This window comes from Mizuhopecten yessoensis, unplaced genomic scaffold (genome assembly GCF_002113885.1).
Source record: "Mizuhopecten yessoensis strain PY_sf001 unplaced genomic scaffold, ASM211388v2 scaffold7507, whole genome shotgun sequence".
Lineage (NCBI taxonomy): Eukaryota > Metazoa > Mollusca > Bivalvia > Pectinida > Pectinidae > Mizuhopecten > Mizuhopecten yessoensis.
The window spans coordinates 214,407-286,495 of record NW_018407082.1 but is presented as its reverse complement, the minus strand read 5'-3'; the positions used below and the strand labels follow the sequence as shown (position 1 = coordinate 286,495).

At 35.7% G+C, this 72,089-nt stretch overlaps 2 protein-coding genes across 6 annotated transcripts in view; one reads left to right on the top strand and one right to left on the bottom strand.

The window, feature by feature from the left end:
• The first annotated feature begins 31,262 nt into the window (after positions 1-31,262).
• LOC110453795 (protocadherin beta-1-like) lies at positions 31,263-60,201 on the top strand. Its single transcript, XM_021502955.1, has 17 exons — positions 31,263-31,735; positions 41,777-41,879; positions 50,058-50,126; positions 50,388-50,584; positions 52,171-52,260; positions 52,497-52,709; positions 53,374-53,505; positions 54,393-54,474; positions 54,636-54,727; positions 54,876-55,058; positions 55,640-55,698; positions 55,980-56,067; positions 56,576-56,698; positions 57,596-57,651; positions 58,228-58,503; positions 58,819-59,320; positions 60,005-60,201. Exons 2-17 carry the CDS (start codon positions 41,816-41,818, stop codon positions 60,065-60,067), a joined length of 2,289 nt encoding a protein of 762 aa, XP_021358630.1. The 5' UTR covers positions 31,263-31,735; positions 41,777-41,815; the 3' UTR covers positions 60,068-60,201.
• Positions 60,202-65,746: 5,545 nt separating this feature from the next.
• Positions 65,747-72,089, bottom strand: part of LOC110453790 (protocadherin-15-like) — a 103,825-nt gene continuing 97,482 nt past the window's right edge. For all 5 annotated transcript variants that reach the window (XM_021502945.1, XM_021502946.1, XM_021502949.1 and 2 more), the window contains 3 exons: positions 71,839-72,089; positions 70,677-71,172; positions 65,747-70,385 (listed from right to left, as the gene is read on the bottom strand). The exon at positions 71,839-72,089 is cut by the window's right edge and continues 25 nt beyond it. In XM_021502945.1, the coding sequence (XP_021358620.1) occupies positions 70,323-70,385; positions 70,677-71,172; positions 71,839-72,089 (810 nt within the window). In that variant the 3' untranslated portion in view covers positions 65,747-70,322. The remainder of the gene's footprint in view (positions 70,386-70,676; positions 71,173-71,838) is intronic.

Sequence of the window (72,089 nt, the reverse complement as noted above, 5' to 3'; positions counted from 1 at the left end):
CTTTTGCTTCATTTGGGGTTTAACATTTTCGGAAATTTTAAAATAAAAAACAAAGATTACAAGACACATACATTCATATCAACATAGTTATATTGTATTTGGAAATGTTATTCAGTTTATATAGTAACATGTTGCTGACAGCACAGCTTGACAATACCGCCAGTTCAAGTCTTGACATCTCGTTTTACAGTAGCAGATCACGGAAGGAAATTAATTTGATTTACAGGAAAACCATATAATCAGCTTTTGTTTTAATCTCATGGTTAAATTACTCCTGACTTTGGATGTAAGACAAGAAGTCAACCCTATGGGTAAGATTACTCACTTTGTAGATCTTGGGGAATCTCTACCATCTAATCTTAACCCACTTCCTTTCATTTCTTTTTCTTCCAGACAGTGCACGAACTATTACACCTTCTATGATAGTTCTAACTTTATTTGTTTACTGTTCTACATAATTTCTTGTTTGCCTGATCTTGCAACGCGTTTGGAAATCCCCGGAGATCCATGACTGCCAATCATGTATGGGTCCTAAACGAAGATTAAGGTGATTGCGTCTGACGTGGGGTGATGAAGAACTCTCATTATATCCGACACTCTTTATTAATCTCTAGATTGAAATAACATGAATCGTGATGAGCCGTTACTTGTTTAACATTTGGCGTATCAGCATACCCTATTGCATAATTATATATATATATATTTATGTGACATCGTCTATAGCGGAATGCACTTTGGCGAAGCTACGATCTATAACCCCGGAGACGTTTTAAACAAAGAAATAAAAGAAAATGGCATCGGTCCTACAACTGTCAACAATTGTAGAAAAAAAATCTATTTTGTGTGAATCCTCAGTTTAATTTATTTGTGTACTTTATATATTTGTTTTGAAGTAAATTTTCATCTATTTTCTAAACTGAGGGAAGAGTTACATCTCTGATTCTATTCACCAATCGCCCCGGTACTGGTTGAAGTCTCCGTTTACACTTACACAACACTACTGTTAACTAGTATTGTATTACTGCACTGCACGCTATTATTACATTACTGTACACTAGTAATCTAATACTCTACACTAGTATTGCACTAAACCCGCCAAAAATGATTGTTGAAGCCTTTTTAAGGTATGCTTTTTTTCCGAATCTAGACAGTTGTCACTCGTGTTGAACTTCAAATATCAAAGCTATTACAATGTAGCTCAAAAGTCTTGAGCACAAGTATTGTATTAATGTTCACTATCATTACTTTGCTATGAACTAACACTAACATTACAACACTGTCAGCTTGCAATCACATTATCAAAATCCAATTGTATAAGTCATTATAAGTATTATCTTTTATTGTAAATATTAGTTCTATGCAACTCATTTGAACTTCATGACATGTACATGTACATTCTGATGGATTCATACCTCTCCTTAAAGTCAACAAGTGACGCTTGATAAAAAGCCGGATCGTTTTCTATAAAGCACGCTTCTACTAACTTATTTATTTAATTGAGGATGTCTTATGATGATTAGATCATAAAGTGATTAAACGTATTTGTTTAAGGTGCAGCTACATAATCTTTGTGTCAATTATCCCAATCTTTTACCTTATCACAAATTAGGAAAGTGTCACTCCAGTGCTAAATCAACGGGTATTTTGAGTAATGCGCTTAAGCCGTACATTCCCACAGTCTTTAGGAATTATTGTAACAAAATATGTATGTAAATTACGTGACAAAAATATTCAAAGTGGAAATATATGTTCATTGCTTAACTGTGTATTTCGTCATAATTGACAACGCATCATCTTTCCCGCGTAAAATGCTTTTCAACTTTTTTTTTCTTTTTCAGGACGGTGAATTGGTATACGTATACGTGTACAGGTATACCCAGCGGATCTCAGGCCCTATCTTCACTTAATAAGTATTATGTAATGCCCTATTGATGACAACGAATATTCATAGAATTGACATTCTTCCGTTATCATTGTTTTTTTTTATTTACATTTGTTGCTAGTACTGAAGAGTACACGTCAACTGTGAGGTGTTTTGTCACAAAGTAGCCATGTTTACAAAGGATGAATCTTGCATTTAACTTTCAAAGGGCTTTACTTCAACGTTTATAAAAATCCATTCGAGCCTGTTACATCAACAAATTTGAAGATGTTAAAATGCCACCCAACACACAACAGAAAATCCCCCGCATATGAAAAAACTGTGCGTTCATTAGTAATTATATTTCCTCTTGTACCTTTAGGAGGTAATAATGACCTCGTGAGTTAAGAATCACGTTGACGAATGTGAATACGTCAAAGAATACGGCTCATCACCGCTCAATAATCTTGTACTTTTGTAAATATATGCTTGTAATTTGCTGGGAAAGGGTTTAATATAAGTTTGATAACTTGTGCCCAATCCATTTGCATGGCAATTAAACATGGTCAAACTAAAATAATCAACACGAAAATGCCCTGATGTGCACAAAACAGAAACTCGAAATCAAAGTCGATCAAACTACAGCAAACATGATCACAGAAAGAGCTACAAGAGGAATCTCTAAAATGAGAGTCTTGAAAATATATAATAATATATAATATATATATATAAACTTTATTTATTCTAAAACAATTATGAAACATGTTATTGAAATGTATATTAATCACTCTTGTTGGCCCGGATTTTAGCGCGCAGGGGGTCTTAATATGGAAAGAAACCGGAGTATCAGGAGGACATTCACGTGGTCGGGCAGGTGACCCGACACCTTTTCACCTCCGATCGGGGAATCAAACCCCGGCCGGCTTTGGTGAAGCTTTTCACTGCACCACCCTACTACCCTTATTGTATAAGTATTTTTCTAACACAATAGGAATAAGACCAGGTGTCCTATAACGGTAATATTTCTGCTTCATTTTATTGTATATTTTCAAAATACTCATTTTAAATACGTAATTTCGTAATAATCCATAAAATGTGTATTAGAAAGTGGAGAGTACAGAAAGATAACTAGTGTACCAAACTAGTGTATACATACGCATCTTAACCCCATAATGGAATCAGCTGCGACCTTCACAGTGAAAAACGATAATATCTTGATACATCATTGCACACGGCAATGGCACGGTAGTCTAGTGGTAGATCGCCGGGCTCGTGACCGAAGAGTTGCCCCCTCGCGTCACGGCACAGCACTTTGTTGTATGTTGTATCTTTGAGTGAGATCCTTTACTCCGCTTGTTCAAATCTACTCATCTGTAAATGAGTACGTGGTTCGGCAGTGCTAAAAATGTTGAATGCTAGTTGTGAGCTTCGAAATGGCAGCACCGGTTGTATGCTCCCGAGGGAGTTGAGAATGATATTGACTGGTTGCAAAGGCCCTATAACCACGGATAATAATTTGTGAACCGCTTTGAGACGACCTACAAACTAGGTTGTGATAAAAGCGGAATATAAGAACCTCAAATTATTATTAGTTAAGTTAGGACACAATACTTAAAATGACAGATTCACAATAGCAATTGGATTCCATTTTCAGGGCATTTATATACAGATTTTATAAAATTAAATATTTAACACCTAAGCCCTAACTATAAATGAAGAGGAACTAAAACATATAAAAATCGTCATCAATCCAGAAAAAAATACCAGGTCTTAGTACTATTTCCCAACGCCGATGCCTATTTTGCCTTAGAATTGAGTAATACTTTCGACTAGTCTTTCGCAATGATCAAGCTTGATATATAATGACTAAAAATCTCGTTCATGTTCTACTATAGGCTTATACAAATGCGTCGAAATCGAAGGGAATTGCAAAAAAACATTTCGTTAGAGTTGACTGAAAAGATATACAATACATACATGTACAAGTAAAAAATAGCATACGTAACGTAAACAACATTACAATAGTTACTTCTATCTAACATCAACACATATAACTCAGTATTTGTGTCGGTTGTACATTGTCAATGCAAGACAAAGTTTTGCACCGTAATAACCTTTCGAACAGTAATATTCACACAAAATAACAGTAATATTCACACAAAATAACAGTAATATTCACACAAAATAACAGTAATATTCACACAAAATGTCTTCCTTCTCGAGCATCATCCGAACGGGGATCGTAACACACACATTCGATTGCACCTATAATTTGTTTATATGAATTATAAACATTTTAAGTAAAGAATCGTTTGGTGACAAATTTCTATATCGATATACACATCAAAAGATATTGCATCTATTATAAAATGTAAGAAAAGTTACTACTATTAAGGAAAATCTATATGTGACAGTTTGTATCATTTTAAAAAGAAATGACAGCAGCCTGGTTCAATATCAAGCTGTCCTACATTGAAGACCTTTCTCTTCCACACCACAAGATTGATGGGATTTTAGAGACAAACACAAGTTCTGTATCTGACGTGTTATTTCTGCGACGTTTTCTTACATCCCATTCATCATACTATCGTTGCCGTGTGATTTTTTACACATAAAATGATGACGACATCAATGCATACTGACAGGCTGACTACATTTGTAATTACTTCTCAAAAATTGATGTCGTGCAATCGTGACAACGACATCGCTTTACTTCGTCTAGATTTTTTCTGAAAACAATTACGATTCGTGATTTAGACCATTTTTAATCAAGGTGTTATCTGTTTGACTACATTTATTTTCCCTTCGTGTAGGTGTAGTTTATTTGTAATGACTTTCTATCCTGATATAACGTGTTTACCGCCGAGAGTCGTATTGCTGTTCGGTCGTTGATTTGGACATTAAAATACATGTACCCTTGTATTCTGACGAACGCCACCGAAGTTTGTCGAACCAAAATAGCTTCATTCAACAGTTAGTAAGTTCTCTTCGTAGATCACGATTGGTATCTTATGTGACCATCTAAGCGGCGTAACATAAAAAAAAATGGAAACCCAAGCTACAGAAAGATATGAATCATTCACAAGCTGTGTGACACATAGAATAGAAAAGCTGACACTTTAAACCACACCTGTGTATCAATATTGATTTCACGTTTATGTCCTCTTATTTTGAATACATCGTTGTACTCGAAGAACCGACTTCAAATTCTTTGGATTCATGCGGCGATGTGCACTAGTATATAGTCTTGCAAACAGGACAGAAATAGGGATAAGGTACCATTTCAATACTGGTTACATGTACTTAAAGTGTCAATGTCCCCTCATGTGATAAGTACAATAAATCAATTCCAAAGAAAAAAAGTAAAGAAAGCGTTCTGTAATTGATAATTTCAAATGATGATCATTGCCAAAATTAGTGATTGGTTATCCACCAGCCGACACAACTCAAGTTTATTTTAAATGCATAACCAAGCAAAATGGAACTCCTGCTAGATGCATTAGAATGATTCTAGATATCTATATTCAAATAAACCAGTGAGTGAGACAGATTGGAATTCATTAAAATTACTGTAGATATTTATATTAAAATAAACCGGTGAATGAGACAGATTGGAAATACAAACTTTCGTATGATCCCGATAAAGGTTCGTTCAAAGCATAGCCTTCGGGATTCCTAGTAAATTAGCTTTACAGCTGACATTGTATGTCGTTAACTATATCCCACAAAAATGGCAACATGAACCATCAAGCTCTTGTAACTGTCATTTACTCGACTTTGTGTTGTCACTACATGTCTTCCTACAAGCCTCGGTAACATATCATTCCGAGCGCTAACATAGCCGGTAGGCAGACTGATTTGTTTTACATGTGTAGATTGATTTATTTGGCGGGCAAAGGCGTTCAATTGACACTTACAGATGGCGTAATCCTGACGATCCCCGGCAAATTTATATTGCATTTTTAGAAGGTAAACACACATTGGCACTTACCGTTTGGAAAATGAGTAGCATTTTTATACCTTTGCCGCATACAATATTATACTTGTATGTGCCCTCAAGGCCGATGCCAAAAAGAGCTGATGCATGTCTAAGTGACTTTCGTTGTGTATGATGTCGTAAACGAAGGTAAACGAATTGACTTACTGATGTAACAAAAAAGTAATGACACTTTCCATATACAAAATCAATGTACGGTGGTAACGTGAGAGTATTACAAAACATCTTTCTAGACACCATTTGGTCTTGATATCAGACTAGGGTTTATGCACTTACCACATGATTTTAAACTTATCCTATATATCATATTGATAAAGCATTAACGGGCAACAATGAGGACATTTGTTACATTGACTTTGTTATTGACCTTCAAATTTTTAGGTTTGCTTATAAACCCATTTGTCCATAATTTTTGAATAAGAATAAAAACATAAAACAGACTTAAAATGTGATTTTTCAATCAGACATTTCCCTGCTTTAATCAAGCAACATACATCGTAACAATGTAATTGTGATTATTGGTATCTTACATCCACAATGCAACTCCCAAAGGACAACTGCTAAGTTAAGAAAAATACTCGTTATATACAACGCCACTAAATTTCTTTTCTGTGAAAAAAGAAGTATCATTTGCTTTAAAAATGCATGGAAACGAACTTCTATAACTAGTTTATTTCTCGGAAGTCAATATGAGTATGTCTGAACTGATTAGAATAAAACAAAAGCAATAAGGATAAAGCACAAACACAATGACATAATCGCTGATTAATTCCATCTATAAGATACCATTTGAGAGTAAGTGTTCTGAACAGTTCAAGAGCAAGTCATCATAGAAGTGTGAGAGGTTAAACATTTATTGACCCTTATATATTTTCAAGGGTTTTCTGTATCCTAAACGTAGCAATGAAAGAGAAATTGTTTGTCCTTTGGTACAACTCCTCATTTGAGATGGTCTGCGGGAAGAAGATGCGCAAAATTATGCATGGGCATCAAGTTTGGAAGACATTCAGCTTGTTGGTAATAGTATTTGTTGTCTTACAGGTTTATGCACTATACAGAAGAACACCCAGTATATTGCTTTTGAAAATCCTTAAATAGGTGTTGGTGCTGATCTTCGTGGACTTCCAGATGTTCCTTGGTGATGCAAGTGCTCAAGCGAAGGATATGAAGGTGGATAGGACAAGTCTCCAGAATGCACACAGATCCCATTCCCAGGGTAGCAATGAGATAGACACCACCAGGAAAAAGAAAGAGAGGAAGACCAAAGAAAACCTGGAGACGGTCTGTTGAGAAATAACTAAAAGAGAAAGACTGGACAAGGGGGTAAATACACCAGTGGTCCCAAGACAGACATACATGGAAATATCTGGTGATGGCCGTATGTGCAACCATACACGAAGAAGACTAAATAATTAACTTTACGTAACAGTACGCTACTGTATTACTGTTGTTGTAAAGCATGATAGAGCGGGTGCACTATATTATATCGTAACACATTATATTCGTAACAAATTATCCTGTGCAAACACTTATATTCCAATTCCTACTCAAGTTTGACTCAATGCAACTACCAAATGTAACCCGTTTCATTTGCCGATGAAAGTTAACATTGCCTGTGCGTATGATTTTGCGATGGGAGATAACTTTTGACATGTTTAAACCAAGAAGATACCACTTGATGAGATTTTACATTTTAATTGAAGCTTCACAGGAAATTGTTCAAACAACCAACAACGATAAATCAGCAAAAAAGTATCTGCACACGGTTGCTAGCGGTAGTGACAATCATGAACTGCCCTAGAAATTATCACGCTACCCAGTCTGCATTTGGTGTCGTGCTAGTATCAACCCCTGGACAAATCGAAACAACGTAGATCCATGTGATCCAGTCTTATCTTATATGAAATGCAGTCGAACAGCAGACGTCAATTGGTGTATGCTTTCTGTTATATTCATTATTTATCTGTATTGTAGATGGTGTTATCATGGAAGCGTATATTTTCTGCTTATGCCGGATTATTCCTTAAAAAATGGAGAGAGATTTTTGTTAAAATTTTATGATTTCGCAATTAATTATTTAATCCTGATTTTCCTTATTAACATTAACATCTTAAAATTACAACGGCGAGTACAAACATTACATTTTTTTGCTTATGGTATAATAAGAAAAAAGACTCATTGGAAGTTTTTAAATACTTGATTGCGGCTAAGAGGAGTGCCAAATTTTAAATTTGTTCAGAAAAAAATCTGATTGTTTGCAATTTCTTTCCAAAAATGTTAAACACTTTTGAACCAGGATCCTACGGTTGGATAAAATAAAGGCCCCATTGTTATCATGCCTTTGCTATAAGGAACTAACAAAAGTTCCTGTGTATCTATTATAATGGTTTTAGTAAAAGCGTGATCGGCTAAGACTACCAAGCTTGTCGACAATTACATCGACCAACCTAAGCAACCCACTTCACAGAACTGAGCTGAGCTATACATTGGCTGATAGATGTATAGTGTGAGTATCAAGGGAGAACAATCCGTGTTTAATTACTTTCCATCTGAACATACAACATAATTTTATCTAACGTGCACTATGCTCAAAGTACATTGCCTGATCTTTAACATCCTTTGAAACAGAGGCGGTGTTTGACTAAGAGTTAGTAGATCACAGCAAAGCCTCCAATCTCGGATGACATTCTTATCATGGAGATGGAAACATTGAACTTTGTACCTGCAAACAAGAATCTAAACATAACTCGAATTTAAACATGTCACTGAAAATCCCTTGACAAAAATGGGAACTACAAGCTAAAACCAAGGAATTAAACCGCCCCAACTTACCAACATACAATATAACAATCACTGATTTGTCCATTAAAATATAAGTTACCAGGGTTTATGTAAGACATATACGGTGTAATTGGTACATGTATATTGCCTTCTGAAAATACACGACTTTGGAATTCGTTATCATGTGCGTGTGTGCTAAGTTAAAACAAATACATTAATACCGTATTAGATTGACCCTAGCTTATTGTGCTTTTGGACTATGAGGAACAGTACGGCTACATGTATACGGATGTTCTATAGATCCGCCATAGCGTACATATTAAAGTTAATGTTTGTGTAAACGAACAAAATCAGATCCCTGATTTCTTATAAATAAGATACTAACAACATAAAAAGGCTATCGAATGAGAAGATAAAAAAAGATATCGTTCTTGACAAAAGCGGTGATAAACCGTTAAGGAGGATCATACGAGACCGTTGACACGCGCTCCCTGCAATGATGAATCTCATTTCTCCGGAGAAGTTGTTCGGGAACCGAAATCTGATTGAGATGTGCCGGGTGTTATACGTAGATATGCAAAAGAAACATCAAGATGACTGTGATGACATACCAGCGATCTATATGTAAACGAAGTATATTCAATTATTTACCAGCCCCACTTTGTAGATCCTGTAATGTTGGTTAATCTTCAACTACATCGGGATTGATAGAGCGTTGTAAATCTTAAACGCTGTCGAGATTACACACGGTTCCTATTGATGGCGCTAATCGAATTCAAATGAACCTTTCTTTGATGTAGTGTCTAAATAGCTGTTCCGTATGTTGTTACACATTATGTACAATGCGACGTGTTTTACTTTGTTTGATGCACGCATATCTGTGTCTTTTTTCGACCCCTTCCACATATGTCCTGTATGGAGAGGGTGTAAAGTCTACATTGTATGTTTGTATTACGTGATTGCGTGGGTGCGTTCGTTTATCGCGTTTAATTTTTTTTCCGGATGAATCAAAGTCGTTTGTTAATGAACTAGAGACGGAAACATGTTTTGTTGTTTCCATGCCAACCCATACAAATCTTAAAACGACTTCAGAGGTTTCAATAATTAAACCATGTTAACCAGGCCATAAACATGTACATGTTAAAAATCATTTTTTTATATAAAAATATAAATAACCTGGTAACCTGGATTACCCTCGGGCTTGTATGTCAGAAACGAATACAATTTGAGACCATACCGCTTTAACTTGAAACCGCGATGGCCTCCAATAGTTGTACTTTTGAAAACGCTTACTTTAAACGTCTCAAAATAACGTTTATGTTTCAATTGCTGTTTATTAAGTTTCACGCGTGAGCTCGAGGCCCGTCAACTGTGTCGTTAAGAAAGTGATATTTGAAATATACCCAAATATGAACATTTTATTGCTTGTACACTTAGAAAGTTTACTTGAAAATCATTGCTGCTTTGCTGTGATATTTTCTCTTACTTCTAACAAAGATCACCGTGTACTATACCTTCGTTTACACGTATATTCGAAGAAGTTTAAATGCATATTATTTGTCTCCCATGCAATTATACTAAGCATGAATCAATTTCATAACTTCTCAAGAAATAAAGTGCTATGTAATGGTATTGCTAGATAATGAAATAAAAATGAGAAAATGTGTTATATAACATTCCCCTATATTCTTCTTTTGTGTAAAATTACTAGACAATGCGCTACCACCTAAACATAGATTGGTGTATTGAGATTCTATGAAACGGATCAATAAATATTGGGATTGGATTTTATAAGTTTATTTCCCTGTTTTTGATTTGCAGCTAATAGTTAGATCTATTCCAAAGTTATGTAACCAAATTAAATTGTTTTCTAGTGGCTATTACACAAAAATGAATGTGTTCCTGCGCTTTAGGCGAAACCAATATATCTGTATTTACCATGCATGCTCATAATAAAGGAAAAAATACAAAATTAAATATTCATTTATTTGTATTCCTACAGCTTCGGGAGGTATCCCCCCTCCTAACCGTTGCTTCGCCTCCGGACCACATTCCTAAACACCAGGTCGCTCCACTATATGAAAATCCTTATCTTGAAATTTCGTGTTAGTAAGTCGAAATTTCGAGTTTAAACCTATGTAAATTTAAAGCACACAACTCTGGTTTGGTTTGTTTGTGTTTTACGTCCTATCAAAAGCTATGGTCATTTCAGGCCGTGCCAGGTTTTGGTGGTGGAGGAAAGTCAGAGTTCAAACCAACGACCTACGGCAGTACCTGGCGACTGCCCCACGTTAGACTCGAACTTGCGACCCAGGGATAGAGAGTTAGTGGTAGCAGAATATCAGACGCATTAACCTTAACCACATACCTCCAAAGCACTTCATACAGAGTTTAAAATTGCTTGTGTCCTTGAAAAGACTCCAACGCCATTTTCTATTTTGATAAATACTAGGCTAGTTTTGGAATGATACAGTATGAAATAGAAAACTACTAGAAGTTAACAGATTAATGTGCATCGTGAAAGGAAACATTAACAAGAAATTTACTACATGCTGAAAAAAAGACTATATTAAGGCGGCTCGCGAAGTTGGTACATTATAAGTAAATTGTCGAAAATGTATTGCATAATTTCTTGGAAAATCCAGAACCTGTTTATTGCTAGCCAATCGTTTCACCTTTTCCGTTATACGACTCAAACTTTGTTTTTATCCCGTTTGGACACCATCTCGTTTATCGGTCCGGAATAAGATTGTTTTGTTGTCCTAGCATGTTGACGCTGTTTTTCTAATTTCCTTTAGCCTCTGGTGTATAGTCCGTTACAATCAACACATCAGCATCACGGACCTTAATATGTAAGGAGGTATAATTTGTACAAGGTCGAACCCTTCTTGCTTTAGTGTTTTACTAGGCAACTCTGTTTTTCCTGGAGAGATTTAATGTTTCGGCAATTGCTCAATTACGAACCTTAAATGGGTCGTTAAGTGCCTGACATGGCTCCAAGGACCGCCAAAATAGGTAATTACCGCTAACAGCCGAGGTCACGTGGTTCGGGCACGTTTGGAGTGTTTTGTCATCTAAATACTTTAAAATTTGTCTAAAAATTACATGTTGTTTAAATAGCAAAATTTCCAATTTTTAAATAACCATTTAAAAACAACTGCCAGCACATTACGATGTAAGTAGAGTTCCAACAATAGGGTCTCGAGACCACGTTTCCCGGACCAAGGTTTGGAAGTTGATTTTAGTCAATCGGAGTGTGCTGATTCAAATGATCTGGGGTGAACCTCGTGAAAAATTGGGCTAACTCGGTCAGACGCGAAAATTCAAAATGGCCGCTACCGGCATCTGGTATTTCAGATAAATACATATCTTTGCTTCTATTTCAGGGTCTAAATGTACATGTATGTTTTAAAGGTCACGGATTTCATTTATCAGCAAATAACTAGCTACCTGTAAGCGTTCAAACAAAAAATGGTTAATTACAGCGAAACTCCAAGCTAACTGCAAAGGAAAAGACCAGTAAGACAAGTTAAGTTAAAAAAATGTTTTTTTCTGAAATGTCTAGTCAATTAATTTGTTTGTTTCGGTTTAGGCGAGAGTCAAATGAGGACGGGTGCCTAGGGAGACACTGTCTGATATAACAAGTAGATAGAAAAGAAAGATGACGGGAAAGTTAGGAGATGAAAAAGATCCCGAGTGTTGTAATCGGGGCAGCAGATACTTTTTTCGATTCTAAGATTTCATCGTGCCTCTCAGTATAGGACACGGCCCCCAATTACTATTACTACTTAAAAGACGTTATATAACCCCTTTCTGACAAACTGTACATGTCAAGTTACCCTTTCTGGATGTTGTACACACGCGTTTTTACAAAATGTACATGACAGTTTACTCCTTACTCTTTATTGATGTTGTAAGTATGCGTTTTGACAAAATGTACTTAACAGTTTACTCAAGGAGGGGCAGGCTACGGAGCTATTAGCTTTGTTGCTGTAGTTGAAATCTTAGTCCCATTACATATCCATAGTGGATCTGATACAGCATCTGGCTTCTATGGACATGGGGAAAATTGTGAATGACAAAGTAACAGAAAATCCGGAGAACGCATTCTTTTGAAACATGTTGGCAAAGCATTTCAGTGACACAAGAGATGCTTCCAAGTTTACCTTCAACTAAAATATGATAAGCTAAATGAATCCCCTGATCCACGGTAGATGTGTATCAGATGTTAGGTTTATAAAGGATGCACTTCACTGAATTTAACTTGATTTGGCTTAACATAACTCATGAGTAGATACTTGCACGATAACGTGGATGAGGATGATGAAAGTAATGATGACGGAATTAGTGACTCTGGAGATAGCTTCTCTGAGGAAGATATTGACTGAAGGTCTACTGTTTTTTAATCGGGATCGGGGAAAGAATGAACCTAGAGTATCACACTGCTTGGTCAAAAGAGTCGACTTATGTGCCTTTCCTGCAGAATCGGTGATGGTTTCTTCAATGTCTTCCATTAAGGGAACATTGAATAAACAAAAAATAACCCTGCTGTATCCCAATACATGTATATTGTTAAGGCGACTTGTGTGGGACCTCCTTCAGAATCAGGGGATTTATTTCGTGTTTTCTAGGAAACGGACATGTAGGAGACCAAAAGTGATCTGCTGTCTCCATTACAACACTCGGGATCTTTTATGTTTGATTTCTTTTTTGTCTACTTTCTTCTCTATCTAATTGTTGTATCAGGCAGTGTCTTAGTAGGCATCTATCCTTATTTGACCCTGGTCGGTGCGAGGACCCCTAACCCGAAACCAACAAAATAACTGACTAGAAATTTCAGACAATGGTTGTTCTATTCGATTTGCAATGGTGAAAGATAAAAACTTTACAACTTAACAATAAAGGATGTCTTCCTGAATTTTCCCTTTGCAGCTAGCTTGTAATTATCTAGGTTTTGGCTGCAAACAAATGATAAACCATCTTCCGACTGAACGCTTACATTTAGCAAGTATTTTTGCTGATAAATGAACTTCCTGACCCTAAAAACATACATTTAGACCCCGAAATCATTTAAAACGGACATTTAGAAGCAAAGATATGTGTTTATTTGAAATACAAGATGCCGGATGGCGGCCAGTTTGGATTTTCACGTCCGACCGAGTTAGCCCAAATTTTCACGAGGTTCACCCCAGCTCATTTTAATCAGCAAACACTAACTAACTAAATTCTAACAAAATCACGGGACCCTTTTGTGTAACTCTACTTGACTGTTATCGATGGAGGTTTTAACAACAAATAGAATGTATTTCGTTTAGTATTACTAGTTTTGATGGACAAGACTCATTTAATGAATTAAGCCTTTCTGTGCTGGGACTTGGACAAATCTAAACTTTCGGCAAGAATGAAGGACATGGACGTCTGGGCTCCTCTGATGCTTCAAATTAAAGGAGAATGCAGAATGAAGGCAACCAAAGAGGTTGACGAACTGATGCCTTATAACAATTAATCGGTACACACTGATCATGTTCACACACGGTAACACGTGTAGTGCATGAACCTGTACATTTCAGAACGTTTCGTATGTGTTGCTATGGAGCACACACCTTGATATTGCCCTTTGTGCATATATATACTGGTCCATTTTTTACACTTTCCCTAATCCCCCCTATACACACTACCCTCGTCTACCCCCACCTTCAACGCCCCCTTTTTTGGCCATTAAATCTTGTTCCACCGTCTACTTCCACCCACACGCCCCCACCCCATTTAAAGTGGGATATGAAACATGATATCTTGATATATTCATTGGTAATCGTTTATTGTATGCTTAAATCACAATGTCTATTATTTTTTTCTACCTAAACCCATCGTTCATTATCAATAGAACAGGTTTTTTTAGAACAGTTTAAAAAAAAACTGTTTTCCTCGCTAAATATGCCTCTAGTAATATACATGTCGTATGTTACGTCAGCTTATATGCACAAAGCTGTATGAAATCTATCGTTTCTACCATACAGAATCATTCAATCAAGGCATTCGAACTTATCATTGAATCTTCATATGTGGGGATGTAACGTTGGAGTTATTCCCCTCTGGCTTCCTGTCCCTATTAAAAGTTATACACTGAAGTTAAAATGACTTATTGTGTGAATTATGTGTAAACTCATAAAGAGAAGAGAACTGATGTGATGTTTATGCACTAGATTAAATGTCGAGATTATATCATACAACAATACATTTAATACTTCTAAAATATCGGAAAACAGCTTTTAACTAAATCACCCGCTTGTCGATGACGAGAAACACACAACAGGTGCGGTGCAATTTATGATCCCCTCGGGATGATTCTCGTTCTACCTCCGGTACATATGAATGAGTCTTATAGTCTATGCTGATGCTTCTGGCATCAACTCTTGTCTTCCTCGACATCAGATACGGTCTCCTTTGAAATCAACGTTTACCGTTTTCTTTATGACATATTAGTTTTACGAGAACACATTTAAGGGATTTATTTTGATCTATTAAGCAACTGGAGTATCGAGGATGAGACTGGATCCTACTGACAGTAACTACTAACATGTATATACATGTATATAAAACTCTCGAGAGCTGCGAATGTTTGTATTGTGCCTCTGAATATTTTCTATTTTGTTTAAATTTTCTTTCAGGTATGTCTCTGCTTAAGTGGTCAATATGGCAAAGTAATAAATAAATAAATAAGAAGAAAGAATATAAATAAATACATAAATAAATAAATATTCAAATTAAAAATATACAAAAAAAGCATTTAAAAACTGCACAACGCATACACACAATTGATCTTCTGATATTCATGTAGCTAATCCCGCTTTACATTTGAAAAGAAGTGATTATCTTTGATAAATTAATTAAAATCGGTTATTGTATAGAGATTCAAGGTGATGAAATATTTCTTTACAAATACCGAAGATAGTTTTATATTTTTTTTCATATATAAACAAAAAATATGGGCTCATTTACTCCAAAAAGGAGGCAACAAGAACAATATATTTTATATGATACTCTGTAATAACACGGATCTCGTTTATTAAAACAAAGTTAGTTAAATTTAGGTAAGGAAATCGAAGTTATATGCAATGATGATCATCTTGTTTCCGTCAATTAACTTTGCAAGGACGAAGCAGAAAAATTAGAATAAAACAAATAGTGTTAACAAATTACTGCAAACATAACCTATACCAGAACAACCCTCTAAATATCCGCCTTCACCTTGACGAGAGACACCTTCATTGGAAATTAAGCAGCTCAATTAGAGACACAGGTCTCATATTCGAAGGTAGCGAAACAGGAAAAGATATTTACCAGATTTAAATAACAATGCATCACTTTAGTCCGTATTCGCTTGTCATTTAGAGTTGTGACGCTATAAAAATAAAGGGAAAAGCTGGAATGCAATGGATGAATCGCAGCATTCAATTCAACATTATATAACGTCCAATGTCTGAAAGGGTTCAATATTTTCAAATCTTTCACACCATTGTCACCCATGCATTACACCCGTTTCAGACTGGTACATGTAACATTTGCTATGGTATTTATGCAAATTTTGTTCACAAAAATCTGAGTTTAATTGTCATTTTATTTCACAAAATACGTCTTACAGTGCACGTATAACACTGGTAACCTCGTTTATATAGACATAGTACAGCACTAGACTTGGTATTGTATATCGGGGCCTTGTCTTCTTGTCACGATGGGGACAACAAGACCATGGGCAATTAACAAACTGATGGTTTAATTTACCCACTAAGTACAAATAGAAATACACGTAGTTACTGTTAAGGGGATTTAGTCTGGAAACAATATAAAACAATTCAGTTTTATTTTTGGACTAAACTAAATGTATTTAGAATATTATTTCCGGATCTATTTTTATCGTACAAAATCAAAAGGCTTTGATTTCCATCTGATATTTTGTGAGGTAGAATTTCCTCAATCCCTTCATTATTTCCCATTTGAAGCATCGTGCCGATGACTATTAACAACGGATAATAATTCCTATTTGGAAGATTATTCTAACTTGTTTGAGTTGTTTCTAATCAAAAGCATGTTGATGATTATTGCCGTCCTTCGGTGTACCGCATTTGACATTGATGAGAGTTACCTGCTTTTGAGAAGGATTTCCGTTTTCGTCATCAACTCCCATTCGCTGGTTAGAGTAACAGAGTATTTCCACTGTTGTGTAAACTTGGCTTTTAGCTTTGGCTCTGATATGATCTTCAGCTTGATGAAGTAGTTCAGCATAGAGTTAACAAAAACTGTATATTTTCAAGACCTCTTCAACCATCTGAAAAAGTACATGTATCTGCAGTAAGTAGCCACTTGTTATTGGTATTGATTACCTGTTACCTACATGTCTTCACGGTAACACATCAAAATAACTACAATAATAAGTTTGCACTCATGTTTCCCTTTGCATTTATTCCTAGGAAAATGCTTTATCAATTTTCCTTGCTATGTGTCTGTAAAAATTTTTATGAGTTAATGCTTTGGCTACTTTTAAATTAGTTTATAAATGTCCCGACTGTTAAGGAATTAGTTGTGTCATGCAATCCGCCGGTCACACGTTCGTTCACGTGTACTTATGCTCAGTGCATCAGATGGATGTTAGGCATGGAGACAACTGAAGAAATGCAATTGGAGTTAGAGCAGTAACATGTGCCTTAATTTAATCTAAAAAAGCTGTTATATTTGCAAGATGTGCAGAAATGTTATTAGTGCTTGACAATGGGCTGTATGTAATATAATCGAACAACATTTGGGATGACGTTTGATCATGGCGGACGACTGGATACAAATGCTACAGGCTGTCATTTAGACGTAAATAATAAAGACAACATTCCGTTCTCTACTAAAATTGTGTAAAGGAACATAGAACCAAGTCTATAAAAACAAAACATCTCCAATCGTCTTCAATGAATTTCCGAAATTATCTAATTCAATGCATATCTCTTTCTAAATGCTTCCAACTTATAAAGCTTAGTTTTTTTTAATACCAACAGGAATTGAAAACTTATTTTGCGAGATTTCGAAAAGTATGTTTCCTTTTTATTGAAAACCTGTATCTACAGGAGGCTAACACCATAGCGTTTGCAGAAAGATTATTGTTAACGGATTTTTATAAGCGCACTTCAATTTTAGCACATAGCCGCGTTTGAACTATGTAACATCTTGATAAATCGGCACACCTACAATAAATGTAAATAGTATCTGTATAACGATTAAGCGTGAAGCACTAAAATAATATTACCGCTAAAATGTGTACGGTTACAGGATATGAAAGCGTCAGTGACAGAATGATCAAAGTCTTGCGGCAGTCACTCATCTCGAGAAGGCTACATGTACGATACTTGCGAGTTGTATAACTAACACAAAGAGTGACAAAAATCATTTGGAGATGGTCTATGGTAAGAAAAAGCCAGGAAATATGTTTCGTATTTTGTTTTTTCTGTATATCCTTAAAAATGATTTGTACAAAAGTGGGGGACTACCATTCAACACAATATTCTAAATCATTCACATTGATGAATTTGTGTTTTGCATTATACAGTAGTAATATCTTTTAGGAACTGGTGGCCATCTTAGAGGGTCGAACAGGATTGAAATGACATAATTTATAAACAACCTATGGATTTTCTTAAATCTCCTTCAAACTGAAACTGTACAACATTTTAACAGTAATCATGTCGGCTGTCTATGTCTACAGATCGACTGTACTTATCACTCACGTTTAACGTCCTACAAGATTTATGGTACTGTTTTGCACTTTTGTAAGATAAACATCAAACATGTTTTCTTGTTTTTCACTAGAGATCGAAATACTCCAATATAATTTTCTTTATTGGTAAGCAAGGACACATATAACAGTCACTAGCTCAGAGGGATACTTGCTGATCGGTCAGGATATGCTGCTATATAAGACAATGAGTACCTCAGATAATAATAATAATGATATACAACATTTGCTATATCGCCCTAGCTAGCTGGAATAAGCCAATCTAAAGCGCGTTACAGTACATCGATAAACAATGTATACAATCAATACAATCAGCATATACATTAATCTTTTTTGAGGCGCTAACTATTAGTCCTATGCCACCTGGCTAATATGTGTGTACATGTATGTCTGCGTGTGTGCTGGAAATGTATTGTGTTCTGTTTGTAATGGGACCGTGCTTCCAACGGTACCATATATAGTGCCACCTCACTTGATTGCTACAGCACAGATATCGCAACATCTACCACAGACAATTTTATTTTATACTCCACCTGGGTTTTTGGAATTGTGTGGGCAGGAGAAAAACACTTTCTGTGAATATTCCATGCGTACGACGATTCCGCCCGTCATTATAACAGATGCAGATGTTCGACTAGATAAATACAATATGTAGAGGTGACATTCTTATATAATGTTTTTGTTATTTATCTATTTACGCTCCGATCTCATGTCAATACCCATGCCAAGAGAGATATAACCTCTTATCATTGATGTTTTGTAAATATGAAGCATTGGAAGACATTGCATCACCATATATACATACAATGTATAGCAAAACGAAATCTGTTTGTTTACCCATGACTTGTTTTCTATGTCTTTTATGCAAGTGTCTTATTTATTTCATGTCTTAGTTTTTCTATTGTTCCAAAATCAGATTTTTTTACGAGATCTTGTTTTTTACTTTATCACTAGGTAACTTCATGTTTCCTCTCAAGTGGTTTCATAAGTCACAACAGGACTTGCTGTAGTTGGACATTCCCTTTTTAATTGTGGAATAGGTACCTACACGTCTAGATTACTCATATATTGTTTCTATTAGGGTAAAGTTTTTATTTTTTTCTAGATTCTCTCATTTTTAAGATTTCTGTAAGAGAAGCCAAAAGTCAAGTTTTATGTTGAGATTCCCTCATAAAAGTTTTATTTAAGGGTAAATGCAAGGCATCTTGATGTACGATTAACTTAACCGTTTTGTTGTATAAGCTTTATTGCACATGTATTTGTCATATGAATCAAACAGCAGGTCTTGTTTTTTTTTCTTTTTCCAACACACAAAACACACCTACAATATTGTTCAAATGACTACTAGGTATGTTCCCTATGTGCCTGTGTTTCATGCAATTTATATAAGGTTAATTGTGTGCATGAACCATATACAGGGAGGGTGTCTCTTCTGACGTGTCGTCAGTAATATATAAAGGTAAAGTTAATTAAATATCGGTTATCGAATACATTTCAACAAAATATAGTTAATATGCACTTTGCAATTCCATTAAATTTAGTGAAAGGATTAATAACTTCTATATTTTTGTAGTTTTGTCATCAAATGCAGTAATTTTAACAACTCCAGTGTAACTTAACAATAAATGAAAAATACATTTCGTGGTATATGGGACAAATCTAGTCATTTCGATGTTTTTTTTATTCATCTCAATTCAGGCACAAATAAAATATATTAGATTCTTGTAATTTAAGTTAAATAGTTTGAATATTAGGATTAGCATCGACTAAATTTCCAGTAAAGCCGAGTACACACTTTCAAATGTTTCAAAATTTGCCGGTCATTCAAACAGTTTTAATGTTGATAAACATCTAAACTAAAGACTTTTAGCAGTAAGTATTTAAATAACTGTTACTCGATTTGTTGTTAATTCGTAATCCGTTTGTCTGTCTTTCAATAACGATCATCTGAACAGTTTTTGTTCTAAACTCGGTTAAACGATCAATTGGGTGAAAGTGAAAGGTAATAAAATGGGCTGCCGACTACAAATTATATTTCTTAGTGATCGGGGACTCTGCACGCGTACGTTTTTTATAAGTCTGGGTACTTATAAATGTACAATGCAGATATATTGGATTATATAAATTCAACGGTCTCGTCAGTACCATTTTATTGTCATTTTGATACGATTTTATTTTTGTTAAAGGTCAGATGATTGTAAAAATTAGCCTTCAGAGACTGTTATATGTAATGAAACCTTACTGTACTCATTACTTGTGTGGTGTGATCTTTGTACTTAACAAGAGTCATTGGAAATAAGATGCAAATTTTTATAGCGACGTTGCTAAAATTGACGACTTACGTTTGAACCTCAATAGACTGGATAAATCTGTCCTAGAGGAAATTATTTTTACGATTTTTACAGATTTATATATTGCATAATTCACCATTTCACCTTAGGATCCCTAGTTTCCTGATTCTCGCTTAACACATAACTAGCAAACACTAGTCTTTTTGCATAAACATCAAAAACACGGTATCTGTCTTTATATCAATAATAAAACAAATTGCTACTTAAATTGTATTACATGTACTAGAGTTACGTAATAATATGTAATTAGTCATGTCATTGTAACCAGGTGTTTAAATACAACATTCAAATCATCGAGCACGATCCAGTCACTCCTTACTCTGGATGTTCCTGGTAAGTAAATATGTGTGTAAGTATGAAATAGTATAATGTTAAACATAATAGTCATATTTCATCATTATTTATGGATTATTTCGTCATTATTTATTCATTATTTCATCATTATTTATTCATTTTTCAGTTGATTCATTTTAAACCTGCGCTTCATCATAACCGTTCAGAAAACGTATGTTTATTTTTGTTTCCAATATCTTCGAAACAAAAGTTTTAACTGAAATTTTATTTTAAGAAATGTTTAAGCACGTCTAGTAAATACTTAATTGTAGATGTTAGATTGATGCAATACAGCCAATATTTTTATATCACGTGATGTTATTTCTGGCCAAAAGCAATCCATGGACTAGTATGACATCACACATATTTCTTAAAATGTTACCATGGAAATTGAGAGGGAGGGGGGGGNGGGGGGGGGGGGGGGGGGGAGGGGGTGTAGATTGGGCAAGGAACTGGAGCTGTAGATAAAACTGTCAATAGATTGACATCCCAGTTTGTTTTACTAATATCGGGATACTATAACACTTCGTTCCCGTCTTTATGCTTTAAATTCAATTAGAATTTGTCACAATTGCCACAAGGGAGATATTTGTCTCGAACACAATTAAAGACTAAGCGCTTCTTAAGATTTGTAATCTAGCATCAGTATGTACAGAATGTTCTGTGAGCGATTAAATTTGAACTGCGTCTTCCATAAAATAAAATCTCAAACAAGTGCGTTAGTTATACATTACAAAGGAGACAATTATAACACATTGGATGTGTTAAATGTAATGAATCGAAAAGTTTTCATAACATTCCGCATGATAGGTATCAGAGAAGAACACGTTTTATCATGCATCTTGTGTGTTAAATTAACAAAACTGTTCTGTTAAGACCACAATGGATGACACATATGTCATAAAGGTGTAAAAATATCAAATTACAGATTGGAGATAATGATCCAGACACGATTTATCAATATGTTAGGAAGAAACATTAATGCTGACAACACCGAAATTGACTAATGGAAGCTAATTGCATTTTATTATCTGGTCCTATCCTTGATCTGAGATATAATTCCAGAGTTAATTTGTAAGGATATAGCTATGTAGCTCATGACTCATTCCAACATTTGCTTAGTGTATTATTAAATGTGAATTTATTTCCAAGGATCATGCTGGCAAGTAATACTACTGATGAGCGTTATTTAGAAAAAATATGTTCATCAAACTTAATTCAAAAGTTTACAGTTTAGTTAGTGCTTTATTCGTTTAGGATGTATATATGAAATATATCTGTTTGTCTATATATAAAACTAAAAAATAAAAAATAAATAAAAAATATAAAAGAAATTTGACAAATTAAATGGATGGAAGGTGTGCGGCGTGGTTTATGAGACCAAATACCAAAAGACGCACAAATTAAATATTTCCGCATAAAAGCGTTTATTTGTTTTCTTATTTTCCCTTTTTTTGTCTTTTTTTTTCTCTCCAAAATTTCCATTCCATTTCATAAGTGACACATGTAAAAGGTTGTAAAAGGGTGGTTTATATTACGCAGACGGTGGTAGTTTTGGTTGTATCACGTTAATCACTCTTGACTAGCATGCAGTGGACTGCGTTGTGCAATTAGTATGACACTATCAATTGGGCTTTTGAGGAAAATTTGATACATCCGTTTGAGCAAACACAATCGATGAAACTATGATAAAATATGAATGACGGAAAGATCAAATGGATACCAAAATACAAGGATAATACGACAAGGTGTTTCAAAAGGATTCGCGTCTTTTGTCTCAGCCACAACACTTCCTTTATCGATCTAGGTCAATCCAAGTAATGGCACGTCCCCTGGGTGATAACTAGGGAAATGAAAACGAAACAACAAGAAACACAAGCAATCATACTCGATCTTCATATCGTACAAAGAAAAAGAATTATTTTGTTCCATTGAGATCCTGATAGCGAGTATAACTACGGACTCAATACAAGTATAATACTTCATACATGCACACATACCTCATCATATTAAGATACTTTTCCTACCAAAGGGGGGAGGAAACGACACAGAGTATAGCAGGCACTCGTAATTTCGCCATCACTCATTGCAGATATTGAAATCTTTTAATCATTATAAGACAACGGCCACGTTTTCATTGAATTTACTATGATGTTCACATAAGACAAATTGGGACATCGCACTCGTTATCAGCTTTTTTCTTCAGTGCATTTTTATACGACTTTCAGCTGAACAGATCCTGATTTATCGCCCTTAATACATCGAAAATATAGTGAGGTCGTGTTTTTCCAATTGTCTAACATGTCTGCATTATGTTGAATATGATGAGTTGTTTACGTGATACAAAACAACATACTGTTAAAAAAGAAAGAAATAGAGAATAAAAACACATATAAACTGACCAACCCGCGACCATTTATAATATTGTAAAACTACTATTAAATGTAAACAAATAGCACTTTTTTATTGTGCAGGTTAGTTTACCCGAAAATAACCTTTTCAACATCGACAAAACAAGTAACCCCATCAGTCAACTAAATACAACTGTATGTGGACAGGGAACGTCCCTTGTGAATTTGAAGGAATGTATGCTGTATCATTGTCTCAGCTGCAGTTATAGCTACAGTCGTGTCTTTACTATAATTTACATCCGTTCGAGAATAGATTGCTGCGGCCACGGTGATCGTGTACATTTCTCCCTATAGAAGGTGAAACCATTCTAATCGTTGCTTATGTCTGTAAGAACTCTTGTGGGTGCAGTAACAAACATGTATGGTGCAGAATTTATGTACATGGAACTAAATTCAAGCGTTTCGTGAATGTGTTTGTGCACACGTTTCCCCAAAAATCAGTAAATGCAATTGGATACTTTAATTACTATGTGTAATGTCATTATACGATAGAAACAGCTAGAAATACGTATGTACAACCCTTATACAATTATCTTATTCCTGCATATGTTTGGAGAACGAAGTCACCTCAGAAAATGGAATATAGAACCTTGTTTTGTATCGCTTTTAGCGATGTTATAAACTTTGAAATAAAGATTGTATTTTATTCACAATGTGACTGATACATGTACCTGTAGGACAATTACTTTTCTTCATATATGATAGCGTTGTTCATTGATAAAATAACGGATTTTAACATAGATATTTAGTCAGAAAAAAACCGCTTTGTATAAGATCTGGAATATTTAATAATCTTATATGACGTCATTATAGGTACAACGAGATTATGACAAAGCTTGTTTTGTTTGTTTGTTTAAATTCGTAAAGAAGTACAAACCAGTCTTCGTTAAATTGTTAGATTTGTTTGTATAACATGTCCAACTGATGTTATCATTAAAGCAGTTGTAGTTTGAATGCGGCCAATGGCCAATTACACTTCGCTTAGTAGATTAAGATTCAGCTACCTTGTGTTGTTAGAAGATTTGTGCTTGAACGGATTGATCAGATTTTCTTCACGATAAACATTGCTATTCGATTACATTAAACATATTTCAAGGGGTATATTGCCTTTATCGTTCTTTGATTACGTTATTTCATTCGAACCCATCCCCTATTAAACAGAGAACATCCGACTATTAAGGATTATTTTGTTTAGAGACGTTTGGAGATAAAAGTGTGCTAATGTCATAAACGACAAACAACAAGATCGGGGCTAATGTATGTAATAAGCATCGATGACAATACAACATGTTACCAATTGAACTCAAATGTTGCAATGTTGCTTTCTCCAAAACTTTGACTAACTGGTACCTTTATAACATTGCCATTTCACTCTGGGGGCTATTTGTCGTTGCTTATTATAGTTTTACTTTGATGTTAATAATAAAACGGGTTTGGCGTATAAGTACAGTGTAACGAGTAGATCCTGACTTTGACATCAGCATTATCCACTCTGTAATGGTTATTAAACCAATATAGTAATAACCGATTAATTAACTACTAATCAAAACACATGTTTCCCTTAGAATTCAATCAAATGATGTAACGTTATTGCACTAAACGTTTGACATCCATCCCGGTCTTAATTGAACAAAAAAAAACCAGTTAATTTATTAGAACATGTCGCTTTTGCACTGTGATTGTTTCAACAGTATCCACTGGCGGTCTATAGTGAGTGATGTCGATACACCTCCTCTGAAACAATCCTCTACGAATCTATCTCCGTTCGGTCAACAGGACGTCGTAGATTTGATATTGAAACGTTTTAGATGAAATCCGTTTCACTGGAAATGGTGATAAGACCACGACTGGGGAATATTAATACGCCTTTCCAATATATCACCAGGTAGTGATCTGTTTGTGATCAATGTCGGGATCAAAACGATATTGTTTTGTGTTTCTGCAGGTCACGTATCGTCCCCCACATGACGAATGAATCTGTACCTGATAAATGGAATGCAACGGACCTTTACCACGAGTTTACACAAATTCTTATGAAAATGTATCGGACTTTGTTTTGCTGAATTGCAATTGAGGTTCGGGCCAGAAGAGATTTACAAAACAATCGAAATATTGCTGATGCATCATTTTCAAACGACCTAAAGGCCGTAGCTGGGAATGGACTGAACTTAAGTGCTGTGTGTACTTATTGAACTAGAATCAGGCATTGGTAAACACAATGACGAGACAGTTGCAAGAACGATAACCCAGTTGCGGGATATCAACGTCACGGTGAATATTAAAAAAGGTTCACGTAATTATTATAACAGCAGTAACAATCTACATTATCGTATGGTGACGGTTTCAGGACACGTTCGGTCACATCTCCGGTAGGTATATATCAAGGTATCTGTCATCAATAAATGTATACTGCTCAAGTGAGGAACGTATGGAAATAAGACATTCCTAGATAGTTTATCCATGGTAGAATTTCTAACGATACGTCCTCAGATTCCCAGTTCAACTTCCAATTGTCATTCGCCCGTCCGAAGGCAGCGTTTTAAAAATTACTGCAAGACAACGGACGTGTTACGTGTTTAGATAATAAGTACGTAGTGGAGATTTATGAGGATGTAAAGCTTAAACCGATTGCATACCATAATACTCACTCAACATCGCGTTTATTAGGCAATATTGTCAATTGAAGACACGTCGTATTGTAACGACTGAAAACAAATGCATTATTTTTTTTCGGACCATAATCTTTAAACTGTATAAAGATGTAAGGAACCATCACTAAAGAATTTCCATCACCAACTCTGCCGTCTTTCTTTTGTTTTTTCTTACAAAGTTTCATTAGATACGGTACCTGGCCAAGGTTGGTACAATGTACGGGGAGATTGCACCAGAGGGATTATACTACTGTTTCAAAAACAACCGTTTGCTTTGCACGACTATGCCTTAGAGTAATACTGAACGATGTAATCAGATAAAGAACTACATTTTAAATGTCTGTTGAATGGCCACTTTTAAAATTGAGTTGCTGTGACTTTAGCCTTAAGCATTCTAACAATGCTGACTGTGAAAGGCACGATAGTCTAGTGGTAGGACGCCGGGCTCGTGACCGAAGGGTTGCAGTTTCGAGTCACGGCACTGTACGTGTTAGTATATCTTTGAACAAGATACTTGACTCCGCTTGTTCCAGTCTGCTCAGCTGCAAGTGAGTACGTGGTTTGGATGTGCTAAAATTGTTGAATGCCAGCCGTGAGCGCCGAAATTGCAGCACCGGCTGTGTGCTCCCCATAGAGTTGAGAAAGATATTGGCTGGTTGCAAAAGTCCTATAACCACGGATAATAATTTGTGAATCGCTTTGAGACGACCTACAAACTAGGTTGTGAAAAAGCTGTATATAAGTTCCTCGAATTATAATGATTTTAATAATGATGACCGTGAAGGGGTTGAATATGTTTTCAAATACAAGCATTACGTAAGTTGGTGTAATCCTAGAAGTGTGTTTATCATAATGTCCGAGTGACCAACCAATAATCAGATGACTTCAAGGAGACCACAGCTGTTAACTAAAACCTGGATATTGGAAGTAGAGTCTCGCATGGTTTATTTAATCCATTACCATACTGCCATACCGTGCATTTATGGGTCTTATATTTGATAGTGATACATTTTAATACACTCAAAATGTATTCGAATATATTTTTTCTAATTAAACGTAGCTACAAATGATTGAAACACATAGTGTAATTAAGTACTTAATTATAATTAGACATGTACAATCGTTAATCTAAAGGACCATCATCTCTCCCGACAATTGTGTTTCTGACGCTATGTCACATTGCTGCAGAAAAGCACTTCATCTGTTTCCTAGTCAATTTCCGTTGTTTGGTAGAGCTTTCGTGACGGGAATGCGATCTTTCCATTCATAAATTCGTGTTGCCTGTGATATGCCGTGTGCAACTACCACCTGTCAAATACAATAGACTAGGCCGAGCTATGCTGGGAAATTTATTGATGTGATATCGTCACAGATCCCCAAAACACAACCAAATTAGCTTGTGTATCGTGGATGTCCTCTAAGTTTTCAACAGGTACAAGCTGAATTAGTTCAAATATATGTATTTTCATAAACATAATTACTAGAGGATAGGGCACAATTTATTTCAGCATTGCAATTTATTTTCAAAACAATTTGTATTGCCCAGTAATGGCACAAGTGTTCCATTTCAACTGCAGGTTGATGGCAGCTTAATGTCACGTTTTTGTCATCTAATTTCAATATTATCATACTGTATTGTCTCTGTTGCAGAGTTTCCTTTTTATACATAATTGAAAGATTTCGATAGTTTTCTTTACACGCCTTGTAACAACTGTGAGAAAATGTTTGAGTCGCTACAGACATTTAAATGTATTTCTTGTAACTGAGCGAGATCGGGTTATCTCATTCAGGGGCTAAGATTTTGTAACATATTCCCAACCAAAGCGTAAGCCGATTTTGGGATATTACAGAGACCGAGACCTAGAAAAATAAGTCTCTCAACCCCTTGGGGTTGAGATCATATACATAATGTACTGTTAACGTCACAGGCTAAATTCAGGGTTGGCGTGACGTTGATGGATTATTGACGTGACGTCATTGTCTTGTTAAAGTGACGTCATACCATTGTTATGAATAGGGGAATCCCCCGTCTCAACTTTAGGATGAGACAAGAAATTCACATTTTCGGCGTTGCTGGAAAATTCTATTCAACCCACGGGTCTAGATCGCTTACACGCGCAGACTGGCGGGGGAATTAAATGGACCTTTCGGGGTGACGCTATTGTTCGTGACGTCATTTTATGACATTTTGGGGTCAGTCAGGGTCATTGACGTCATAAACAATTGCCATCCGTGCTGCATATGCAAATGATAAAGGCGCGGACAGTTTCCAACTTAACTAGAAGAGCAGCTGTTTTACGGGTTTTAGGTAATAAGCAAGAAATAGAATCCATCCCTGATGTGAGGTAAGGATAAGGTAATTGAAACCCTCGGGATAAAATATTGAGCAAAAGACCCTCGGCAAAGCCTTGGGTCTCCTGTTCCATATTTTCCCCTTGGGTTTGAATTACATTATCCATACCTCAGAACCTTTGGCTCAATTTTTTATCCCGAGGGTTTAAATAATTGGTATACCAAAACCCCCCCGCCAGTCTTTGCGTGTAAGCGATCTAGACCCGTGGGCCGAATAGATTTTTCCAGCACCGCCAGAAATGCGGATATATCGGTCTAGTATGCAAGAATTATCAATCTTTCGACAAACCATTCTTTGGCAGTTATTCTGACTGCAGATATGACAAATAAATGTTGCACTCAACTTTGATCCCTTAGTCCATCTTAAGAGCAAGATACACGGGCTACGTATGAAAACAACGGAGATATAAAGAGTTCACTGTATTAACTAACCCAGAAGGTTTTTGTTCGTGGTTTAATGTCTTAGCAAGTGGCTATATGTGAAACGTTTTAACAATTTAGAAACTATATTTAAGTTGGAGCATGAAGTAGTATGTATTTCAGTCTCTTTGTAACACCATCTTTTAATGTTTTTTATATTCAAATTGTTAAATTACCATTCTTTAAGAGGTTCTTTGGAAATTTATCTTTATGGTGTATTTTCTAAAATTCAGTTAACTACATTGCGATTGAGAAAAGAAAATGAGCTCGTATCATGAACCTGAATATTCAAAGTTATAGGCCTAAATCTAACCCATAGTCTCACTCAAACAAGAGGGTTCTAACTCTCCGTGACAACTTGCTCCTCCCTTCATTTTAGTCTTGCATCTTTATGATAGTTGTACTTTTATCCCGACTGTAGGGCGCCTTCTGGCTGCGTAATCAACAAAGGTGCCCATTTGTTGTTATATATTGGTCTGTTTTCATTCGGAAATCGTTTGGCCTTCACACTGGTCGCCAGTCGTTACTTACCTGCAGTAGAGACGTCCTGGTGGTCGAGGATGTATCGACCGGTTAAACGATTTGGGACACGCACAATAAAACATTTACTCGCTTTGTGTACTAAGAGTTATGTCGCCTTCTTAACTGGACGAACTAGTGTTCCTACGGAAGCGCCATACGGAAGTTTTATGGAAGCCTTCCGGTACAATTTAAGTTGGGTTTTTTCAACATCATAGAATAATTTTCATTGGCTGAAGAATTTATGTTATCAGCCCATTAAGTAAAAAAATGACGTCGCCGTTTGTAACGTCGCTTTTGATTGGCTGATATAGCGGCGTAATAATTTTTAAAAGAGAAAAGAGTCCATCAATAAAAGTGGATCTCCACAGGGATTTCGTAGAGTAGATTAAATTATAAGGATTGACTTGAATATATTTGCTGCGCGGTTTCTTTAGAGTACACTCCGTTTTTTGTGTTATTTCTCCATAACATAAAAAATATATTCAAGTTATTCCTTAAATGAAGCTCCGTTCGTTGGTTTCTAAAGTCATATGTTGATACTTTTAGCATCATTATCACATTTTATTTATTTATTAATTTATTTTATTTCTATCTCTTATAAACTTGCCTGTCACCTTTTACAGGGACCATGCTATTCTTCATCAGTGTCGTTGCGCTGCTGTATGAAGTAATCTATTCATGATCAGCTTGCCTATAATTCAATAGATACACGATATATTTCTGTGGCAAAACATCTAAATATCGAAAACAACCCTGTCGTTTATAAAAGCAATACACAATGAGCTTTAGCGTCAATATGCTCAGTCATTTTTAAACATAGATACATAAAATTGTACATATCTAGATAATGCTCTAAATACATAAACATATGGGCCTTTTTTCAATACACACAATATGGCACGATCCTAAAATTCGTTTCAGTGTTTTCCCGAAAATGTATGCTATCCACATTTTGATCCTATTCAATTGAGTAAATTATAGTCATATTCATTTTAAGAAATGGCATTAGGGCAACTGTTACACTGCCAAAAAGTAATTGATGATTTAAAACTGTTTTACCGGCATAACAATAGGTTTGATAAATCATTTCTGAGAAGAAATGAATACGTTGCGAAAATTGTATACAAAATTATTATAGTAAGCATTCAATAGTAGTGTTCCTAAAGTAGATAAACAGCCGTCGTAATATATCAACACACAATAGTAAGCGAAACCTTTCGATAATAACTTACAGATTGAAAATTAAGTTCAAATCGTTACTTGTAATGACAATAAAAAAGTGATGTGAAATAGACTTGTACATGTAGTTGCTCTAAACATTGTTCAAGCCCCCACAACACTTTAAACTTATGTCTTAAAATGCATTCGTTGTAAACAAATACGTAAATTTTAATCAAACTAATGGAATCTCATTGATTTATTGTTAAACACATTCACTAAATCACCCTTATTCGTGTTAAAATCTACTTTAGTGCGGTTTCTGGAGTTAACTTAATTTGTAAGCCAGACTGTTTCTGCCATGGATTTCACTGTGAGGCGGCTTAGTTAAATGTTGTAGAAACCAACAGTGGTAATAAGATATTTTGGTGAAAACAGGCACATTTAAACATGTTTAGCTCTATAGGCCGTTTTTACCGATGCTTTCTAAAAAATTGCATGTTTACCGGCACGTTTTTATTGGTCATATTTAACAATTATTGGTAATTCTATTACAGGCGTTACTGTCCTTCGGTTGAAAGCGCGTGACCAGCACGGTTCGATTAGAATTATTCGTACACATCCACAACACAGCAGATAGCAAACAGGAATCAATGTCTACCGTACATGTAATCTAAGCCATTGCCTCCAATGTGACGGCATCGCTGCTGTGAATCCTCCGATACAGCCAAGACACTGTGGGAGACCTATGGAAACTTGGGTAGTTGTATCTCGTACAGTGAGGATTGAAACAGCGCTGGAGTTACAGTATCGTGAAGACAACTTTCGTTATTAGCATAAGTGTTGATGTATTTTGAGTTTACCTATATGTGCTATAGTTTCACACCTGTTAAATGAACAGGTGATGCAGTACACGTGTAATGACAGTTGAGGAGCTACAGGTGTGAGAAATGCTCGGTATGAAAGAAATCACAGGTGTGTGAGCGGGACCATCAGAAACTGAAGACAGATTGATGTGTTTAAGTTAAATGTAAATGTTATTACGGAACAAGCATAGATACTTCTGAGGATACGGAGATAGTATACAACTTTCCAACTAAAACCACACGTGTCTGCTGTCAAGGTAAGATGTTCTGTAAAATCGACATTTTTCGGTAAAAATAAGTTTAGAGTGATACAGAGCATAGATTTGGAAAATATTTTTCACCTTTTTGACACAATCCTTCGTAATGTACACACTAACTCATTATAAACCAGCACATTGGCTTGTCTTTATTGACATATCAGCATGCACGGTAACACAATGAGTGTCATAGACAGTATCATTTTGTTCGATTTGAAGAATTCAAATGTCAGAAAATGAGTCTCATAATGCGAAATATAAATCCATTTAAGTTTTCATCTTCAAAGTATGAAATCAGATTGAAATCGTAATGGTTCTGACAAACGTTTATGAATATTATGAGTTTTATGTTCCATATCTGTGTTGAGAAAAGCAATTACCAATTCTTATTTTGATATTTTATAAAGTCATATCGATTTCAATCTTATCTCTTTATCTCCTTAAAATATTTACCTCTTTACTTTTTATCACATGTACATGTATTTCATAAAATTACCATCCTTTATAAAAGCAAAACACATCGTCAGTTCATAAAAGGTTATATGTTTACAATCCTTTGATCACGACCAAGTTTACAGTCATATCGTGTGTACAAAATGATGTCTGAAGCTTGGCGTTGTCTAATACTCGTTCCTAAAACTGTCCCAAAGGTGTCTAATATTTTTCCCGACGGTGTAAAACAATTGTCCCGAAGGTGTATCCCATACTCGTCCTGACGGTGTCCCATATTTGTACTGACGGTGTCCCATACTCGTACTGACGGTGTTCCATATTTGTACTGACGGTGTCCCATACTCGTCCGGACGGTGTCCCATACTCGTCCTGACGGTGTCCCATATTCGTACTGACGGTGTCCCATACTCGTCCTGACGGTGTCCCATATTTGTACTGACGGTGTCCCATAGTCGTACTGACGGTGTCCCATATTCGTACTGACGGTGTCCCATATTCGTACTGACGGTGTTCCATATTTGTACTGACGGTGTCCCATACTCGTCCTGACGGTGTCCCATACTCGTCCTGACGGTGTGCCATATTTGTACTGACGGTGTTCCATATTCGTACTGACTGTGTGCCAACTCGTACTGACGGTGTTCCATATTCGTACTGACGGTGTCCCATAGTCGTACTGACTGTGTTCCATATTCGTCCTGGCTGTGTGCCAACTCGTACTGGCGGTGTTCCATAATTGTACTGACGGTGTGCCACATTCGTACTGACGGTGGCCCATATTCGTACTGGCGGTGTTCCATATTTGTACTGACGGTGTGCCACATTCGTACTGACGGTGGCCCATATTCGTACTGACCGTGTTCCATATTCGTCCTGGCTGTGTGCCAACTCGTTCTGACGGTGTCCCATATTCGTTCTGGCGGTGTCCCATACTCGTACTAACGGTGTCCAATATTCGTACTAACGGTGTCCAATATTCGTACTAACGGTGTCCCATATTCGTACTAACGGTGTCCAATATTTGTACTGACGGTTCCCATACTCGTACTGACGGTGTGCCATATTCGTACTGACGGTGTCCCATATTTGTACTGACGGTGTGCCATATTCGTACTGACTGTGTGCCATATTCGTACTGACGGTCTCCAAAATTCGTACTATTGGTTTTCCATATTCGTTCTGAAGGTGTGCCATATTTGTACTGACGGTGTTCCATATTCGTACTGACGGTGTTCCATATACGTACTGACGGTGTGCCATACTGGTACTGATGGTGTTCCATATTCGTACTGACTGTGTTCCATATTCGTACTGACAATGTTCCATATTCGTACTGACGGTGTTTAATATTCGTACTGACGGTGTCCCATATTCGTACTGACGGTGTCCCATACTCGTCCTGACGGTGTGCCATATTCGTACTGACGGTGTTCATTATTCGTACTGACTGTGTGCCATATTCGTACTGACGGTGTCCCATATTCGTACTGACGGTGTCCCATATTTGTACTGACGGTGTCCCATACTCGTCCTGACGGTGTCCCATACTCGTTCTGACGGTGTGCCATATTCGTACTGACGGTGTTCCATATTCGTACTAATGGTGTGCCATATTTGTACTGACGGTGTTCCATATTCGTACTGACTGTGTTCCATTATTCGTACTGACGGTGTCCCATATTCGTACTGACGGTGTTCCATATTCGTACTGACGGTGTCCCATACTCGTACTGATGGTGTTCCATATTCGTACTGACTGTGTGCCATATTCGTACTGACGGTGTTCCATATTCGTACTGACGGCGTTCCATATTCGTACTGACGGTGTTCCATATTCGTACTGACGGTGTGCCATATTCGTACTGACAGTGTCTCATATTCGTACTGACAGTGTTCCTCATTTGTCCATACGGTGCCCCCTATTTGCGCAATATTTGTCCCCTCTTTGTCCAAATTTGTCCCGACGACAATGTCCCTTACTTGACCAAACGATGTCCAATACTTAATAAGATGGCGTCCACTATTTTACTCAAATATGTCTTATACATACCTGACCTGTGTGTATAATACTTGACACGATATATGACCTCGTCATGTATGACAACTGCCTGGTGAGACTGGATCGGACTGTTGTGACATGATTCATTTCAGGCACCTGTCATGATTTTAGATGTATTTAGTGTTAACTTGCGCTTTCCGTTGAATTTATCGTTTCATTTTGGAATTCATTTTTGCTGAGCGCTGTTTATAACATATATTAGCATTCTTTTTAACAAAGCCTTATCTTCAAAATTAAAACAGCTTAATAAATCTCAAAGTTTAGTTCAAGTGACTAAATGTATTATGTGCAGATGTCCACGTAGGTTCGCTTAATATTGCAATTGGTATCCGACGTTATCACATCTATTATGAAGTCATAATATATTGTAATGATAATGTCGATAAGTTGGCCATTAATGACATTTATTGCTGATATGATTGCCATGTGGATTTGATAAAATTATTATATAATAACAATGTCAAAAATGATCGATATTCTCTAATACGTCTCCTTGGTTTATTGTATGATCATTTAGCAGCGACCTTTAGCAAAGGTCTTGCTCTCGTATATCGGCGTTGAAGTAAACATATACGGATATTGTTTAATATTATATCTGTGTTTTGGGAATCTTGCTAGATAGTTTGTTTTTAGTGAGCCTTCGGGAAGATAAAGTGACTTTTTTCATAAAATATACATTAACATATATGATATGTAATCAACAGTGTGCATCCATAGGCGTGAATGGCCGTCATCTGTATTTATGTATGACGTCATGATTGCCATCCTGTGTCTTCCAGCAATCTTGTCAGTTTCAATTTCTTGATGACAATGGAATCCCGCGGTTCCCCTTTAGGTAGCTTAACTGACATCTCACTGGCGAAAATTACGAGCAAAGTATGATAAGTTTACTTCGATCGACCTTTCTTCATCCGTCGTCTTTTTACTTTTCTGAAAACAATGAAACATTGACTTAATAATAACTTCGTCATGTTGATACGGGTTCTAGGATTGAAGTAAGATTATGACGTAACAAGGGACAAAACAACTACAAAATCATCACATTCGGCCTCCTTTCTCAACCTTTCTTTTATTAATATTTTTTCTCGATCAAATTATTATATAGATATGCATGTTTTTGTTAAGCACACGATAGCAAAATAAGATCCTTACAGAGAAATAGACCTGCAGAGGTTCGGGGAAAGAGTGCACCTCCTGTATCCCAAATGATGATCGTAAGGATCGATTAATGTGGGCCTTGCTGACTCGGGCGTTTCGTTATGTTCTTAGCCGTCCTCTGCTCCCATTGTAATATTTCGAATCTCTATCTTTTTCTCATTTCGGTCGTTCGGCGAGGTCTTCCTGGATACCAGCCGTTGTAGGATCTTAGCCGTTGCTACTGCTATTTCAATCGCATGGTCGACAACACACACATATATACACACACGTCTCCTAATCGGATCTACATACTTACTCAGATATGGGTTCAAACGTTTATTTTTAATTTCATCTTAGATAAATCTCCCGGTTTCTCCGACAGAATCATGGGGTGAGGTCAATAAAATAGCTCAAACAGGTCTGGCTGATATACAGGAGTTGTGTATGTAAAGGTGGACTATTCTTCAACTTGGTGATACAGGCGACAAACACATGCGAATGTATGTTAGACGTCTGATGTGCAGGCGTTCTGTCTCGAATAGAACGTTATACAGATATGCTGTATAATTGACAACTATGACGACATTTACGACAATCTGTGTCCATAGTTGGCAGGGGTCAAGGATAGAACCCATAGCATACTGAATCATTGATGTTTTTTTCATTGAGATTTAAATATCTCTTTGATTTGCCTCGATTATCTTTATATCCATTTTTGTTTTCAAGATTGCAATAATATGAAAAAAATAATCTGCCAACATTGAACTGATATTTTTTTTAATTTTAACAATATTGATTAAAATTGGTTTTTTTTTCCTTCTTTTCAACAGAAATATTAAATTAATGAAGGAAGTCAAAAGTATCATTCAATCCAACAAATTGAGCTCACGTTTATTGACTAGTCATTCGGATGCATCATGGGATTGCTGTGCCATTGTCAGGGGTCAAACTCGTGGGTTTTCTTGATAGGGGGCGCTGAGATACTAGACCGTATTTTATAAGTTGAAAAGGCTGGTATCATTTCATTGTTATCATCAGTCCATTTTAACACACATTCCAGTAGAGGAGTTCTCTGACAACTTCTTACCAAACGTTGTTAGTTCCCGTAGAATTTGAGAACAGATAATATGTGTTTTTTTCTTACTCTTCTACTTTTGCATGTTCGAGGTTGGAAAACCAAGTCATGCTGATTTCCATTGCATGATTGTAAGGGACAATTGGTTTCGAATGGCTTGTCTTTAAATGACCTAACCTGTTGACAAGACGTTGCCCCGAACATCATTCCCTGCATTACCCCCTTCAACCCCCCCCCCCCCCCCCCCCCCAACAAAAAAAGTAAAATAAAATGAATCCGCTTAAAAATAACCTTCGTACTTTCCCTTTGTTTTGGGGAATGTGTCTCTTAGCACATCTGGGTTCGTCAGAATAGCGTTGCCAAGTGAGACGTCGCACTGCATTGTCCAAGTTGTTGACCGTTTTCATACAAACAAACAAGACTTAGTATAACTTTGCGTTATTAGGAGGTGAAGGCCTCTGCTTTCTCTTAAATGGACACAGGGGTACTAAACTCCAACTATGGTGTCTATAATTATGGACTTACATGTATCTATATATGTCTAACCCCAAACTCTACTCCACACCCACTCAGCCCCTACTATTACATTTTTTTATGCAGAATTACTGTGGGTATTGTACTGTGAGCCATGAGTTGAAAAAAGAAATGTCTTACTAAAAAAACCTATATAAAGTTCGGATTACATTCACACAGATAACAGTTGTGTGAGCGCACAACGCACCAAAAACAGCGTGAGCACATCGTGCACACATGGTACGAACACCTGTGCGATTTAACAATCGTTTGCAAAAATGTGCGGTTGGGTACAATTGGTCAATCAATATTACGGAATGAAAAAATCCTGAAGGCTCGTATGGAATAAGGAACACTGTATGCATAAGTTTCTCGTTATATTAAAGCTGACAGTTTAAAAAGCTTTCAATTGAGATTAGGAAAAAAAAAAATCTGGTTTTGAGATCTTCCCCATCTCTTCCAACTAGAGTTTCCAAGGAAGTGCCGACATTTTAGTTTCCCTTGCTTGGTAACCAAACCAGAAACATTTTTTTTTATTATTTTTTTTATTTCAATTGAAAGCTTTTTAACTTGCAATGTCAGTTTTAATTAAGATTATGTTCAGTTTTACAACGCATGTTACACAATCTAAAAGTGGCAATTAGACTGTCAAGAATGAGTTTTTCTCCCAGGTAACAGAACAGATATATAACATTTTGGTGCATGACATGAGTTTTACCTGCCGCCTTGTGCCTGACATAAAGTGCCGATGTCTGATACCGTAGTACTGTTATGAAAACACAACTGGGCGTTAAGGTTTTGTTATTTGTATCCGTTTTGGTCTGCAAGCATTCGACTGAAATAATATGGCATTGATGTCGATTGTGAATGCCTATGAACACAATGCAATGCTTAAATAAGTAAACAGTTTAGAAGATTGCAGTGCTATTGCTCTGCCAGCATTGATGTGGTTTTAAACCCAACAGTTTTCTGACACTCCACTCACAATAGAGTAACGATCGGACGCAACATGTTTTCTAAATGCTCGGCAAATAAGCAGGTACCTTCTGATACCTGCCGTAAGACCATAATGTTTGCAGAATCTTTTTAACTCGATAGAGGTCGTGAATCTTGTATAACAATGCGGATACATGAGGTTTTGACGCAATCGATCACCAGCCGATGATACATTTCTGCAGCGAGCTAACATAATATAACTTATAGGTCCCCAACACATATATTTAGGACACTTGTGATGTTATATGTATTATGTCTCCATGGACCGGTATGATTCGATAGGATTAAAGGTTTCAGAAAAGAGGAAGATTTTATGGAAGGAACGGACCAACAGAAAGCGCTATCCTAGTTCATGTTTGTTAACCTTAGTTCATGTCGCTTAAATATAAATAATAAAACATACTACAGCGTCCTAATACATGAAAAGAAAATCAACGATACATCGTACACTTACAAGAAACATATATATAAGCATTCTTCCTCCAAATACAAGGAACGCAATTGCAAGGTGACAGTGTCCAAATATAAGGGAAATAAGATAAGGATATATATTACAAGGAACACAAATACAACGATAACTTATCCACATGCAAGAAAAGCAAATGCAGTGATTTAACGTCCGCATACGAGAAAAGCAAATACAAACATGCATTGTCCACATCGAAATGAAAGGGTTACAAGAATACAACGTCAACATACATTGTACAAGGAAAACAGATTCAAGGATACAGGGAAACTTCAAAAGTAAAGCATGCATATACGAAAAGACAGCACCAGTAACTTAAGGCAGCATGTAAAAACAAAAGTGCAGTGGCCGACTCAAACAAAAAGTACCGAAATGCACTAGGCTTAGCACGCCATTACTCTCCTGCTATATTGAAAGTCTACGACTGATCGAGGATTTTGGATGCTCGGCCTTGTTCCCATGTGATACAGGATGGGTTCAATGGGTGCGTATTTGCGAGGAACTCTCAGACTGGTTACATGGTTAAGCCAATCCTTCAGAACAGCAAACGTCAATAATTGGCAACAATTCTCCCGTTCTGGCTACCCGTGTGTAATGTAAACATTTCTTTCCCGTGTTGGAGGTACTCCTTTCCCCTTGTCCGACATAATCATGTCATATATTCTGACAACCATTTGTTTTAGATACCCCTGACGTCGCTCGGTCTGTGCATTTATGTCTGATTTGTTGACGTCACACGTTCTGTGTACCTGGGGCTAGCTTACTGACCTCACACCTTCTGTGTATACGTGTCTGATTTGTTGACGTCACATGTTCTGTGTACCTGTGGCTGACGTACTGACCTCACACCTTCTGTATATGCGTGTCTGACGTGCTATCATCACACTTTCTCTGTTCCTGTATTTGACGTGCTAACGTGACAGTTTCTATGTACATGTATCTGTTGCTGAAGTACTGGCTTCACACGTTATGTGTACTGACGTACAAAAGGCAAACATCTTACATTTGAACACAATTTTACTTTTATCTTTTTCATTACCGAGAAAATTAAAGATAAAATGCAAATAAACTTTATCTGTAGCGGAATTGATCGGAAGACTACCGGTCAATAAGATGCATGTGGCTTAGTTGGTTAGAGCGGCTGTCCAGAGAATGGAGCTCCGGTCTGGGGTTTTAGCGCTCCTGTTGCACATATTTATATTAACGATTTACACTTGGACACCTATACACGGTATATAACGATCGGGGGCATGTCCAACCGACATCTACTTTATATTAGGATATTCAACGGAACGTCTGGAATCACATATCATAACATCAAAGTTTTTACCGTCACATCACGTCAGAAGAGTGACGACAGAAGCCATTGGTAAACATACACAACTACAAATAAAAACATTTATATCGTATATTATATGGGAGAATTCAGACGAAGTTCAGTAATGTCCAGTTTGTAAATTGTCACTTTACACGATCTGAGAGGAAATCCAGACATTCTTGTGGAATCAATATGGCTGTATATCTCTTGTCTGCCTCACCTGAAAGTCTATTGGGCGTCGTTAAGCCTTTATAGACAAATGGTTTAATGGCGGACATTCGCTTTTGCTGCCGATAGAAGCCCGACACTGACGGCACCTGTCTTTGATATGTTACATTTAATCTCTGTATTGAATGTTCTATGGACCACTCCAACACTGCGGACAATTGTCTGCATAACACCATTATTTACGTTTCCCCTCAGACGGGTCCAACGCCCTGCTATAATGTAATTAGCAGCAGTGTTCCTGACCAGAGAACACGGGAAGCCGTGCTTATATGTATATTCGGCGTTTATTCTTATGGTAGTTTCAGTGAATTATGGACTGGCCTTTTTATATCACACCAAAAGCAAAATGTGAAATTTTCAAACCTTTTCGTTCTGAAATGTTATCTTTGGTGTATAGTTGTTCATTCCGTGGTAACCTGAAGCAAAAACAAGACGTCCTGAAATAATAAAAAAAAACCCCAGTGCAAACAAGGATTTTCAACGCCATGGCCGTGAACTTATATTAATAAGTCTGTTTTATCTGTTTTATAAATGATAGGGTAACATATTTACATATATTTGGTCTTTATATAAAGATAGACTTAATACGCTTCTGTATCATGGGGGAGTGATGGTAATGATATCAAAAGCTTATTATTAGAAACACCGAACATATTTTGTTTGTAACTTTAAGTAACTAATAAAACTGAAACAGTTTCTTCCACATTCATTGTTTTAATTGAATTTGCGCAAGTTGGCAACTTGTTCAGGAATGCACGACAGCGATATCAGTTCAGCTAGTGATTCTATAGGATCCCGCACCTATATGATCATCATAATACCATGATGCCGATAATGAAAGTCTTAACAACTGCAATCCTAGAGCTCATACATGGGATGTGTCGACCTCGAACCCGCTTCTATAAAATGGCTAAAGACGGTTTGAAAAGTCAACCTGAGACAGTTTGGCCTCGAACCTGCATCTACCAATGTTTATACGTATTTCATCTCAAAATTCGCAAATCTTAGACAATTCAACCTCGAATCATATCACACCGGAGACACAGATATAGAACAAGCTTCGTAAACATTTTTGAAGCTCTTGTCTGTCTCGAATACTCGAGAACCAAGAATGAGGAAGGGTGTGTCAATAAGTAGTTCTGGCAGTGTTGTAACACATCTAGTAGTAGACGATTGTGGCTGATACAAGAAGTTTTTTTTCTTAATGACCCGTTCCTTATTATTGAAACATGATGCAATTTAGGGATTTAGTTTTGATTTAGCGTTACCGTACTGTTTTTAACAGATATACTGTGTGGAAGAAATGAAATGAAGTATATCAAACAAGAAAGCATGTTTTTTTTTAACCAGTTTATTTCTAAGTGTAAAATTTGTTTGTTTATGATTAGAAATTAAAATAAAAAAATCGTCAATTCGTCAAATTAAAAAAGAACATCATGTGTTGGACATGAATGAAATGAATATTATTTAAATAATAATGTACATATTGTTTTTAATTATTTTTTAATACGTTCACACATGCTTATTTATCATCGACATCAACATACTCCTAATCAAAATTACACTTACAGACAGTTCTTTATTCAAAAGTATAAACATATTTTTGGGGATACACAATTTATTTTTTAACCAATCAGGATGTACTATTCAATATTGCGCAAACATGGGAAAACTCCATAAAATTAATATTTTCATGTATTTCTAGCAGTCCGACAAGGTTTGGTGTTTCGATGTTGACAGTTGGCAGTGAACGTGCTAACTTATAACTGTCTTTTTATTTATTTTTCCACCTGCAGATAAACGTCGGAAAAACACAGCCGTGGGATATATATTCAATGGACGTCTCCGTGGTCATCTTCGGACTGCTGGCCTCAGTTTTCCGGACAGCTGATTTCACAGGTAAAATTTTCATGGATCAGTAGAACTCACAATATATTGTAAACAGTGTTGTTTTAAGCTCTGTTGGAGACTTGGTCGAATCCGAAACCGAGACAGTGTGACGTTAGTGATGCTTCCTAGCAGTATCAGTTGTTTATTTGTGTTAAGAGATGTCAGAGAGTTATTATGATACATTTTCTGATACACCAAACATTAAACATGTTTCCCTCGAGATAGGTAGCCGAATGGGTTATTTTTACAAAATGATTTGTTTCAATCCTTTTTTAGGTCATGCTTTCATTTTTTATTTTTCTCTTTCTTTTCTCCTTCTTTCTTTCTATCTTTCTTTCCTCATGCTCTCTTTCAACTTCTTTAAATCGTTCTTCCTTTTTTTCTGCCTTTATTTCTCTTTCGTTATTTGGCCTTTTTATTTTTATGACAGCTGTAACAACTCATGATCAGTCTATATCGTATTCGTCTAGAGTTTAACAAACGTAGTGTCTGTTTACATTTTTTTGACGTGAGTGTTCTGTATATTGATATTATAATATCATAATAATATTGATTTAAAATGAATTATATAATGATAACAGGGGTTGAATTGAGTTTATAGACAGTGTTAACGTCACCAGGAGGAGTTGTTATGGGTTTTAGACATTCTTTACATTACCGGGAGAGGTTGTTATGGGTTTTAGACATTGTTAACGTCACTAGGAGGGGTTGTTATGGGTTTTAGACATTGTTTACATCACCAGCAAGGATTGTTATGGGTTTAAGACATTATTCACATGATCAGAAGGGGTTGTTATGGGTTTTAAACATTGTTTCCGTCACCAAGAGGGGTTGTTATGGGTTTTAGACATTCTTTACATTACCAGGAGAGGTTGTTATGGGTATTAGACATTGTTTACGTTACCAGGAGGGGTTTTATGGGTTTAAGACATTGTTAACGTCACCATGAGGGGTTGTTATGGGTTTTAGACATTCTTTACATTACCAGGAGAGGTTGATAGAGGTATAAGACATTTTGAATGCTGGCACCAGCATCGTACCACAGTGCAGTTAGTGTTCCTGCTGTTCTTGAATTCAAATAATTGCTTTTTCAATGATGGTTCGTTGTACGTAGGTCGTTGAGCTATCATATTATATTTTCCTTGATCGATATTTATTTTTGAAATATATTATTATATATTCAATACGTCATCCATGACCAAAGGCAATGCTCAGCACATCAGACTTGATATAATGTCTGCTAACATTTTATTGCTTTCAATTTTCCTTTTTATCTTTGGTTACATATACGAACATGTTAGTACTTAATACGACCGTGGCCTGTCAATATATCGTGCTGATATTTCGACAGAGGTTGGTGTAATTCACGTTTTGATCGAATTTTCATAGACATATACCGAAGTTGCATGTGACCTAGGAAAAGTTGTTCAGCCTATTAGTAGGGATCCCATCTCTCCGACATAACTCTCAAAGGCAAGAAATGTCTGACGTTTTGAAAATGCATTTTAAATATTTAATAGCCGTTATTCCTTACCCATAAGACTTCACCAAACATATCCTTGAAATGATGAAAGGATGAAATAACATTAGCATTACACATGGTAATAGCTAGTCTGTTATTGAAAATAGACCAGTTTCTTTATTAGATTTTTGAGTAACATTGATGGGAGTTTGTTTTCAAAAACGTGTTTAAATTTCAAAAACGTGTCTAAAACACATCACTGCAATTGTATTTAACCCGTAAAACCTCCAACATGTTATATTAGTTTAATCTACATATATATTCTACAGGAAGACATATTGATTTCCCTGCAGTATAAATGTAACAAAATAGCGTTCGTACCTATATGAATGTAAGAATCCTTGGTGTTTATTGAGGGAGTAATACATTTAGTATTATATACATGTTTATATATGTTGGTTAACTGGGGACCGAATAACTGTTTCGCATAGTTTAAATGTGTCCCCGTTCGAGCCATTTTTTTAGATGCTTCAGAGACGATCTCGGGATGCTTGATTTGTTGTTCGTTCCCTCAGCAGTGTACATGTCTTTTGCGATAACGCATCTACTCAATGAATCAAATTCTACACAATTATTATCGGCGTCCTACCACAAGACTACCGTGCCTCCTAATAAAGTAAGAAGTTCATCCCTATTAACCAAACCAAAGTGATTTATCAGCAGGACTTTGTTGGAACAGCGTATGTATCTACCTGGGAAAATACAAATGTGCATACTTATTTTGATCGAATCAAGTATGTTCCTCATTTCTGCTAAAGGACGGTGTTTCTCTTGGTACAGAACCGACACAGGAAAAAATATTGCAAACTTATTTAAAATATTATTTCTCAGAATGCAAATGTCTCACGGAATAAATAAGGCTGCCTGTTTCCATAGATTGCACAATGTTATAAGTCGCTTCTGCAGTAAAGGTTTTTCTGTAATTGTATTGACCCATGCTTATTCAAATGTCGACAAGGATGTATTACGAATATATACGTACACGTAGGTGATATGTTAGGAACATATGCTAATTATATATACACTTATGCTGGGAAATAGTAAACACTGAATAATAATGGCGCCTATTGAAACAAGAGTGTCTTGTCCGTCGATATATAACCATATATAGGTCAGATATCACCAGAGAGTACTGTTATTATCAATAACATTAGTGAATTCTCCTGTCTCTTTTGAATGTTAGCAGTTAGCTTTGACATCACAACGTTGTACTGTATTAAATTTTGTCCTTGTGTTATCCCGTTTAGATCAGAGTGGTTCATCAAGCAGTCAATTGGTATCTGTATCTGCCGTACCGATGTGGTATGAAAAGGTACGCCATGTAATATCATTGCTGTGTCCACTGAAAGGCCATCAAGTATATGGCGTGTTGTATTGTATAGCACGTTGCATCGTTTGCCAATGATGCGATTGACACAACGCATTGACCAACAGTATTCTTATTTCAATATTTAGGGGCGCGGTAGTCTAGCGGTATGAAGCCGGGCTCGTGACCGAAGGGTTGCGGGTTCAAGTCGCGCCACGGCACTGTGTTGAATCTTTGAACAAGATACTTTACTCCGCTTGTTCCAGTCTATTCAGCTGTAAATGAGGACGTGGTTAGTAGTTGCAGAATTGTTGAGTGTTAGCTGTAAGTGCCAAAATGGCAGCACCAGCTGTATGCTCCCCAGGGATTTGAGAAAGCATTTGGTTGATTGCAATGGTCCTATAACCACGGATAATAATGTGTGAACCGCTGGAAGACGACCCACAAACTAGGTGTTAATAAAGGGGTATACAAGGACCTCGAATTATGATTATTATCATTATTTTCATTTAATGGTTCCTAGCAACCAAGTTTATTTGCGAAGAACATCGATGCGGGATTTTGTTTGACAAAACATAATAACTGTAAGCATTGGTTGTTGATGTGTGTTAGATCTGGTGTTGAGTGATGTTTGATTGGTTCAATGAGACCTATGATTAGGTCATATGTTATATGAAGCCAACTAGCGTGGGTGATAATGTCAACTGTCCGTTAGCCTTCTGTCAGAGTGGTATCGATCTGGCTGTCTATTGTCATTGCTACAAATTGAAAAAGTGTCTACATGTATGTGTCATACTACACTCTCTGTTACATATTGTTTTGTCTTATTTTATCAGCTTGAGTATCTATCCATAAGATATTAAGGAATTGCATTTCTTTATCAATATATAATTTAATCTTGCTGGTAACAAGCATTTTGATTGTCTTGAAAAATTATGTTATCAAATTTTCTGATTCATCAGGGAAAATTGTGTATTAATTTAACCATTTTATTATTTAGTTATTTTTTTATTGTAACACATGCGGTTCTATGGCGATAGAATTTAACCAATTTGGTTTGTGATCCTGTGAATTCTTTTGAATGTTTTCTTAATGTTAAAATAGTCTTTTCGCTTATTTTTAAAACCTATTTGTCTCGTCATTTAAATGTCTCGTTTTAGCGTTTATTTCATAGCCTATATAAATAATGTGTGGTATAATGCATTTTAAATTAGATGCGAGACGTTCATGATGAAGTTGATTTGATGGTTGCCAAAATAATATTCTTTACTTATACTTTCACTTTCCAGCTTCGGATAGAAGACTTTCTCTATATACATGATCTTTATTTTGACGTGACGTTGTCAATAATTAAATTTCCACATTTTACTATAGCCTTTGAAACATCCAGTCACATCATCGTCAAATAAGTTAAATATATACCTATGTACATTCGTCACAACTATTGATCATACTACTGACCTAAATAATTATATTCAAAGATGAATCAATATATCAGCGTGGAAAAGAAATTTGTCATTTGTTTGCGCTTGCACACCAGGAGAAACCGTTAAAAGAGTATTGAAAACGAATGTTTCATTGACAAAAATAGTTAGTGCTGCATTGTTTACCTTAATGTCTTTCCGTTTCGCTTGTGATGTTGTTTTGCTTGTAGACTCTATTGTATGCTTTTTTTAATTCAATCTTGCATTCATGTTTTCAATTATATCCATGTTGTTGGAGTGACATTTTGTTTGTGATGTATACTAATCGTTGAGTATACAATACTTTATTTCTCATTATTTAGTGTAGGTAATTCCCGGTCGTATTGATCGCAGTGGACGCAGCTGTGTTGGTAAAGGTCGCTAGTTATTGTTGTATTAGTCTCGAGAATTGTGTAATACCTGGTGAATTATCTCCCCTGGAGACCCCACACTTCCGTCTATAACTTCAACTAGTCTTATACGCACTCTTTATCAATAAGAGGACGTGATGTGACGTCGTTGGTGATGAAAGGCGTCGTAAGAAATCGACAAATTTGTCCCTGATACCTAAATTAGCTGCCTTGCTCATTGGACAAAATTGATCTTGTAATTGTTTGTGTCCAAACGGGGGGATTACAACTGCCAATGCGCAGATGAGTATTTCTATCCCCATTTTTCGCTAGCTAACTTTCCAGTCAAGATTCAGCCTAGAGATAGATCTACTTTGGTATATTTACATTTTCCGTCCCAACAAAAAATCGTCCAAAGATACAACATGGTCTGCTAAGGTCTATAGAAAAGGTAATTAATGATTATTTAGATTTCAAGGAATATAAAAAGTATACATTACTTTAATTAATCAATCTATTAAATTGGTTTACTGGGTTGTAAGTGTGTTATGTATCCTTATTTACTCAATATTCCGTGATTGGCTTCCCGAAATGTAACAGAAATGTGACAATATTGTGTTATTTAATCAACATTAATGACATTCAATTGACTATTCAAGGAGTCATCACTGAATGTAAATTACCTTCATGTTCTGTAATCGAGTTGGCTATGATCAAGTAATGTTATTTTTCTGTCAGACTCATTTCCTATAAAAAAAAAAGTTTGTTCGGCAGTTTTTGGAAGGAAATTAGACGTCATGTCTCACTATGGTGGTGATTTCTTCACTGCCATTTAAGCTAATTACTACGACGGAAGCATATGTGTGGCAAAAAAGTGAGATTTTGGTTGCATGCCTATTTAACATTGCAGTTTGCTATCGATTGTTTTATGTATGTGATTCTATTGCACAACAGAAATTATCACAGAGGCAACAAAAGAGATTGTTTATAAACAACGCATGTGTTTTATATACTTTACATCGGGGATAGTATACGCTATTGCAAATCAGGACCGAAATCATCGTTTGATAATTTTTTGTTGAAGTATTATCGAAAAAGTAGGGTTGCCTTCATAATTATTTTGGTATCCTCAAAGTTCTGTAATTGGTCTTAAGCTATCCTGTATATACTGTTTCATATTGTCCGGGCAGTCACCCGACAGTTATGTTAAACACAGTATCTTAACTTTCAATTCCTCAGTAGTAACATCCCTGCTTGTGAGGTTTACACGTGACAGTTTCACTGCATAATTGCGTCTTTTTCTGTAAGAAATATACAGATATAGTAATGAAGCTTATTATTATACAGTGTCTCCAAAGTTTTCTTCTACAAGATTTAGATAGATGTTAAAGAAATTTGACTGTTGTAATTGTGGTGTGGATTTTTATTACATCTTGATTGACATAATACAACTTTGTATTTGATTGCAGAAAATGTGTTGAAATATATGCTTGTCTTTAAGGTTTGACTCCTGATTTAACTGGCGATGTCATGGTGTTTTTCCTTCTATTTTGATGTCTACTCAGTTCCTATTGTTGTTTCCAAGTTCAGATTTTGTGTTTATATGCTGACGCTATTGTATTTAAATCCCATTTCGATAATATGTAGTTTAACTCCATTCAGAACTGTTCATACCCATATTGCAGAATGCTGTCACGTATGTTACGCCAACGAAGTCCATAAGACAAACGGTGTACGTTTTTAGCACATGCATCCCTCTGATAGCTAACCTCTCGTTACGAAAATCAATGTGTGAAATACGTGTCATGCCGACGGCCTGCCGGGTAGGTTGTCGGTTTGTGATAATGATATAATATTGTTAATCTGGAGATTAAACTAATCAGTTTAAACGGAACTGCCTCTGCCGTATCCGTGTATCTCCCCACATCTGCTTGCGTGTTGACGAGGAGAACGTGACAAACGTTGTATTACCATATAGTATCCAACTGGGACCTCGGCAAACTTTAATACCGCTGCTTTATACGGATATGTCCTCAATAAAGAGAAACGGAATCTTTATTCTGGTTGAAATTAATTTCGTGAAACTAATTACAGGCGTTTGCTTTGCCTTTGTAGGAGCAGCAACGCAATTTTTTAACGGGAAATCAGATCAAATCTCTTTTACCGTCACTTTACAACAAAACAAAATTCTTAAAACTGGCTTGAAACGCGTTGTGCATGTACCAGGAACACTAACCTATGACAACAGTATTCCGTGATTTGTGACGCCTAGGGACACACTTCTCTCGTGAAGGTGATTACATAACTATAAATGACACCAGGGAAGAGACGCTGGTTATTTACAGACTGCAGTTGCCATAATCGTTTCCAACTAACACATTACAATGTTGAAAATTGCTAAGAACATTACAGTTTATGTAAACGATTCATTATTATGAATATCAATATTAATTTGCGCGTGACAATGTAGTCAAACAAAAATATTTGGGTTTCAAAAGTCATTTTACTTCAAGTTAAATTGTCAAACTCTCTAGGGCTTGAAATGCTGCGCGCTATACAAATATTTTCTTAAGTCGTTTTTCCTGTAATATGTCAAAGTCTACCGTTTATCAGCTTCCACTTAAGACAAAAACATGCATACAGTATGTCACTTCACAAGTTGACAGTAATGCATTAAACAAAATATTATTTCAAATAAACTGTAAAAAAAATGCCTCTTACAATGTAAGTGGTCATTGGACAAAATCCCATTTCCACTTTTCATATGCCACGACCTTGTCGTCACCAAGAAAAATCATTTTTGGGTTATTGGGACATCTCAGTTAAATATTGTTTACGATTATTTTGTCTTCTTTTTTGCTGGACAATATTATAATAATATCAATAATAATAGTCTTCATTTATACTTGATGACAAAGTTGAGTCAACGACTCGTCTAACATTTGGTCAGATAGTTATAAAATATACAATTATTTACAAAACATTGTTATTTGCTTGACCTTACCATGGAACTGGATGGAATACACGGTTTCCTGCTACTCATGTATGTCAGTCGCATCCCGGTGTCATTTCTCCATCGCCTGAACTTGTTTTCCTTGCGATAAAACGTTATACAAACATTCCGTACCTAAGTACACTGCAGTTAGCCCATAGGGCTGTACATCTGAAGACAATGTTTCTGTTTCTAGGAATAGAACCAACTGTTTTCCTTGCACTTGTTTCATTCACAAATGAAACAGTTCATAAACAATCAGTACTCAAATACTTCATAACAAATTCCGTATTGATGTCCTATATCATTGTCAAAACACTTTTGGTAAACAAAGATGAAGTTCTATCCCTCTAATGGAGAATCGCTTTTCTGCTGATTCACACGAAACTTCATTCAAGTACTAGGACTAAACAATACTTAATAGCATTTGAGTTTTAGGTACTTGAACCAAATTTGACCAGCGATGGGAGGATTTACATCAAAGTAACAAATTCGTCAGAAACGTTGGAACAGAAACATCGATTTTTTATAATTGATTTTTGTTGTCGTTTCAGACCCGTGTTCCATTCCTCTGACAGGATACGAGAGTTTTATCACAGATGTTCCCGAGGACACACTTATCGGTAGGTAACTTGTTATTTGTAATCTGTAATCTTCTTTGTTGCAGGGATAAACGTTAATCTCTGCACGGGATTCTGAATAAGTACATAGCTTTAACAGAGATCGCTGGTACAATGTGTAATAAAGCGAATAACCTTTTTCTTTGACACAAATCACAAGATTTTAGTATTATGGGCAAGGTAACACATATCCTCAACTCTAACACAAATCACAGGAATAAAGTGTAAGGTAATATGTACCCTTAAACTGTTGACCACTGGCAGGTTCCGTGTTGGGGAAACTTAGGGTATCTGGAAGGCCGGACGAGGTGGATCTAATCCAACAAACCAACGATTATCTCCTCCTGGATCAAGTCAGCCGTAACATAACCCTCCAGAAGGCGCTTGACACAGACCAAGGAACCAGCACTATCATTCTCAGGGTTGAATGTAGCATCAAAAATGAAATCGATTCTCCATCGGTAGGTCTGCTGACAAATTAACACGTAAATCTGGCATCCAAATAAATATTTTTGCCATTTCGTCATTTGTGATGCTGTCTTTATGTCGTAAGGATATTGTCAAACTGCAAACCAAAATCGAATTGCTTTCATTGGCTATTCTTTAGACAATATATACATGTATATTATGTGATGCCGTATTGTCCGGAGCTACAATCGCAGGTAGCAGGTAACTCTTTTCGATAAGATGTTTTAAAAGCACGCATCATACATGTATCTTTGGTTTCACAACGCATTAATTTCGTTTCATCTAGCCCCTGTAAAGCAAAGCAGCATTTAACACATTACTTGACCTTATTATCTTTGTCCAAGCAAGATCACATCCGCTTGCAATAATTCAGTTTAGGTTTTCTTATTTTTCTAAAAATGCTTTCTCGTAAATTATTTACACATTTACAAAACAGAGTTACTTACACATGTCCATTACAGAAAAAATACCCATTCTTAAGGCGACGAAATTGAACGAAAAGAATGCCTTAAAAAAATATCAATTAACAAGTGTACAAATCGGATAAATAGACTGAAATATCACCACATCCCAGAGGATAGACCTCTATGTACTATTATATATATAACAAAGATTTTAACATGTGTAGATGTCTGATTGGTCTATCGTGACAGAGTTGTGCCGAACTGACAAACTTTGACACTTTTCTGCAAAGATAAGTGCTTGTTCATGTACATGTACATGTATGTATATATATATATTTTTTAGTTTTTTAGTCGGTCGTTAATCTTATGTTTTCTTTATATATTTCTATATATCCTGCGCATTAACTAATGAGAGTTTAAAAATAGAAGCAAAATATCCTCATTTCGTACCAGACGGATCTATAAGCCATCTTCATTTTTTGTCTACGAGCGATCACGTGAATCGTAACGACAATATGATCTCGTATAGCTATATTGCTACGGCGGTTCTGCGTTAAAAATACATCGGACGTCCATTGAGTACTCAACGATCTCGTTGCTTTGTTCTGTCTATAATTGTTAGGTGTTGTCAGGTCATCATAACTATTATAGTTTAAAATGCAAAACATAAACACAAAAAAAACATGTCTTATTTTTGATGATGATGGCAATGATTGATTTGTTCAATATAATCAATTTCGCATCTTGACAACAAAAGTTCGAACTGTTTTATCATATTTGTAATGATGAATGCGTGATTTTCTAAAACGAACTAAAGGATGTTCATTACACATGTGCGTGTGTGGCTTTATTTAGCTTAATGCTATTGTTTACTAAATTGTTGTGGATGAGTTTTAGTTAGCGTTTAATTTGCAACTTTCAATTTCCGAATTATGAGTTGCTATAATACACGAGGAGAGTATACACATGAAAATCACGAAAGTATAACCGCCGCATAATAGTCCATTATACAGTATACGATATTGGTTTATGAAATATCATTACGCTAGATAAATCAAATTCATATGTTAAGGTAACTTCATTAATTCGTTTATTTATTTTATTACACTATCAATAAAAACATGTTTCGGTGTTTTATTTTGACGATGTTCAAAGTTCTGTATTTAACACTACAGATTCCCCTGATGGTAAGGGTTATTCTTGAAGATGTTAACGACAACCCGCCCGTTTTCCCACGTGCAAACTACGTCACCAATGTGACAGAAGTAAGTGAATCTACAACGTCATTGCTAAGGTGCATATTTTAACAAGTTTCTACAAGTATATCTCATTATATACATGTATGCATTGCTTATGAAAAATCTTCTTTTACAATAACCCATTTTTATAAAGAATAAATTACAAATAAATTATTATCTGCGTGTATAGGTTTAAAACTGTTATTGTAATATTTCCCTTTCCATCTGTATTCGGTCAAATTATCTGTCTTCGCATATTTCAGGACACAGCTCTTGGAACAATCATTTTCCGAGACGCCATCGCAACGGATGCGGACCAGAAAGGAGGCGGAAACGACCAGATATCTTATCGAATCCTCCCCGGCTCTTACTCGAGCTATTTCGACATCGAGTATCCCCTATATCCCGATATAAAACTCAGGAAACCACTCGATTTCGAGACTCTCAAACAGCTAACAGTGGATATCGAAGCACAGGTTTGTAAATGTACTCCCGTGTTAAGTGATATTATTACATATGGTGTAGGAAATGCTCGTCCCTATTGAGCAACGTGTTCCCTGATTATCTTGATACCCCTCGATGTCTTTACTTTTGGTTTGGTGCGTAATCATTTCCTGCTGTTTTCCTTTTAAGATAATTAAATTTTCGATACGTCATTGTGCGATAACGTCGAAGCTAGGTAAATTACTGCATAAGATAAATAATTATATGATAGTTTTTTCTCTGTTTCACAATTAATCTATAGAAATGAAAAAGCTTGATTGTTATTTCAAAATAAACTTGAACGCTTGGTAGTACAAGAAAATGTAACTGAACACTTGAGAAGTGACGTAATATTTATTTATTTATTTATATATCAATTTATGTTTTTAGTTTATTGTTGTTTATTTTCATTTCATTTTAAGCACTGTTAGTATTTTTTATAGCAAACCGATGGCGAATCACAAGATCACAAAACATGATGTATGTAGATGAACAATGGCATTTTCATATACACTTTCTAAGGTTTAGACAAAACTAATTTTTGCAAAGACATCAGGAACGAAAATTTAATCAAAAGCAGCAAAATACCGCAATGTAAGCCCTCCATTGTATATCGATTGGTATTGATAGCAAAATAATGGGTTTTTTTTGCTGCAGGATAATCCAGTTCGTGGACTCAGTATGAACAACAGTGCCACCTTAACAATAATTGTTATGGACACCGATGACCTAATTCCGACATTCACCTCCCAATACTATAATGGAGATGTGAATATCGATGCCACAAGGGTGAGTTTAAACAAGATTAATGACAAAATACTGTGTTAAAACGGGTAATTGTTGCGACCTTGAGTTTTTACGTTGTGCCAAACGAGTTGGTATTACTTTGACTCGAATTTGAGTTCAGAAAATGATATTTGAACTTGATAACTTTTGCTCAACAGTGCCGGAATAAAAGATGAAATGTAATGGCGAGGATTTGACACGGACTGTTCCATGAGGGTTCACCAAGTGGAACTATCTCCAACAATATTTGTTTTTCATATTCCATAAAAATTTAGAAAGCAATGTAGTGATTATGATTTTGTCACAAGCTACATTGTATTTTACTATAATTAGTTATTTGTCATCTAAGGGTTGCGTGGACTTTAGTAGAACGCCCTTACTTAACTCATTAGTGAATATCTTGCAAACTCAAGTACATCAACTGATTAAGGTTTGAATTTTGCATTTTCTTTCGGTTCAAATGAACGTCATAACACATCAAATGATGTATAACATGATTTAATGAATGGAAGTATATGTATGATCTGATTTTCCTCTGCCGCCCAAAATATGCGTCTTTTGCAAACAATTTCAGTTTTAATACCTTCATGATAATAAAATTGCACGTATGTCAATCCTTACGCATAACGAATGTTAAACAATAAACAGTGTACAAAGGTGTAGCATTTTAGAAAAGTGTTAATGGTTTTTCTTTGTTATTGTTGCTCCCGTGTGGAAAATAATCCGCTTTGGGTAATGTCGTGTTGATTGCTTACAGGTTTTTGATTACCGTCTGTGCTTCGTTAATGACAAAGATGTACCTCACACGATCTATAATTCAGGGTTCTATAGGGTCGTGTTATTCCATATCCACATTGTCATTTAGTCAGCTTGTATTGATAATTTTCCAGGGTACCGTGGTGCTTGTCAACCCGCCACTCAAAGCACGCGATCAGGACCAGCTCAACACTACAGTCATATATCAGATATACGGTAGGTGGCGCTCTTACACATTAAGCTCAAATAAAATAGAACAATCTAATTATATTGTATCATTTATAGATAATAAAAATGAAGATTGTCAGTTATATAATTTTCTGTACTTTTTCATCCTGATGTCGGTTTCTGCCTATCAAACCTCTTTTTCTTGACAGATCCCAGTTATCACTTCTTAATAAACGAGACTACAGGAACGATAACTGTTGACTCCAAGCTGGCCGGGACGACGTATTCTGCTCTCATCAAGGTAGCATATTTGACTTCCAACATCGAAGGTTTAGACTCGTCACAATTCATCAGGAGTGATTATTGTATTACTGTCCATATCGGATATTATGAAATTATGACTATATCATTATATATTAGACATTTAATGTTGTGTTCCTGTTTTTCAGGCGACCCAGATCGACAACCCATTAAGATATGGAGTTGCCCTAGTACAAATAAAAGTCGCCGGGTTGAACATAACATTGCCTAACGGCCCTTCTTTCCGTCAACGTTTGTACGAAACTACCATCGCGGAGAGCCAGCCACCAGGAACCACCATTATGACGGTACCAGTCACGGTTAAGAACCCTGTAAGTCAACGTGTGTATCGATTCTTAAAGTTAATGACGTAATGTTCTGATGCAAAATTTGGAAATGTGACAATGCTACTTATCCTGAGAATTGGTTTGATTTCATAGAATTCTTGACGCCTGGTATATACAAAAAAAGGTTCCCTCAAGCTTCGTTGTTGTATGCCCATTTTTTTCCTAGACAAAAAATCAGTACAATGATACTAGCACAAAAGACTTCTTTTTGAAGTATCGCATCAATATCTGGTACGAGAGATAAACAGTTCCAGCAAATGTAAAGCCATGTACAAAGGTTTAATTTAAAAGTTAAACATTTCGTTTACAGCCTAATCGTGGTATAACATCCTCATCCAAAGACCGACTTGGAAACTGTTTTCAAAATGCAGTTTTGCTTATTTTTCTGCTGACAGTCTAGACACATTAGCAATGCATGTATAAAGTAAAGTTTAACTTTTTCCAAATCGTCCATCGTTCATTTAAGTTCTTATATAGAAGATTTCATTCAGTTCAGCAAATGTGTGTATTGGAATGTATCTTTTGATAATCAAATAAATGCGTAATCGAATCTTCATTTTTATCAGGCTGGTGATTTGAGCTTCAACATATTGGAAAACATTTCTGAGTTTGCAGTAGACCAGAGGTAACATTCCTACAGTTTTTTTTTTTATCACAGTCATTATTGTCCGGTACACTATTGTTGAATAACAATTAATGTTATAGAAAGGTGTTTAAACAGGTTATAAAAAGTTATGTTATTTTATCTTTAAGGACGAAAGTTGTCTCTCATGAATATTTATTTGAATAATTTGTAGTTTAGCAGGTCTGCATTTTCTCGATTCGTTATGATAATCTCCAGGGCAATGGTATCTTTCCCAAAGTGTTTTACATGTATGTTCTATTGCTGTAATGTGTTTGTTGTAGAGGAAACATCTTCCTAACTAGATCTTTAGACTACGACGCACAAGACAAAGAATATCGATTCACTCTGGAGGTGTCGGATGGCATGCATGTAAGTGATACAGGCCTACGGGACCCTTTGGGATGTTATTGTCTCTTAGAACATGTTAGAAAATAAACCTAGGGTTTAAGGGTATTTCCAGACATACAAATACATTTGATATAACATTTATCTTGAAGTTATTTTCCTTCAAAGTTTTGATGGTAGAATGGTATAATTCAGTATAATTCAGTATACTTCTTTATAATTCAGTATAATTCAGTATACTTCTTTATAATTCAGTAAACTTCTTTATAATTCAGTATAATTCAGTATAGTTCTTTATAATTCAGTATAATTCAGTATACTTCTTTATAATTCAGTATAATTCAGTATAATTCAGTATGATTCAAACTTAAACGTGAGTATTATCAACTTGTGTCTTCTCGTTTTCCTTTCACATTTTAAAAATTAAATATCCTAACTCATTAGTCAATGATGTTTATGTATATCTTTTTAATGGATGTAAACTGTTACCTGCTCAAACTACACTAACATTGTCTAATGTGTGTTACCTCAGGTGGCTACCACACCTATACATATTCGGATAGATAACGTTAACGACAACTCGCCGGAGTTACTGAACTCAGAATTCACAGTGAACACGCAACGGGTTCAGGGCACCATAGTCACGGCCATACAGGTACATACTGAATATTGACATGTTTGGACGATGTATTGCTTCATAAAAAATCATCTCGTTTAAAAACAGTACGGAAAATAGGGATATGGTACCAAACTTTACGCAACTCGCATTGCGCCAATTTCATTTCTTATCTATAGTCTGGCATCATATCAGGTGTTTTTTCAATTGCATTTTATATGGAATGGACAAGAAAAACCTCGCTGAGAGAGCTTCCTTCACTTTAAATTATTAATGAAATGGAAGATGTTCACGCTTGCATATAACTGGAATTTAAGTTGTATCCAATTATCTGTTATGTCCGTTAAGTAGGAAGTGCAATGTTGCATTTAAGATATATACTCGGATATCACACGATTTGTATCTTTGTGTGGCTAAATAACCATTGAAGAACTATTTCAACATATCTGGTTTCACCTGGGGGTTTGCATTTCCGATGTTAGCAAATGGTAGTGCCCAACACAGATAATATCTTGAATTATTTATACATCTTATAACCAAGGGTGTGCAGGAATCCCAGCCTTTTCGAATGAAGGCAGTAATATGTAGCAAGTAAAAGTATGAATAACATTTCTTCCTTTCACTCGCCATCATTGAACAATGTGAACACAATCAATAATTCGTAAATATTTCTGATTAGATATTTCATTTATATTTTTAGGATTATTTTCAATGAAATGCAGTCTGCTTGGAGTATTGATAAATTCCTTTTATCTGACGGTATCATGATTTTAAATCTTATGTTTTTAACAGTAAGTGTTGATATCATGATATCAACATGTTACTTCGCATTACAATTACCACGTATGAAAACAGTATTGTCATACACAAGTAAATCTGGTCAGTATAAAGCACCGTGGAGTAACTGATGTGAATATTGTTATATCTACTACCTAGGGTCAGGACAAAGATCCGAACACACATCTTCAGTATCAGCTACGGACACATACGTCGTGAGTATATATGATTTTTTTAAAGCATAATAATGTCTTAATGGCGAGAAATCCGTTCCATAGACCAACGTAAATTTTAAACGTTATATAAAAAAACTTAAATGATGGATATACTCGGTAGTTTAACTGTATCCGCATGAAAGTTAGGCCCAATTAGCAAACGTTGATACATTGTAATAAAGAATATGTTCAGTGAAATATAATGAATACGATTCGGGCTTCATCTGCACGTGCGTTGATTGATAAATGTTATATTGATAATATAAACCAGCGTTATGTGTTTTGCTATACGGCTCAGATTAATATTGTGCTTTAAAAGTGGTCGTATTTATTGAACGCAAATGACAGGTGTGTTTAATATAGGCACACTACCTTGAAATAAGCATGTCATTTAGAAATGCACGTTCATCACAAACGCTGAAGAGCGAATGGAATCGCAAACATATTTCGTTTATTATGTAGCTCTTGTTGATCTGGTGTAACCTTCGTTCAAGATGCTGTCGATGTATAGTCACATGATTCATCATCCATCCTATATCATAATTTTAAATGCTTCTATTTCATTTTTTAATTAAGACTATTCGCCGTCAACTCAGTTGGAGATATCAGTATAACCGCAGCACCAAGAGAGCTAAAAGAGGAAAGTTATCTTTTAGTAGTCAATGTTGCTGATGATGGTGTTCCTCAGAGGTCAACAGTTGCCCTAGTAACGATCAAGTTCCCACGTCATCTGCTAATGTCCCGTGGCTTGTTTGCGATAGAAGGGACAGCTTTGCTGGCTGTTATATTAGGCGCCGTTGCGGCTGTCCTCTTTGTAATTGTCGTTATCTTATTTGCCTATATCATACGTTGGTGAGTTTATGTACTTATATCTCTTAATATTCCGTTTTGATTTATTAATCAATAAATGTTTAGGAAATACATATTACATAATCTAAAAAAGACTCGATTAAACCTTATTACCTCCTATGTTTGCAAGTACAGTATACTTTTGGTATAAAGTAAAAAATATAAATAAAATTGAAACGACCGGTACCAGGAAAAAAACTGATATGGTGGTTAAACTAATATATTATTTATGATCAATTGTGGTTACAGTATATCATATTCAGAGTATCCCATTACGTGTCATTAACAATGAAATTTGCGTGTTATTTTATCAAATAGGAAACTGTCCTACACGAATGAAAAACTTACGAAAGTGAGACAACAAAACGGATTGGATCCCAAGGGACTGATGTACAAGTCTGGCAAACCTTCAATAGACTCCGTTTCTGTCGATATAAAACAAAATATCAATGGTGACATTAGAAAGATACCGAACACAGCTATGCCAACAAATATTCGAGAAAATCCGTTATCAGATGACAAGATGCATTACGGGTTTTCAAAACAAACTAAAGAAAGAAGTGACGAGATTCATATAAACTCAGCCGTTATTCCGTACGGAAATTCATTCAACAATTACGAAGAGCGACGAGCCAATCAGAATGACGTTTTAAAGACTTTCCACGTGCCCGAGGGCAGTAGTAGTGGGGAGAGTAGTGACAGTACTGGTGATAGTAAAAGGGGTCTGATGAACGTTTGTCTCCCTAAGACCACATCCCTGTGTCAGACTAATAACTTGTCCTGGGTCGACAACGACCGGACCAACTCATATGACTGGGAGGTATTCATCTTGTATTTTACTAATATTTTGCTACAACTTGTTATGTATTTCATTTTGAAATGTTTTCCCAAAAATAAAATAATTTTCCCTGCAATGGTGTTAAGTTAAGTTTAGGTTGTCGGGTGACGCAGTGGATTTCGCACTTGCCTTTCACCAAGGCGACCTGGGTTCGATTTCCCGATCGGACGTGAAAAGGTATAGCGTCACCTGCCTGACCACACGGGTTTTCTCCGGGTACTTCGGTTTCCTCCCACACTAAGACCCCCGCGCGCTAACATCCGGACCAACAGGAGTGGTTAATATAAGTTGAAATAAACGTTATATAAGTTCAAGGCTAATGACGGATGTTAAACATTATTATTTAAACTAAACGTATTCTAAAGATGTATGCAATGTATATGCAATCATGAACCACAATACCAACAAACAACAAGGACGAATCAGAACACCTTGTCAAGAAGATAGGGGCTATGATTAAGCGAAACAGTATCGTATTTCTCTCAACTGATTTACTTCAACAAAATATCACGAAAAAGTGTTTGCGGACAGAATTTCACTTAGTCCTAATTAACAATAATCATGTTTGATATAACCGACCATTGGCAATCCTGCTTTATGAAGTTGAAATATATGTCAATGTGATGTTTTTTTTTATAAAATAACTTTTCTTCTTTCTTCCCGCAGGAAAATCTACCACAGGATATGAAGAAATCCAACAGGAAGCCTAAAATTACAGTCTACTTTTGATGTTTTACTGAAAGATTTATGGACGTTTGATGTGTGCAACATAAACAATACAAATATATACTTTAGTAAGTCAACACAATTATGTTATCATAAACAATGCCTGATTGACGTATAGAAAGGCTTCGTATATCCCCCTACCACAAAAACAATGACAGAATAGTTGTATAGAAAAGTTGATTGTACAAATTGTATAAGAAATGATGGAAAGGTCATAATATTTGGTGCATTCCATTACCATGAACAACATTCATAAACAGTTAAAAAAATCATAATAGACGGTTACATTTCCATGAACTACAATGGTTGAATTTCGTATACAAATGTTGGTTGTATTTCATTATGTTATGACATCATAATGGACAAGTTGTGTAAAACGTTGCGTAATTTAAAATATAATCCCTTATGTAATTGTTATATAAATAAAGGTTAGGTTATGTATGTTTTGTTTTAGTAACAAAATGAAAACATCAATAAAGTAAATTAATGAAATATATCATTTTCATACGGTCAATAAAAAATTATGATTATCCAGAATAATGTATGTCAGTTAAATCAATTGGTTAATTTCCAGGAAATCCGTTGACACCTGGCTGTAGCAAAAGGAATGTTATTATATACAGGACAGCATGATAATAGAAAATAGGTGAGCTCAATAATATGCCATATTGTATTTGATCATGTAACAGCCATATCTGTAGATAATCAAATAATTACAGTCTCAGCCTTTTTCTTTACCATTGTATTCACTTATATATTTTCAAGAAAAATTGATTTTATACCAAATCTATCGTTTAGATTTGGCGTCATAGCTCTAGCTATCATTGATGATGACGTACAAACCTACATGGTTATCAAACAAGACAGCTCGGACATCATATCAGCACATCTGGAAGCTTGTTTAGGAGACATCAGTACCTAAATGAGCGCCAACATGCTTGAACTAAATATAAAAATGCCAGAACTAATCGCTTTCTCCCACGTGTCTGCGAACACATGCTTTACCCCTCACCTAAAGATCGATGCCTATATTATCGAGACAGTCCCATGTATAAAACACTTGGGGTAAACTTAAACTGTTCATTGAACATGGAAAAAACTAATGATTACTTACAAAATGATGATACTGTCAGTACAGGAACATTGAACGTATATGGTAGTTTATCATTTAATCTACATGTCAGACTTTGGTGTAACATTTGATACACTAATTAGCCGTATGCAGATAGTTCTGATCATGACAGAACCTCTGATTACCCTTAGTGGAGCAAGTTATACTATTGTATTGTCATTTCATTGCTTAATACTGGGATGCGCTACAAAATTTTGATGCAAACAGACAATGCACTAAGTGGAACAACTTATAGCCTATAGCTTGATATCATTTATCGGCCTCACTATCACTTTTGTCAGATACAGAATTTAACTTGTACTTTCATTTTGCTTTACCGTGATGTATATTCATTGGTGCTCAGAAAAGATACCAAAACCATTGCGCTATATTCAGGAAAAATAAAAATAGTGTACGCCTGCATTTTAGCACTTTAAAAAGAAAAGAAAAAAGAGTCTTGTACACACAATGTATACAATAGAGAATTACGATTGGAATGTAAATGTTATTCTGGTTGCTTTATGATCTGTTTTACCATATATATATACCTAAATTTGGTTCTTTTTCTCTTCGCCGGTTATTTATTGAATGCTGGAAAGTGCATTAAGGTAATCTTGAAAATTATCTATGGAACTTAATTAAATAGGTATATTTTCATTTTCTATTTTATTATTATGAGCTTTATGGAAAATTGCATTTCGTTTAAAGTAATTATAGTTCTGTTATTCTGAACAGGAACATCAGATTTATGACGCAATAGCGCAGACTGTTATTATTTTACATTATGTCTACTATATACTGGTTCGCCCCACCATTTTGTCGCACTTCACATGTTATTACAATGCATAGTTTGTTTTGTACTAATTTCACTGTCATGATAAGGTCCCCTCAAAAAAGACCAAAAAGAAACTGCGGCGAAACGTACCCGATGTACAATACTTAGAATGAATGACAAATGCAGTTGTACATATTTATTTTGCTTGTTTTTTATATCTTCTAGGTAGCATGTTTGGTTGACTCGACAGTTTATATCACTTATCCAGAAGTCCTTGCAAATTTTGACAGAGGGTATGCCGATGTTGTCAGGTTAAGCTTTGGGAAAATATGGCGCATTCACACTAAATGAACATTGATCAATATTCACATGGTACTATTGCCGAACGAATAACACCTGCCAACAATTAACGTGATCAGATGATAAGTCAAATACATCAACACGAAGGATATGATAGACATAATGTGCTTAAAAGTTCAATTCAATCAACAGATGGCCTTTGAGTAACTTAACATTTTATGTTACGGACGAGGATCTTATTGATTAGGTGATAACGTGTTGTATCAGCAAGCAAAGAGTGAAACTGTGACACAATGTTTTATAAGTTATAAGGTGTATTTTAATCTACAATTTACCTTGAACTGTTGACAATTTCTTTCATTGATCTTTAGTCTATACGGTAGATCTATCACACCTGTTAACATGCAAACAACTAATTTCATCGCCATACAGTTGACTGTCAAAGTTGATTGAAAGATGGAATTACACTCGGTGACAATGGAATACAACTCATCTGTGAAATGCTCTTTAGACGCTACTTTTTGTATTCGCTAGGCTTGTTTTTTTGTTTGAACATAATCTTACTATGACATTACTTACAATTTGTAAGTTAAAAAACCAATATGTGTTATTTATTGGTAATTTTATATATGAAAATTACCTTATATGTAGCTATTTCCATATGTTTATGCATAAAAGTTGTCTAATAAACTGTATGTAATATTGCAATCTTCTATGGCAGCAGATCGTTATCAATAAAAGTCTGTATAATCAATGTCTTCTTATAGACTTGTATATAACATATCTATTGGAAATGCATAGTTCTTCGTAACAATCTGTCATATGGGTAAGTATTCATTAAGTGATTAGTAACATGGTCTTAGAGCACAACTATATAGAGTTATTAGAGGGAACTATATACCATGACGCCATCATAAAAAGAGATCTAGAAAGTCAGTATTGACGGATTGACAACAACAGGAGCGGAGACGACATACACAACTAAGTACAACTATGACGTTTAATGCAATGGGAGGCGACGAGAAGTCAGTCGACATGCTGTACTTACTGTATACCGGAACATTTTCGCCTTTTTCGCCCTCCATAACGAGCGCTAGTTTATCATTACAACGAATTTAGGTTAACAATATAATAAACATAGTGATATTTTGTGAAGGGTGAAACTTACATTAGTGTATGGGTGAAGGGCGAACGTTTTAACTAGCGAAAATGTCCTGGTATGCAGAATATATGCAATCAACTCCAAGTATATCATTTTAGATTAGGCTATGCAATTAAAATGCATCATACTTATTGCCGTGTTGCTTGTCTAAGCGTCAATGTAAAACATCATTGTTTTGTCTAATATAAAAGACACATAACTGTTAAACTAAGAGCATGAACGTATATTGCTGAAAAAATGACGACGCGATGAAAGTCATTCAACGGCACTATGACATTTAGTAAAGGGCAACAATTGTACTTTTATAACGTTATGTACGCAACTAAGAAAGAATATGAGTTTGTTATCCAATACAACAATGTAGATAAACACTCGTTTTTGTGATGTTTGTCGTTGATAAGTGCAAAAAAAACATATCTTGGTTAATATAACTAAAACAAGCAACACAGCATCAACGCACAGGGACGGAAAAACCTCAAACGAAATACAAAAATAGCAACAGAAACCAAGGAGGCATCGAAACCATCGAAACTATACGTAATAATCCAACTAAATATACGGAACGAAACAGATAAAACGGAAGCGTGAGGAAGTTCAACTATTGTCTATTGTTTTCTTATTTTTCCACTCTTGTTATTGTTAATTGGAAATTAAAATATAGTTTTCAGTGATTTTCAGTAAATGGCAACGCAATGAAGAAGCCGTTGTGAAGTATAATGTCCCTTCTTAATCAACTGCTACATGTATACCTTAGTATTTCGTTCAAACAAACACACCTCTGCAATAACATCATGAGTTTGCAGTTCAATAAGAGGGAAATCGTTAGAATTCTCTATTAGCCTGAAAGTCATATTCGATACGCAAATAAACCACGTTAGATATACTCATACACGTATTTGGCGACCTACGTTCACCAAGGGGCCAATATGTACAATATGTGTAAATAGAGAATATTTAATGATGTCTTCAGTAATACTAAATATATTTCACGAGTGTGGCTCATATTTTGGGCATAAAACATGAAAAATGTAATACATTAAAAAAGGGCGGGAATCTGAAGCGTACTAAATAGCGCCATATTCTAATGACGTAACGCTTGACAACAAGGCTGTGCGCCATCTTGATGGGATACTCAACACAATTCCGGCGTTTTCTGATATTTTCTGGTATGAATGCTCATACAAATGTGATTAATTGTATATTTATGTAAATACTAAAGTGTGTGCACCAAACATTTATCATAACAACCACTTATTCTACCGTCGCTTCATTTGAATATTAACAAAAATATAGTTGCCTTTGAATGCAGCGAATAGAAGATACCGTTATGATTAGTCAATACCGAAAAGTGATATTCTCATCCTGTGATCAGTTGGGGATCTCAACTGTTTTCAATGTAACTTAGAGACAACGTCATCAAGTATGAGGCAATTTCAGGTAGCTATGCTTCATACGCAACAAGTGTTGATGTGGCTATGTTGCGCGGATCGTAACTGTTTCAACATTATGACCCAGGAACAAAGTAGTGGGACTAGCGCTCGAGGCCATATTGGAAGGATAGATGTATTTGTCACTTCATAATCCGCAGTTTATACATGGTGGGGATCTAGACTATTACCAATTTATAATGTCTTTTTTGACAAAGCCTTTCAGACCTGAGTTTGGATCGCAACCACTGTGAATAGCTCCAATCAAATAATGGTTAATATCCATCCATATGTTCCAGAGAAGTCGTTTAAAGCAATATGGCTAAATTACCTTTTAAACCCCACCCCTCGGATTCCTGTGGTAGGTTCAGCCAATCCAATTTTACAATTTTGAATCAAAACCACATGAAATTGTTTTCAATCAGTAATGTTTGATATTATTCTTAAAGTGGTATGGTAGAAGCTGTTCTAAACAAAACAAAATGTCCCCAATCCCTTCACTTCTCGGGAGCCAACCGCTCCATTTAAACCATTCTTTATCCTACAATATCAGAATGTTCCAAGCCAAATTTCGTGAAATTCTTGTCAGAAGGTCAGAAGAAAAAGTCGTTTGAACAAGTTATCGACGAAATGACGACAGACGCCACGGTATGGCATCCACTCTCACCTTGAGAACATACTAAAGGTTTATAAAAATCGACGTTTTTATAAGTAGCTCTTTCGAGACATGTCCACTTCCTTTTGATGTGCACATATTTTGGAGATTTCTTGTGAGAACTATACTTCATTCACCTTTATAACTCACTTTAAACACATTGCATCATATATTGTAATAATGTCAGAGCGGTTATGTAAATATACAATACTTAAAAAAAAGAAAAACACAGAAATCCATTAAATATTTGTTTAAAATCTGTTTATTAAAAAAGAAAGATTTATATAAAATCTAAACTTGATCTGCAACTTCATATTATGGAATCACATAAGGAATGTTTCGATGACGTGAAATGAAAATACCCAAAACGATGATGATGACGTTAACAATTGATGATTACGATAATGTTAACAATTTGGTGAGGATAATAATATGAGTGCATTTTGGGTTACATAAGATTAAACACTGGAAACATATAATATAAAATCATATTTTTTAAAACTGGTAGACCATTCTAAAGTAGGCTCTTTGTGAAGGTGTAAACATATTCAAACTTTACTTGATATTAAAGTGTCCTTAACACGACCAATGTACGCAATGTTTAATCCGGCGTATACTATTGATATTAATGAATTAAATGTGCAGGTGTCAAGATCCATCAGACGAATCACTATTGCTTAATTTTCATTAAAATATTAGCATTGAAATCGTAAAATGTATAAAGGTCCATATAGCTCAACCGGTGAAGAATTGACTAATGATAATTATCATAGTGTTGAACACTTCACCTGTTGTAGTATATAAACCTTTATCCATTACATACTTACCGAATCTGAAGAAAATGTTTAGAAAGATTTAAATAGTGAATTCAATTGCGTGACATTTCAAAAAACAATTTGTTTTTCAGTTTAATATATATTAAGCTGAAAATACATATTGACGCAATCTATTTCAAAACATAATTAGTTGATATTTTTTTACATTTCGATATTCGTTGGCAATAACTATATCAATTAATTTCTCGTCAGTATAAACTTTCCTCTCGAATTTTCAAAATACTAAATGAACATTCTTTTGGTTTGTGTAACTAAATACATCACACGGTTCTGTACATCAATTGTCTCCTTTTCTTTCGTTCATTCTATTTGCCAACATTCAAACACCTGTTGCAACTGACATTGGTTCATACCATATGAATTAATAGCATGTGGTTGGCAAAATGTCAAGTACAATTAACATTGCATTAATTACACTGTGATCAAGAAAACTGCGAATATCATATATATATTGTGCTATAATGATATCTGGATTTGATAATGAATTATTTTGTGATGATATCAACGGTTAAATAATACCTGATACCAGTTACACAGGTGTAATTTAGAATTTTTACACTCTTAACAAGCATACATTTCTACCATATAAAGCTTGATCTTACACAATTTTAGTACGGTTCGATTTGGCTTGAAATAAGGTATCTCCTTCTGTTTATTTTATTGTGATGTGATTCAACGATTTCATTCTAAAACTTATTTATTTTTAAGATATTTTTTTTCGAAACCATGCTTAAATATATTTTAATGCGAGACGCTGATATTATAAAATAAATAGACACACAAACGTAAAAATAAGCCATTTTCAAAATTATATATAATGATTATATGATCATAACATTTTTGCCATCGATTTCCCTTACAATTTCACCTAAAATGCATCTATGAATCATGTGAAATTTCGTGAACTGAAGTAAATTGCACTAACCGTATTAGAATACTGCTATGACTAATTAACTAAATAATAATTAAAATCGACAAAATATAAGATGCCGTAAAAATGATTATATATTAGGGATCCCTGTTCCCCTGCCAACAACCGTAAACAAATAAAAATATTTGTACGACATGACTTTTACTTTGATAAATCATTTTTTGAAAGAAATCCATATCTTGCAGAACTTTTTATGAAAAGGTATATTGAACAGACATTAAATCAACAACAGTGTTTTAAGTGCAAAAAATGCTACGGGCAAGACGAACATTCGAATTATTTCTTTATATTGTCGTTGTTACGTAGTGAACTATCAGATCATGATCAAAGGCGGTACCCTGGCTTAGTCGTTCTACAGTTCAAAATACAACGATATTAGGACAGATGTCTGCGTAATCAAACAAATAACAGACGAATTATCTAGTGTTTTGCATGCAGTGGGACAGGGATCATTAAGTTTTCGTTGTTATTTGTAACGTTTTATATGTACATACACAATTGAATTTTAGTAGGATCACAACCACATGATGTTAATATGAGTCAGTTTGAAAGAGCTCATTGTTTCATCAGTTCAAATGTGTGACAGGTTACAATTCAAAAATGAAGATAGATATCATAGGATTTCATTATTGTATGGAAACAATGTTAAAACAACGATTTGTGATGTCCTCACAAAACCGTTAAGCAACATTTGAAACTGTTATGTACTGAAAATCTGCTAAATGAAATTTCTGACGTCTTTTTTCACGACGGCATCAACAACTTATTCGTGATTTGTTCCGCAAAATTAAAAGGACACAGTTATATTTCGGTTGTTACAATGTCCTTTTTGCAAGAAAATTGATTCCGCAATTATGAATCTTTCTGCAACAAGTTACCAAATATCTTCACCACTGTAGTTGAGTCGAGTCATCAACAGTTATAGACGGTGAACAGTGGTCAAACATGCTGCTGAACTGTATTACACGGACAGCAGTCCAGACTATCGGAAGTCCCCTTTAATCCGAACTGAAATGCCACCATGTTTTCGCTAACGACCGTCCGAACTCGAATGCAGACATTTTTTGAGGGACAAATGTCTCATTGTTGCATTGCTATTTACTCGAATAAAAAAGAGGGAGTACACTGCACAGATATTTCCTTTATTTGTCTTTAACTTATCTACCAGCTTAAATGTTGCTATGATACCGTAAAACCGTAAAATAACGTTCCTGTCTATCACGAACTGCTCATAACTACTATAAAAGAAATACTCGAATTGTAATATCACATGTATGTATGGTATTTAAAACAGATCCAAACTCTGCCACGCATGCATGACTTCTGTTATCCATTGCACGCATACGCGTGTCGTTATATAAAGCGATTCCTTAGAGTCAGAAGGAAGGCGAGACCATTATACTTACAAAGAAACTTCACTAAAATGAGCATTTCTAATATTAGGATTTCAATCAATTCATAGTGGATATGGTATATGTGACTTCAGAGTATATATGATACTTACTGATGGTGTATGAAAACATGATTTTATAAAATACAATGTAACGTGATGGATGACTTTACCAGCAGTGTTCCTGTAATGAGTTTTACGGTACTACCCAAACCAAACATGACGATCATAAGGTAAATCATTATTTATATGTTTGCATAGTAAGCTCTATCGTATACCACATATACACAATCAGCGGTACAAAATGTCTATATGGCAGCTATATCAATCTTCGACTTGTAAATATGACTCAAGTCTACATACCAAACACCCAGCACGGAAATTTTTCTCATAAGTTTGGCAGTCATGTATTAGACCATATAAATAGATCCTATGAACTTCTTGTCTAACATACACATTTATTTTCATATTGGACGTTACATCCGATATCATGGAACATGTAACATGTCGTTGGATGTTTTACGCGTCACTTCCGGTAGTGTCGCTTTGAACACACCTTGAACATTTGATATCACAACATTGCCAAAACTGTTTTATGTATCATCCGGCTGCTGATCCTTGGTAACGGTTAGACTACGACATATACAGCGTCGGTATAAACAGAAAACGTCACTTCCGGTAATACATCATTGGTAACTGCAACGCTCAATGTAACGTATTTCGTCAACAAAAGCAGTCACATTGACTTTGGGATTGTTGTTTTGATCAAATGTGCCGACAGTTAGTGAAAACTTCTATGGCAACAAAAACTATAAGCGTTACTCCCTGAAATGTTAATGCCAAAGACAACTATACTGATATGGCAATCATGCAACGCAATGGTATTTAATCCGAGATAGCTTTCACAGACATGGTTCGATGTATCTGTGATCACAATGCTAGAGACCGTCCACAAGGACCGTATCAAAAAGCGACAAAAACCTTTGCATTTTTGGTGCAGTAAAAAGAGATGAAACCCATTTTCAAAAGTAAACAGCGCGGGACTTATTATAAGTTTGGCAGCAAACTTAACATCAGAAAAAATGTCGTCACGAAATTTAACTTTGGATTCCTTAAATGTCAATCACAAATGTGCAGTATGTGCAGTAACATAGAACACATTCAATTACCTGATGCTTATGATGATGTCATTTGCTCTGTATAAAACTAATGTTGTACGAAAATACTCTACGGGATCAGCAGTGAATCCAACGTGTTGCTATAACTATCACACTGACTGAAAATCCAACACAGCAGTGTATAGTAAAATAGTTAATCAGGGAAATCCCGATATGAATCATCCATGAAATTAAACTTTTGAACACAACCTATATTACTTAATAGTGATAAAATTTGGTTCATCACGTCACGAACTATACGTTATTCCGGACTTTTGTTCATTCATTACAATGATTTTGCTGGGGTAATGAGGTTACACTGTACCCACAACATCTTAACATTGTATGTACCATATCACAAGGTCAACCGAAGTCCTGGTGGAACACATCATCTACTGGGCGGATGTTTCTTCAGAATTCATCCTCAACATCATAAAATGCGCATGCGCAGTAAACATTGGACAGTTTCTTTATTGCACAATAAACAGCACCGACGAGTCTTTATGCAGTTACATTAGAAGTAAACTGTTATCTCTGGTTTATCTTTTGACTTTCTTAATTCCTTTGGAAGGGTTTCCTGAAAATACAAATACAAGAAAACATTGTAAGTTTCACGCTGATTGTCCTGAAGATAGCATGTACTTTCATTTTGACGATAAAACCTGTTTATGTCTAGGAAAAGGTTAACTACAGAAGCCAGGATCGTGCTATGACATAACATTCGAGGTGTCTATCTTTTTTATGCAGAATTTAAAATGACGTATCCTGCTACGATGTAAGACTTGAAATATCAATTAGAGGATAATTCATCAGTTATATTGTAGATTCTGAAATATTATGTGGTTTGACTCTGAACTACTAGACGTACCTCCGAGCTTCCCCGATCGTTGCTGTCACCCCACGAAAGTGTCTTGCCCTTTGATAACGATGATGATTTGTGGGGCCGAATCTTCATCAGACCCCGGTTACTATCACCTGTGCTATCACTGTTGCTACTTTCCCCACTACTGCTGCCCTCGGGGACGTGGAATGTTTTGAGCATGCCATTTTGGAATGTATGTCGATCCTCATAATTATGAAATGAGTTCCCATAAGGAATCACAGCAGTGTCCAGTTGAATTTCACCGCTTCCGTCATTTGAATGATTTGAAAATCCATAATTCATCCTATCGTCTGATAAAGGATTGTCCTGTATGGTTGTAGCGCCATCAATGTCTGACGTTTCCTCAAGATCACCGTCGAATTTCATATCTATTTCAACGGGGTCAGGGGAAGGGTCGCCGGGTTTATAGGTCAGGCCTTTTGGATCGAGGCCGTCATGTAGCCTCGCTTTCGTTAACTGTTCGTCTGTAAATGAAACTCTCCTACGATGGGAAAAACAAACAAAAAATGGTTAACGAAGTTTTGCTTCAAACCATCGTCTCCAAATACTGTAAAAAATGTTGACCCTCCAACATCATTCAATCAATATTTCTATGAAATATAAAACTTAATGTAATTGTTTTATAAAGGTGTATCATACATATGAATGGAAACCAGGCAACACTTGTCTTCCTTTGTAGCGTGTAGCGACATAAAGCTAAATGGTATTAAAAGCCTATACTTTCGGTCACTGAAATAATTTACTATGCGTAAGCAAAATAAAATTAAACAACAATATCTGAATTCTTGGTATTTTTTTCTTAAATCTTGGCATTTTTGTGTTGTGATTGGCCAGCTTATATCTATATACTACTTGTCGACACATCGGGGTTAACATAAATGATCTGTACACAGACATACATAAACCTTATTTGAATGCAATAATATATCAAGTGTATATCAAATGTAAATTTAAGAGTTTTTAAGTCAGCATAAATAGCAATACAAGTATCCCTTATGAAATTACAGTTAATAAAACGTAAGCTTGATGAAAAGCCTCAGTTAGCTGTGTTAAAAATTCAATTTATACTCCCCCCCCCCCCTACTTTCCGAATCGACAACAAAATCAAACTGATAGGTAAGCTTTAAGTATCTGAAACTAGACCCACCTTCGTATAATGTACACAATGAGAATGACGATGATAACGAAGAGGACTGCCGCCACGGCGCCCATGATGATGGCCAGCAAGTCATCTGCCATTTCGCCCTGAGGCTGAGTAACGCCAACACCTAGTGGCGGGAATTTCACTGTTACCAAGGCAACTGTTGACCTTGGAGGGATGCCATCGTCAGAAACACTAACCACTAAACGATAACTATTTTCCAATAGCTCTTCCGGGGAAGCTGTGATGCTGATGTC

Bases quoted from the DNA above. Each gene is read 5' to 3' on its own strand.
- LOC110453795 (XM_021502955.1), top strand. From the start codon at position 41,816: ATGGACGTCTCCGTGGTCATCTTCGGACTGCTGGCCTCAGTTTTCCGG. The intron at 52,261-52,496 runs GTAAGTGAATCT...CGCATATTTCAG, and splicing joins ACGTCACCAATGTGACAGAA to GACACAGCTCTTGGAACAAT. The intron at 58,504-58,818 runs GTGAGTTTATGT...TTTATCAAATAG, and splicing joins TTTGCCTATATCATACGTTG to GAAACTGTCCTACACGAATG.